At 42.4% G+C, this 72089-nt stretch overlaps 3 protein-coding genes across 4 annotated transcripts; 1 reads left to right on the plus strand and 2 right to left on the minus strand.

The window, feature by feature from the left end:
- Positions 1 to 4485: 4485 nt before the first annotated feature.
- On the plus strand, positions 4486 to 15119 carry siae (sialic acid acetylesterase; the record flags this gene model as incomplete). 2 transcript variants are annotated; one of them, XM_080543343.1, is made up of 10 exons in its annotated part: positions 4486 to 4597; positions 4938 to 5093; positions 5441 to 5616; positions 11229 to 11367; positions 11507 to 11690; positions 12002 to 12120; positions 12261 to 12394; positions 12615 to 12769; positions 12898 to 13084; positions 13270 to 15119. In XM_080543343.1, 10 exons carry the CDS (start codon positions 4486 to 4488, stop codon positions 13516 to 13518), a joined length of 1611 nt encoding a protein of 536 aa, XP_080399469.1. In that variant the 3' UTR covers positions 13519 to 15119. The 2 variants fall into 2 exon arrangements, with proteins under 2 accessions (XP_080399469.1, XP_080399470.1); XM_080543344.1 differs by having other exon boundaries at positions 5459 to 5616; positions 13270 to 15118.
- On the minus strand, positions 15113 to 40634 carry tbrg1 (transforming growth factor beta regulator 1). The gene is made up of 15 exons (XM_080543346.1): positions 40395 to 40634; positions 25950 to 26122; positions 25707 to 25764; positions 25516 to 25598; positions 25278 to 25314; positions 24403 to 24465; positions 21828 to 22064; positions 20101 to 20171; positions 19681 to 19913; positions 19437 to 19576; positions 17478 to 17624; positions 16149 to 16246; positions 15948 to 16058; positions 15513 to 15661; positions 15113 to 15250 (listed from the first exon to the last, which is right to left on the minus strand). The coding sequence occupies exons 1-15, from the start codon at positions 40491 to 40493 to the stop codon at positions 15144 to 15146; spliced, it is 1806 nt and encodes a 601-aa protein (XP_080399472.1). The 5' UTR covers positions 40494 to 40634; the 3' UTR covers positions 15113 to 15143.
- Positions 28519 to 32598, minus strand: LOC308168720 (uncharacterized protein). The gene is made up of 5 exons (XM_080543345.1): positions 31137 to 32598; positions 30613 to 30759; positions 30265 to 30495; positions 29795 to 29938; positions 28519 to 29402 (listed from the first exon to the last, which is right to left on the minus strand). Exons 1-5 carry the CDS (start codon positions 31308 to 31310, stop codon positions 29394 to 29396), a joined length of 705 nt encoding a protein of 234 aa, XP_080399471.1. The 5' UTR covers positions 31311 to 32598; the 3' UTR covers positions 28519 to 29393.
- Positions 40635 to 72089: the final 31455 nt, after the last annotated feature.

Raw genomic sequence — 72089 nt, forward strand, 5'->3', positions numbered from 1 at the left:
GCTTATGCTAATACCTTGTTCTTAAAACAAGACTACAGCAGCTGTTCTCTGCTATACCACAATAATAACCACACACACGATAAAAATCGTACAATTAAAACACTTTTCTCAATACAGGCTTTATAACCCGGCTCTCTCTGACTACTCTACCCAGTTATATATTAAAGAAGATCCGTTTAAAATATAGCTTACACAGTCTAATTTGCACAGCTTCGCCTTGTACTTACTGTTCCCCTGGAGAGCTGCAAAACGACCGATCCAGAGCTATTAAAAAGGGTCCCTTCGTGGTTGCCACTTATGTCGAATATTTTCTCTGTTTCAGTGATACAAGAAGAGGTGGAAACTTCTGGCCCAGGTTTAAAAGTATTTATTCAAAAAAGGTCGGGTCTTCAGATTACAGGCACACTAAACAGTCACAGTCGAGATAGTCAGCAGAGCAGCCCGCTCGCGCCTCTGCACAGAAGTCTTATAGCCTTCCTCCTAGGCCTCTGATTGGCCTAGACCCTCGGGGGCGTGCATATGCGTGTGTGTGTGACTGCGCATGCGCAACAATTCGTGTGTGTGTGTCAGCACATGTGCGACAACTCGTGTGTGTGTGTCAGCACATGTGCGACAATTGAGATCGTTTGTAAATGAAATAATAAAGTATTCAATAAAGTGTATTTGAGGTAATAAAAATATACGTGTAATATGTGTAAAATATACGTGAATATATGTGTAAAATATACGTGAATATAAGAAGGCCATTAATGTGTAAAAATATACTACAGTACTGTATAACATGATAGCCATCTATGCACTGTATATAAGATGATGACCACGGGTCTTTCTGCTGCTGACCAAGGGGTTGAGTTCACTTGTTGAGGCCCAATTTTGTTTTAGACTCTGTAGGCTACTGTATTTGTTTATTAAGACTTAAGATATATTATCTGAATTTCTCTTGTTTTATCAAATGTTCCAATTATTTTCATTTCTTGTGCTGGTTTAAAATTGCAGGAAACTAGCACAAATAATTGTGTGGGAGAGAGGGGCCGCCGCTACCAAAACGTGCACAGTTTTGGGTCGCTCCACCACCAAAAACTCTCACTCCAAACTTTTGGTGAAACATGGCAGCCCTAAAGTGTTTCTAATTTCGACACCAACACCACGATGTGTGTGTTCAGGGATGCATGAAGCTGGGGGCAGGAGGAGAACAATATGAAACGATGAAGGTTGGGGTAGTAGCCTATAGTTCCTGTAAGAAACTCAAACCACTTTCACCACTAGAAATCGACAGCGCATTGCAGATGTGTTGTCTCCAGACACACTCCCGCGTTTTCTGACAACAACAGACATATCTGAAACGTCATTTCGCCTAGTCTAAACTCTAATTTAAGATATCTGTAATAACATTTCGACTAGGTGTAACCGGCTCGGACTGTCTCGAGTCGATCACCTGCGTTGTGTTCTGTGCTGACCGATGACAGGACGCCGATGTGTAGCTACTTTAGGCACTTTTAATCTGTACAATGCACACAAAAATAATGAAAACATCAATACATGCAGGTATCTTCTCAGCACGAGTCAACCTCTCTCTCCGTCTCATAGAATGCAGACTGCTATCTAATAGTAATAATAATAATAAACAGAAAATAAAGTATTTAGATTTTGGCTTTTACATTTTACAACATGAAATAAACCACCTTCTTTTCACTAATCACTTTCCCCTCACGTACAGTGACATGTATGATAAAATGCTTTACATCTAGCAGTTCAGTGCCATTAAACATTGAACAAAAGAAAACATTTCAACACATTACATTTTGAACCTGGTATTGGGAGTAGCAACATACCTGTACAATGCACACGAAAATAATGAAAATATCAATACATGCAGGTATCTTCTTAGCACGAGTCAACCTAGCACAAAAAAAGGACAACTGAAACATTTCAGCTAACTGACACAGAGAACAGTGACGAGCGCTAGCATACAGAAAAATGAACCACAAAGTTAGCTAAATTAAACTCTTAAACTCTCTAAAACGCTCAAAACACCAATGTGTTCAATACAACATGACAGAATTTATGTGCACTCATCTTTAAATGCATGTACAACTTCTCATGTGCACTCAAATTAAAGTTATGACAAGTATATTACAAGTTTACATTGCATTGCTGTAGACACGTACCTCTCCGTCTCATAGAATGCAGACTGAGAGAGAAACGCGGAAAATGCAGCCTATAGCCACCACTGTCCTCTAGGGGCGCAATTACACACAAATCTCCCAATTCCTACACATTACAATGAACAATACCAGATTTTGGTGAAATAAAACTTACCTAACCACAAAATATAAAATGAAAGGTTACAAAAACATGACTCATTCCTTAACCTGTTACATAGGCAGAATGAAAGTTAAAGATATCACCAATTGTTGAGATATCAATCATTAAAATGAATTTCAAGATATCTATAACTTTATAATAGATATCTACAATTAAATTACGACTATGACTAATTCCAGTTTGAGATATCTACAACTTCATTCAAGATATCTTCAATTTAATTAAAGATATCTTAAAGGACAATGTAGATATCTTGAATTAATGGGAATTAAAGATATCTTGAACTGGAATTATGACTAGTCAGAATGAAACCGTAGATATCTGAAACTGGAATTACAACTAGTCATAATTCAGTTGCAGATATCGGCAATGTGAATAGCTGATATCTACAACTGAATTGTAGATATCTGTAATGACAAAACCCATACAGTTGAATGGCAAAATACATTTGAATCTTACTAGTCAAAATATAATTACAGATATCTAAAATGTGAGTTTCGATTAGTCAAAATATAATTAAAGATATCTTGAATTTTAGTTTTGACTAGGCAAAATGATGTTGCAGATATCAGTAATGAATATCCATTGTAGATAATAAATGTTAAAACGGCTTGCCATACAACTGTCAATATCCAAGTTTACGTATTTGTGATATCGATATAACTCTATAGGACAAACGGTTCAAAAGTTATGGCCTTCTTCTTCTTTCGTGTAACGTCAGAGGTCCAACTCGGTGTCGCGTAGCCATGCCCGCATCTCTGGTTCTAGGTCGAAGAGGCTGGCTTCTGAGGGTGGTCTATATAAGGGGCAGATGGTGATTATGTGGTTGGCGGTCTGCTCTGGGTCACCGCACTCGCATGCCGCACTGTCCGCCAGGCCCCACGCCTTCATTGATGTTTTAAAGCGACCGACACCAGTTCGTAGACGGTTCAGTGTGGTCCATTGCCGGCGTGGTAGGTCGTCTCCTCCAATGGCGCCATCTCCTGGGTCCCAGATGTAGCGGTGGATTCGGGAGGGCACGGCTGACTCCCACTCCTGCTTCCAAGCTGCTGCCAACCATGCATCTCTGGAGATGTCCTCAGAGGTGGAGTTGAGCATGTCTTGTGCTGCCTTGTTGTAAGGGTGGCGGGTCTTGAGTCTGCTTGGAGGTGCTGGTGTTATGGTAGGATGTGCCAGTCATACTTTTGTGCCTTCCTGGCCAGGGCGACGGTGGCAGCCTCCCGTCGGAGGCCGGCCGGTGCTATTCCCGCGAGGACTGGCAAGAGGGACACAGGGGTAGGCTTCAAGCATCCAGTTATTATTCTGAGGGAGGTATTGATAGCCACGTCGACCTTTCTCGCATGAGGGCTTCTGCTCCAGACTGGGGCGCAGTATTCCGCAGCAGAGAAGTTATGGCCTCTCAACGTTGAAGAATTCAATGTGTATGTTTCAGAAGAATTCAATGTTAACCAATTCGAATATGGGTTGTTAAGTTTGACGTCACGCGTGACGTTTAGCAATTTCCGGGTCCAAATAAAGAATTCCCCGCACCAGAGTACCAGTGTACCACAGCGGTAGAATGACAGTTCAATCGTTTTTTAGACTCGGATCTATTCATACAACAAGGGACACAGCACTTTCCCGTGTTTCCCATATTGTCAGCGTCTTTGAGCCTCGGCAAAGCGCTATACAAATATAATGAATTATTATTATTTATGCGGCATTTCGAAGAGAGCGCCTCAGCCAATGTTGGACGCGGAAACACGTTACGACTTAACAACCGATAACCGCCCCCTTCTGGAATTTTGGCGTAAAATAAATAAATAAATAAAAGAAAAATAGACCTATATTTGTGGGAGTCATGGCCATTTTTTCTGAAAACGGAACAGGGCCGAATAACTAACAGTTACAATACGGCTATCACTTTCCATTCATTTTGGAATAACTCGGGCTTTTATTTTGAAGCCGCGAAACCGGAAGTCCAGATGTTGCTATGGAGCTTATTCCTGCTGACTGAGAGAACACCGACCTGCCATACAACGACAAAGTTGACAAAGTGAATCTGTGGTTGTCAGACATGTGTTGATCAACATCCCAATGACCTTCCGGAGATGTTTAGAAACATGACGAAAATGTTCCGGTGACACGCGGTGTCTCAGTGCACACAGAAGTCATCATGTGATGTTTCTCTCGGACAGCGCTGCATGGATAGGACGTGGACATCGTCTTCACAATATGCGTCTTATAATATCTGTCTGTTTCTGGACTCTTCTAGGGTCTGTGTGCGGCTTATGTGAGTAACCTCAGGCTCCACATCAACATGTTATATATACTAAACATGTTCACCACATTTGCTTTTGGAGGTTAGAATGAATTGCTACCTGTCCGACTGCGCACCTGCGTAATCAGAGTACTTCAGTCAAACATAAATCCACTGTAACTATCCACTTGACTGTCACTGCACGCCTACTGTGCCATATGTCAAACTAACGTTTGCATTTTTTACATTTGGATTGCAGTGACACTTTGTCAAGTTATGTAGGCCTATGATTAATTAATTTGTTGAATGTCAGATACATTCTAAGAGTAGGCTACAGTGAGTACTGAGTTTTAAGTGTTCTGTCTGTTTCTAGATGGGAAGTTTCGCTTTGCTTCCTATTATGGGGACCACATGGTTTTGCAGAAGGCTCCAGAGAGGGCTGTGTTGTGGGGCTACGGACCAGATGACTCGCAGGTCACTGTCTCTTTGTCAACAAACAAAGCAGCAGCATCTGTCACTGTGAATAAAGGTGAATACATGTTCAAAAGAATGTCCTTACCTTCAAGTCATGTCCAGTCATGGGAAGTTAATGATCACATCAATAACAGTGATATCCAGAGTACAATTGCTACATATTAAGTTATATGAAGTTATTACAAATAATACTCTGTTATTTTTCGAACTTCTCTGGAATTCTCAATATTAATGTATTTTTTGTTAGCCGAATTTATCTGGCATTATCTATAATTTATAAAGATAGGTTTATGCCATGGCATACATGGTTTATGTCTAGGCATCTTGCATCTTGTTTTCCTCTATGAATAATTGACTGAGTTTAAAGACCTTAAGGCCAGGGTAACCTACACTGATCCACAGTTTGGGGTCTCTTGACAGGGATCTGGAAGGTGACCCTTGGCCCAATGGAAGCTGGAGGTCCCTACAATGTCACTGCAGTCCTACAGAGCAACCAAACCATCACCCTTACAGACGTGCTGTTTGGTGATGTCTGGCTCTGTGGTGGGCAGAGCAACATGGCATTCACAACATCTCAGGTAACTGCTGGGGATGTGTTGTGATTCAGGTGAACTGCATGGTTGACAGTAGAGATGTAGCATTCCAAACCGCCTTCCAAGAGCATTCCAAACCGTGGCTCCCAGGCTTTGGAATGCTCTGGCCTTGGATCTTAAGCCCAATGCACACGGCGTGCGATTTTGTCGCACTGCCGAATTCGATTCCACTGTTTTGAATGCATCTCAATGAGACAATGCACACGGCGTGCGATGCGATATTGACGCACGACAACATTCGATTCTCCATTCACATTCATTCATTCATTGGTGTGAATTGAGAATCGAATGTTGTCGTGCGACAAAATCGCACGCCGTGTGCATTGGCCTTTAGATCAGCTTGCTCGGTCGAGGTTTTTAAAAAACAGCTAAAGACTGTCTTGTATAGACAGGCTTTTGGATAGCCCTTAAGGGCCTGTCTTTCTGTGTCCTGTTGATGTTGTACACCTGTTGTCTGTTACTTGTTTTTATTTTCACTTGTTTGCCTGTTTTAACCTGCTGTGGCTTTCACTCTTGTATTATGTTTTATTGTGTTTCTTCCTTGTTATGTAAAGCAGCACCTTGTGACCCTTGGTCTGGGAAAGGTGCTGTATAAATACATTTTACTTACTTATGTACCGATCAGGGTTTCCGTTAGAAAAAATTGCCGCCAGACATCGTGTCCGGGAAGATTTCGATTTACCGGACAAACGTGATATATTCCGGTCATCATATTAAAATATATATATATTTTATTTTTTCAAAATCATATTTTTTTTCTTCCAAATCTAATATAGCTGTTTGTCGCGGTGATTACTCTTGTGTAGCGGCCTATATATGCCATTTAATGTCTATTTCTCATCCGATACGATTAGATGCGAGCTATAATAATATAACATGATTCGCATGCGCGCTATGCCATTATGTCCAGCGCTGAACGGGCGCCTCACTGAACTGAACAGACAGCATCGATCAATGAACGGACTCCACATTACGTTAACTGAAGTTTGTTAAATTGTTTGGGATTAATGTGAGTTTTCTATTTTCTCTTTCCAGTTTTACCCTTTTTTTTTATCAATAAAACAACGTCATTTCTATAACCAGGGGGGTGTTCCATCGACGTCGCTGGAGGAGGGTCTGGGCTTATTTCGTTAAGTCTCGCGAGACTCTTAAAAAGATCCAGGCATACCTTGATAGATATCGCGAGACTTGTCGGGGTGAGCCTGGATTTTCATTTGGCGACGTTGATGGAATACCCCCCAGGTCTCGCTGGTTGGGAAGGCATTTCGTTTAGCTGCCTGTCAAATCATACTTAGGGGATAGCCCTGTAAGCTCATACGGGTCTGTATGTCGTCCTGAAGACCGGCTGTTAGATCATATCGCTGAAGTTTGTCTCCATCTTAGTGTAAATGTTGTCCGTTTCGTTTGTTATCCTTGTTATTGTGCGATAAAGTTAAGGCGCTCCGCTTCGGGCCACCATTTTCGGCTGGGCGCCGGGCACGCACACACTTGTGCACGCGCGGCACTGCCCGGGAGGGAGGGACCCTGTGTTGTGTGTGTGTGGGTGTGTGTGTGTTTGGTGCTCAGCTGAAGATGGTGGCCCGAAGCCAATTTGAATACAAAATGTGAACGGACATTTTGTCCGACGAGTTTTCAATTTGTCGGACTTCAACAAATTTTACCGGACAAAGACCGGTAATTACCGGTTAACGGAAACCCAGGTACCGATACCACTTTTTTTCAGACCAAGTACAAGTACTTACATTTGGGTACTCGCCAATACCGAGTATCAATATGAGTACTAATAGTAATACCATTACAGTTCTAACATGTTTTATCAGCTGTTCCTCACTTTCTGACTGGAACAGATGAAGTATGTGACAGGGTCGGGTGTTTTGGTTCCCAAGTCAGCAAGTTATTTTTTATTTTATTTTTTATTTCAGATTGTAAGCTTTAAAATGATGTGTTACACATTGAAATCTGAAAATAGTTGAAGATATGCTTATTTGAATGTTGGTACACTTCCAAAAAGCCAAATACCAGAGAAAATCCCTCTTAATCAAAACAGACGCGTTTGCTACCGTTGCGTTGGTATTCAGATTCAGATTACGTTTATTGCCATTATGCTTGACACATATAGGAATTTGTTTTGGCATTACAGTAGGTGCATTTATGCTTTTTTCACATGTATACATGAACAAAAACAAATACAAATGCAAAACAGGACAGACAGTGCATTGAATAGTGCTATATATATATATATATATATAAAGTGCAGTGCAGAGTTTTTCAAAGGTTCAGTGCATATTCAGTCCTGGGCAGACTTGGAGGCGGGGGAAGCCAGAGTCATTTACGGGGACGCAGTGAGGCAGTGACGCATGACGCAGTGACGCGGTAACGCGAGTGGACAGAGGAGCAGAGGAGCGGGAGGTTTGAAGAGTTGTTTTGCTTGTTGTTTATTTTGTCCTAAACCATGGGTCCTAAGAAGGCACTGACAACCGAGGAGGGCGATGAAATCAAGAGGTCGCTGGACTTCTTGACAGAGGAGATTTCCACTGTCAAACTGCAGCAGAAAGCCCTCTTGGACCTGGTGGAAGAGGTGAAGGCTCTCCGCCTCCAGAACGCTGAGAAAGACCAGCGTCTGGTGCACCTGGAGAACAGAGTGGCGGATCTGGAGCAGTACACCAGGATGAACGATGTGATTGTGACTGGGATCTGCATCAAACCCCGGTCATACGCTTGGGCGGTGACCGCTGACAACGGGGGGGAGCCCAGTGAGCAGGATGTCAGCTCCGCGGAGCAACAGGGTAGCTGCCTTCCTTCAGTCCAAGGGGATTGTAGTGAACTGTGACAACATCGAGGCATGCCACCCTCTGCCCCGGAGGAACGACGGCGACAATCCGGCAATCATCATTATGAGATTCACCAACAGAAAATACAAAACTGCACTGTTAAAACAAGGAAGGAAGCTGAAAGGAACAAACGTCTTCATAAACGAACATCTGACAAAACGAAACGGCGACATCGCCAGAAAAGCACACTACCTGAGAAAACAGGGTAAAATTCAAAATACCTGGACCACAAACTGCAAAATCTTCATTAAACTAAACGGAACGCCGGAGCAAGCCAAAATATTGGTCATCAGAAACATCGAGGAACTGGACAATTACTAACGATCATCATAAACCGGACTGTAAGGTATGAATTCACAACACACAACCATGACACTGCCTGACTTAACTCATTCATCTACATCTGGAGACACTAATGACATAACTCAATGTATTACTAATCATGGGGAACTGGAACTGAGAACATTTCAATACACGGACCATAATTTACTTGACTTGGAAAATGACATGGATCCGGAGAATAATTTCTTCTACAACATCAACGACAACTGCAGCTACTACACAGATGAACAGTACAACCAGACCATTAAAACGGACAGCAAATTATCAATAATCCATTTCAATAGCAGAAGCCTGTATGCCAACTTTAATTACATCAAGGAATATTTAAATCAATTCACAAAACCATTCAAAATAATTGCCATCTCGGAAACATGGATCAATGCTGATAAAGGAATGGATTTCGAACTGGATGGGTATGAAGTTAACTGTATAAATAGAAAGAATAAGAGTGGAGGAGGAGTGGCTTTGTATGTGGACAATAACTTGAATTACAACTTAAGGTGGTAGAAAGTATGACAACTGTGATTGACAACTTATTAGAATGCATAACAATTGAAATATGTAAAGAAAAAAGAAAAATGTAATAATTAGCTGTATATATAGAGCACCAGGCTCTAGTGTTGAAGCATTTGGCAGACTGGATAGAAAAAATGTTTTCAAAAACTAATCAAAAAGTTATCTTCATCTGTGGTGATTTCAACATTGATCTGCTAAATCCAAACAAGCACAAAATGACGGATGAATGTATTAATACAATGCACAGTATGAGTTTATATCAAAAAATCACCAGACCCAGCAGAATCACACCCCATTGTGCCACTTTAATCGATAACATATTCACCAATGACATTGAAAACAATACAGTGAGCGGTCTATTAATCAACGATATTAGTGACCACCTACCAGTTTTTACAGTCTATGACTGCAATTACAAGAGAAATCAGCCAGATGAAAAACTAAAATACAGACGAGTGAGGACAGAGGAAACCATGAATGCATTAAAGAATGACTTACTAGCACAGCATTGGGAAATTGTATATAAAGAAAATGATACTGACAATGCATATGAATCATTTTTAAGAATATTCACTTCATTATATGAGAAAAACTGTCCATTAAAACAATATAGCAGAAAACAAAAATACACAGACCGACCATGGATCATAAAGGGACTACAAAATGCCTGTAAAAAGAAAAATACACTTTATAGAGAATTCATAAAACAAAGAACTAAAGAGACAGAAAATAAATATAAAAAATATAAAAATAAGTTAACAAATATTATAAGGGTATGTAGGAAGGAATATTATAGCAAAATATTGAATATGAACAAAAACAATATTAAGGGAATATGGGACATAAATAGTATTATTAAAAATGGTTCTAGACAACAGAGTTACCCTCAATATTTTATTGATAACAACATTATAAAGGATAATATGCATGATGTGGTTAATAGCTTTAATGATTTTTTATTAAAGGTTGGTGTCGTCTGCGAACTTCAGGAGCTTGACCGAGGGGTGGCGGGAGACACAGTTGTTGGTGTACAGGGAGAACAGTGCTGGAGACAGGACGCAGCCCTGCGGGGAGCCCGTGCTGGTGGACCTGGAGCTGGAAATGCTCTTCCCCAGCTTCAGTATCTAGCTAACAGTTAACAAAAAACATTGCCATGATCACAACATGCTGATAGAACATTCTAAAAACACATAACTACACATAACTAGATCAACTGGACACATCACACAGCCCTTGCTTTTCAACAGTCCTAAAACGTAAGTTTGTTTATAAGCCATGTATCACTACCACTCACCGGAGTACAAGGCAGGAAGGCAGACGATACAGTGAATCTAAAACAAGCTGAATTCGCTGACAAATTATAAGTATTTAGTGATCCTAAAACTGTTGTTCGATATATTGAGTGGGCTCTTCAACACTGACTTTAAACTTTCGTAATATTAAATAAAAACAAAAGTGGTCTTTTTCACAAATTGTTTGACTGTGCAGTCTGCTCTACTTTTGTCATCATCATCGCTTATCCTAAAGGCCAATGCACACGGCGTGCGATATTGTCGCATGACAACATTCGATTCTCAATTCACACCACCGAAGTGTGTAGGTGTGAATTTAGAATCGAATGTTGTCGTGCGACAATATCGCATCGCACGCCGTGTGCATTGTCTCATTCAAAGCAATGGAATCGAATTCGCGGTGCAACAAAATGCATTGGGCTTAAATATCTCAAAACTACTGACATTGCTCATCCTCTGCCTGCCAGCTAGGTTATGTTATGTTGCCGTTAAGTGGTGTCGGGAGCGGTTGTGACAGAGTAGTTTTACGAGTACATGTGCCCAGTATCGGGTAGGAGTATTGGAGCATCCCTAGTTGACAGCATGGCTTTGACTGTCTGTCTCTCCTGTCTCCAAGGTGTTCAATGCCTCTGAGGAGCTAGCACAGGCCTCTGACTTCCCTCATGTGCGGATCTTCATGGCTGCCCTGGAGCAAAGTGCCACAGAGCAGACTGACTTGGCTGCAGTCGGGGTCCCCTGGTCAGTCCCCACAGCAAGTATGGAGAGGGTTACAACAGACTCATATTTTCCCAATAAGATTTGAAATCGGAATCATGTCACTCTAAGTCACATGACTGCAATGAGGAGCAATTAGATTGGTTGTTGATACGTTTTAATTTTGTCCCCCTTGAGCAGAATTGCTGGGTGCTGGGGATTTCACACACTACTCTGCAGTGTGCTGGTTCTTTGGCCGCAACCTGTATAAGACACTGAAGTACCCCATAGGCTTGGTGGAGTCCTGCTGGGGAGGCACACCGGTAGAGGCCTGGTCCTCCACTCGAGCACTGAACCACTGTGGGCTGGACAGGGCTCAGGACAGGTAAGGCAACAGGGACATTACTGGAGCTTTAGAACCATATTATCAACTTCAAACTTCATCTGTCCCAGAGAGAAATTAATTGCACATCAATTGTCCTACACATAGGGTGCGTAAATACACTCTGGAAATCTGATCAACACTCATGGAATGCCTCTTGTCCAATCAAATTACTTGGTAGCTCTATGACCTTAAACCCAGTGTGCCCTCCGGCGCTCTGAGGGAATTTACATTTACATAAGTAAACACTACAGCATCAATGTATGTATGAGTGTATGTAAAGTGCTATCTCTGTCCCCCTGTTTTACCCCAAGGTCCCCCATGCCATATGACACCACTTTATTGACATCACAATGGAGTAACTCTGTGTTGTGGAATGCCATGATCCATCCACTTCTCAATATGACCCTCAAAGGAGCAATCTGGTATCAAGGTAAGAATATTGACAAAGTGGTATCTCTCATACAGTTGTCATTTATATTCTCAAAGCTTTAAATGTACAGTTACAGCAGCTCGACATTTCGGACACAATGACATCCTCCACAGTCTGACCTGAGCTCTGTCTTACTGTAGGTGAGGCCAACACTGCGTACAATCAGAGGGACTACTCCTGCTCCTTCCCCTCCATGATTGAAGACTGGAGAATGGCTTTTCACCAGAGCTCTGGAGGGCAGACGGCCTTGGACTTCCCCTTTGGATTTGTTCAGGTACTGTACCAACACAGTTGGCTTCAGAACATAACAAACTATGTCATGATACAACATGACCATGTCCATTGGTTGCATTAATGTCCATTCTCAACGGTCCAACAAATACAACACCTGTTCTTTAAATTGTCTTTACTATTAACACTACATTGCCCTGACAGAACAGTCATCACAGGTATTATAAATAACTTCATTCTTGACACATTGAACTTGTCTTCAGCTCTCTGCATATAGAAAGGGTTCAACAAGTGAGGCCTTTCCAAATGTGCGCTGGCACCAGACTGCAGACTATGGCTTTGTGCCTAATCTACAAATGAAGAGAACCTTCATGGCTGTGGCTATGGACCTGCCAGATGAAAAGTCACCCTATGGCAGGTAAGGATCATAGTCATCATATCAACAGTTTTACACTCACATTTTAGCAGACGCTCTTATCCAGCTCGACTTGCAATAAACACATTCATCTAACAGTACGTGAAACAACCAATGGCTTTCTGTTCCAGTATCCATCCCCGTGACAAGCAGGATGTAGCGTTCAGACTGGCGCTGGGAGCGAGAGCTATAGCTTATGGAGAACAAGGTGTTTCATTTCAGGGACCCTTCCCCAACCAAGTCCTGGTCACTGACCTGTACATCAATGTTACCTTTGATCAGAAAATCTCTGTCGCTAAATCACAAACAATCTTTGAGGTAAGTCTGTAGTTAAGTAAGTATAGGTGTGCTGTAGAGTTTCTACTAGCATTAACTGGATTGTTCCGAATTGAATGTTTTGTGTCCGCAGCTCTGGATGAGGGCCTGTGCATGTCATCTATTATGGAGACATACCCCAGCAACACCAGTAGGATTCTTTATTGGTGTTTCTGTTTTCCCCCCAGATATGCTGCTCGATGGTGAGCGCACCATGTGGGCCCAAGTCCATTTGGGTTCCAGCCCCCATCCTGCAGTGGGGCCTGACCCATGTCCAAGTGTCCACCATTTACTGTGCATTCATGAAACATGTGACTGGCCTTCGCTATGCATGGAGGGACTGGCCATGTAACTTTAAGGCCTGTCCCATTTACAGTGCTGATGGGGTTTTACCTGCTCCACCCTTCACTCTCAACTGCTTTCCAGGCAAAGAGTGAGATGTGAACCCCCCCCCCCACCACACACACACACACCAATTAAATACAATCCAAAATTGGAGATGCTATGTCAGGAATTAAATGTAACGCAATAAGTTTAAAGTTGAGGTTTGTAACTGGTGGAAACATTGTGTATACCGCAGGTGCATAGCCAATAACCTCTGAAGTTTACAATTGCACAGATTTTTTTTTAATGAATGATATAGAATGGACACATTGACAATTATGCCAAAAACCTTACATTTTCTTATTCAATTCAGTGGAAGGAAAATTAAATAAATATATTGTTTTATTGAAATACACAGCGAGAATCATCTGCAATTGTCCACCAGATAAACTAATACACTACACCAGGGGTGCTCACACTTTTTAGGCTTGTGAGCTACTTTTCAAATTACCAGCTCAACAAGATCTACCAACCAAATAAAACATATTGCCATTGCTGCGAACACAAAAATGTACTGTAATAATAACAAATTAAGGCCACGCTACACTGTTTCAAAATCAAAGAAGAGATTTATTAAACTATATAACAAATATTCACACTGGTAGTCCATTAACATTAACATTAACTCAGGAGCTCTGAGTGGTTTACACCAGATTGGCCAGTGCCAAGCCAGGTGCCATCGACGTCTCCGGGCGGCGGAGTGTGTGTGTGTGTGTCTGTCTGTCTGTGTGTGTCTGTCTGTCTGTCTGTCTGTCTGTCTGTCTGTCTGTGTGTGTGTGTCTGTCTGTCTGTGTGTGCATGTGTGTGTGCTTGTGTCTGTCTGTCTGTGTGTGTGTGTTTGTCTGTGTGTGTGTGTGTGTGTGTGTGTGTGTGTGTGTGTTGTGAGGCGGCGCGGGGCTGAGTGATGCCCTCTCCTGTGTGGCCCAGACGGGAGGCGTCCCCGGCTACTTTTCAAAAAAAAATATTTAATTTTTTTTTTTTTAATGCCGTGTGATCTACCCACACTACCACACGACCGGTCGATCGCGATCGACGTAATGAGCACCCCTGCACTACACAATGCTATTGTTCCTTTCACATGATAAAAAAACAAACATTTACATTAGGTTTGGGTGGTTTTATGGTTAAAAATAGCAACAGTTTTGTCAATACCATCATAAATTGCTATATATAATAAATGCATTAAGAGTGTTTGTCCAGCACCACTGTCTGTGGTTGAAGATGCTATGAAAGTGATGACAGAACTTTTTGTAAACAATGTAATTTGTCAATTAAATAACCTGTCAAACAAGTCTTCCCTCCACTTCCTCTTCCATTCATCCTCTTCCATGACATCCTCTCAGACCATAGTGCGTGTGCCTGTTTACAACTGTCAACAAACTTTTAGAACTTAACGTTCTAGCTATGTTCTGTATGCTGTAATTCTCGCTGGTCTGCGAGTGATGGTACTTATTTATACCCGCTGTATTTGCACTCAAGCTTTATATTTGTAGCTTTATAGATGTTGTTAACGTTTGCTATTCTGTTTCTGATGTTCAGAGAATAAAACTGGAACATGTTACATTTTTGCCGTTGTGTGAAAATAATAATGATAGTGTTGACACCGTAAACCGGTTTAATTTGGGGGCGGTTTAACGGTCTAACCCTAATTGACATGTCTGTATTGAGGTTGTTTGGACTAGAGAGCCTCTCGGGGGCTGAAGTAGGAGGCAGAAGTAGAAGGCTGCAGGGTGGGGGAGCTCATGAGGTGCTGCTGAGGAGAACCAGGGGATTGTGGAGTCAGACCTAAGAAGAAGAGGATGATGAACAGTGGATATTCTGCTTGGAATAAGACAATATTACCAAGGCTATGTGGTATTTTCATATCCTTAGAAATCTCATTCAAAACCGCATGCAGACTTTGACCCCTGTGGTAACCAAGTCTGGGTACCTGTCTCGGCATTAAATGTTATTAATTACGCTGGTTTGTCTAGGTGACAAGAATGAGTGATAGACATTATAGCCCAAGTAAACTCAAGATGCTTTGATACTGTACTTTCTGCCTCACCTGCCACATTGTGCTCCACCTTCACACTGTCACCAAACCCCTGGTGTCGCTGGTATGCCTCAAAGTTGACAGAAACGTCATCCTCCGACAGGCTGTGCGGAATTTGTCCATCACCTGGGCGACACACTTCAAAACGTATCCACTGGTAACTTTAGAGGGACATGTCATATTAGTTCCCATTTTTTAATAAACACAGTCAAGGAGAACAATGAACATTACAGGGGTGAAAACTGGTGATGGGCCAAAAAGGTTACACATTTGCACCCCTGAAATTAGGAAACATGAAAACAATACTCAAACAAGCAAGGGCTATTAGTCAGTACCAATTCTGGAAATGCAGAAATACAGAATTGTGGGCCATGACAGATTTTCAATGAATGTTCTGAGTTTGTAATGGAATGAACCACCTCTCTGTAGCCAGGAGAGGATACATACTTGCTGCACTTGCGTGCCCCTGGACAGCTCTGGATCAGGTTTTGGATGGTGGGGTGGGAAAAGCCAAAAAAGTCTGCTCCTGATGGCACAATGGGGGCCAGGGGCTTTGACCTAGAGGTGGAGAGGGCCATGATAAGGAGCTATGACAGACAACTAACACGATGAAATCTAACGACTGTGATTCTATCAGCCAGACTGTACCTCATAGCTCCAATTGCCTTCAGTAGGTTGGAATGGCAAGTCAAGGCAGAGGAGGCAACGATGGCATTCTGCGGGTCTTCCTCAGGCACAATCTCGAACTGAGAAAAGATTTGATGATGACACACTACTAGTTTGATCAGTGAAACACTTGTCGTGTCATTGTATAAGACATGTGTGTGTGTCATTGTATAAGACGTGTGTGTGTGTGTGTCATTGTATAAGACGTGTGTGTGCGTGTGTGTGTCATTGTATAAGACGTGTGTGTCATTGTATAAGACGTGTGTGTGTGTGCAGGGGTGCAGAGTGGTGATGGCCCAAAAAGGGAATTTCTTTTTTTTTGCCTGAAAACGAAGAAAATGATCAATGCGCGGCTAACCTTAACGGTGCTAAAGGGATATCACTAGCACTAACGGTGGTCTAACAATGATGCACGTTTAAGTAATAATAATAATACATTTATTTTATAAGGCGCCTTTCATGGCACTCAAGGTCGCCGTACAACAACACATTTAAAAACAGTTACACAACTCAAAATACAGAATACATAGAAATATACAGTATAAAACATAGCTAGTAGCAGAGCAGCACGGGAACAGTAAATCAACAGGGATACGCCTGCGTAAACAGGTGGGTTTTGAGGTGGGTTTTGAATGAGGAGATTGAATCAATGTTCCTGATGTCGGGGGGGGGGGGAGGGAGTTCCAGAGGCGAGGGGCGGAGCGGCTGAAGGCTCTAAACCCCATGGTGGACAGACAGGCTGGGGGGACGGTCAGGTTGATGGAGGAGGCAGACCTGAGGGACCGGGTGGGAATGTTGATGTGGAGGAGGTCGGACAGGTATGGAGGGGCGAGGTTATGGATGGCCTTGAAAGTATGGAGAAGGATTTTGTAATCGATGCGGTGTTTGATGGGGAGGCAGTGGAGTTGGTGTAGAATGGGGGTGATGTGACTGATGACAGGGGTTCTGGTGACAATACGGGCAGCAGCGTTCTGGACCAGTTGCAGCCCTGACCTTAACACCTGCAGAATTACTTCTAAAACAGTTTACTGTGACTGTGTTCTCCACACTGTCTGGAACTGTACCTAGCTGCCTGAAGCTAAAAGTTATTTCAACAGCAGCGGAGTTTAGTAGACAGGAAGATTAGTTAGCTCGCGCATCATGTGAGTTTGATAAGACTTAGACCGTCTCCCCCCCCACACCCAAAATATATTTTTGGCAGATCTACACAATTCACATGGATGACCTATTTTGAGATAAAAACGGCTAATTTAGCAGAAAGGTCACAAGTTTGCACCCCTGGTGTGTGTGTGTGTGTGTGTGTGTGTGTACCTGTGGGCCTGCCACGCCGTCCTTGATCTGGCAGGTGTAGAGGCACTGCTGATCGGGGTTCTTCATGCTGGCGAACACCCGGGTGCTGCAGAAGCCCACTGGGTAGATGGCACACTGGTCATGGAACAGCATCCTGTCAGTAATGATCTGGACAGGGACATCAATCACACTGGTCATGGAACAGCATCCTGTCAGTAATGATCTGGACAGGGACATCAATCACACTGTTAGTCTTCTCTACCCACTCACATGGGCTGTGTCTCATCAGTACCAGAGAATGTCCTATACATATACCTGTATCAATCCAGTCTATTTGAACTTACTTTCTTTCTTTCTTTCTAATCATACAGGAACAGAATAAAAGTAACATTGCAGATGTTAAAATGTGTTACATTTAGACTGGCCTGACTCAGTTAAAACTGGTTTGCAGCAGGTTCCTGTTGTACAACACAAAGACAGGATCACTAAATAATACAAAAGGTACAATCACCTAGGGAAGACAACAGGTTACACAAGGAGAGGACTCCACGGAGCGATTGGTTTGCAGTGAGACCGCACGTTACCCACAAACCCAATACAACTCCATTGCTCTACCCTGCACTGTCAAAACTTCAACACACAATCAACATTTGATTGTCAAACACACAATATAATAGGTGTGAATCCACCCGATGGTATAATATAATATATCACATAACATATTATCTGAGTTGGATCAGTGGTTGCAGGTGTATCCTTCCATCATATGGTGTTTATAAGCCTGTTTGAAATGGGAGATAGAGGTTGTTTCTCTAATGTAATATGGGATGTCATTACAGATTTTTGTGTATGTGTAAAAGTTATTGTTTTGGATCTGAAAGAAATATTTAATGGCTAGATTCTAGTGTAATGGTGTAATTCTGAAAAGTCAGAGCACTGGAGTGTGAAAGTGCAGTAGTGAGGCTCTATTATATAGTCTTATTGGTTCAGTGATTTCCTTTGAGGTGAGGGACCACATTGGGAGACAGTATGATATTGTTGAAAGTATGACTGCATGTAAATGTGTCTGAGACGGTATGGGTGAGACATGGTCTGACAATTACAAACATACAATTTCTGATTTATCTTCTTTGTTAGATTGTTAATGTTGTTTTGATAAGTTTTGACATCTGGATCAAGGAGCACTCCATGATATTTGTAGGTTTCTGCAATGTTTAGTGGTTGATTTGCAAACTGAATGTGATCAGACATACAGTGCCTATAGAAAGTCATCATACCCCTTCGCTTTTTCCACATTTTGTTGTGTTATAGACTCAATTTATACATTTTATCAGCTTCAGTGATCAGAGTGCCTTGTAGAGAAATGTTAATGTTGTCATTCTTTTTCTGCTGTTTCACCAGTGATGACTTTAAGTGTCTGCCATAGAGTTTTAGGTTCAGAAGTAGTTTGAATAATTTGGTTTTGGAAATAAACAGCCTTAGACATGCATAGCTCAATATTACATTTGTTTTTAATCTCCAACGTTTTTGAGGATGTATAGATTTTGTGAAGAGCGTTCTGTTTGAGCAGTTGAAAAATGTATCCATGGTAATTTAGTCTGGTATAGATTATTAGTATAGTACATTTAGTGTATATTTTGTATGTGTTGATTCCACTTTGTCATAGAACGGAGTCAGGATTTGTTCTGGGTTTTCAAGTCACTGTTCATTGTTCCAGTGTCTCTAATTTGAGCATTAAACTGAGATAGTTTTGAATTTGGTATTTTTGAGACAACATGGCGAGTGTGTTCTCAGAGTTTTGACAGTTTTTCTAGCAGCATAAATAAGTGAGAGATCTGATTTTGCGGTATGAATTAGTCCAGACAATGCAAACTGTAAGGGGTCATGCGATTCTGGAGGCAAGGAAAGCTCACCATTTAAGGGGATTTGGACAAAGCCTTTATACACAAATCGGAGAGAGTACTATACTGAGACACTTACCTCCCCTAGACTGTACACAGTCAGACCACCCAACACTATGGGAAACACAGGGCGTCCGGAGGAGTCCAGAGGAATGGGCTGGACCAGTTTACGAGACCCACCATCTGCAAGCTTCCTTTTCTTGGATATCTTTTTTGGAACTGAGGGAAATATATGGTATGATATGTATAGCATATATTAACATATAACTAAATTGAATTGAATTGATTTAAAACAGCAAAAGGGAGAATGTGTCTCTACCCACCATCGTCTTTACCATTCTCCCTGCCTCGTTCCTTTCGTTCTTTCTTGGGCTTTTTAGGGAGACCATCCTCAGCTCCAGAGGACCCGGGGGCCAGGTTATGACCCCCAGACAGGACTATGGCCCCCGCTGGGCCAGAACTGAAGGTCACAGGGGTATGAGTGTTGGTACTGGTGGCAGTGAGCAACTCACCCTCTGTCAGGGACTGGTACTGCAACAATGACTTCAGCAAGAACCTGGAAAACAAGGCATACAAGTCTGAATATCCACACTGTGTGTAACAAAGTAGAGCCATATTCCAAATGATAAATAACTCTAATATGACACCTCAGTCAAAAATAATTAATTAATTATTATTATTAATTATTAATTATTAATTAATAATTAATAATTAATTGCCATACAGTTTGTTGTCAAACTCACCTACGCTCCTCTTTTGCTCTGACAAATTTTTCCTCTAGGTGGGCAACTTCGTCACAGAGGGCCGCATTCTCCTGTGGGTGAAATACCATGAGGGTATAATAAGGTTATGATAGGATACACTTTAATGTGTTTAAAAAATGTCTTAGACATCCAGTACTGCTGTATACAAAATAACATTGTTCATTATATACTCAACATATAACAATACATATATTGCATGTTACCCATGTCTTACTAGGGGTGTAAATCACCAGCTTCATCACGATACGATATTATATCGATTTGTTTGTATGACGATACAATGTTTGACGATATCACAATGTCAGTCACGATACGATTTCGATTCGATTCGATTCAAGATCGATATGACGATATGATCGATATGACGCGATATCATATGCCAATCTAACACAATTATCAACTCACAAAAACAACTAGAATATTATTTGACCATTTTATTTGTGAGCTCTTCCAGGTATCCAGCATTTAAATCATATTGTATTGTACAGTATTCTTCTGTTACAAAAAGAAAAATAGACCCGTTCACTAGTCTCACAAACAAGAGATATTCAGCTTTAAAACATTAATGTCCTTTGAAACAAAACTGGAAGAACTTGTCCCAGGCAGGATTTTTGTAAACGTTCACTTTTTTACTGTCTCATAAACACAGTATTTTTAACAGTTAGAACTGAACCAAGGTCACCATTTAACCTACAGTATATTTGTGCAATAATAATAAATAATAATAAAATAATAATAAATAATAAGTGCAAATGCAGTACAGTGCAGTACATCTTATATACATTCTTCTTAACCAAAATAAGTTAAGTATATCCTCCAGTGTTATATAATAAGTATATCCTCCAGTGTTCTTCTTTGGGAGGTTTTTCTTCAAAAAAACTAACTGATCAACATGTTCAGGAGACAAAACACTACGCTCTGAACGCAGGTCAGGATAATTTTTAATATAGGGCCATCCATCACACTTCCTCTAGGAAGCACTGATCTGATATGATGTGTTGATTGGTGAAAGGTAAGGCTATGCTTGGACAGTCATGTTAGATCGCTGATTACGGGAGTAATGATTTACCTGTAGATTTTATCAATAGGAATTTTGTTCAGGTTTATCCAATGAAATTGGACAAGCAAACCGGAGTAAAGTAAGTAAGGTCCAACCTGCAGCCTTTGCCCATTCATAAGACAGATGCTTTGTTACAGACCAGAGCATTGACCAATCACAGTCGGCTAGACTAGAGCATTGACCAATCACAGTCGGCCGTGGGCGGGCTTGGCAGTCGCAGCTAAAACCGCTTCGCTGTTCTCCGCCGCAGTCACAAAATGCAGAACACACAGTGTGCAGCGCTCTTTGACTTTTCAATTTGCCGCTGCTAGTCGCGCGCTGCACGGAAATGGTGACAGTCACGCAGAATGTGCCATTTCAAAATAAAGGTGTATCTTTAAGATGACGATATAGATCGATATTTTTACATTGCATCGATGTAATCAGATCGTTAGTCAATGAATCGATACATCGATGTGAATCGATGTATCGTTACACCCCTATGTCTTACATCTCATCTTGTACAGTCACACACATAATTCATATTTCACACCGTGCTTACCCAGATCAGTTCAAGACTCTCTTCATTTGACTATCAAATTATGAAACAAACAACTTTTAACATTACTGACCCACAGCAGTTGTCTTTGGTGCCAACTCTACTCACAAATATCATGGCTCTTGCAGCTTTGCACAGTCTAAGGTACTTGAGTCGGTACTTTTCATTCTGGTTCTTGCGTGGGCCTTTCTTGACCTTGGGCCTAGGTTCAGAGTTGCTGGAGGGCGATGGGAAGGGGGTGAGCGAGGCGGCAGAGCCCGAACTGGAGAAGGTTGTCTGGGGGGGAGACCCAAGGAAAGACTGGGGAGTGAAGGCCTGCAAAGCCCGCTGACGCTCCTCATCTGTCTGAGGGGAAAGACCCGTCAATGAAACATCTGTCTATGAGGAGAGACCAGTTAATGAAACATCTGTCTATGAGGAGAGACCAGTCACTGAAACATCTGTCTATGAGGGAGAGACCAGTCAATGAAACATCTGTCTATGAGGGAAAGAGCAGTCAATGAAACATCTGTCTATGAAGAGAGACCAGTCAATGAAACATCTGTCTATGAGGAGAGACCAGTCACTGAAACATCTGTCTATGAGGGAAAGAGCAGTCAATGAAACATCTGTCTATGAGGGAAAGAGCAGTCAATGACACATCTGTCTATGAGGAGAGACCAGTCAATGAAACATCTGTCTATGAGGAGAGACCAGTCACTGAAACATCTGTCTATGAGGGAAAGACCAGTCACTGAAACATCTGTCTATGAGGGAGAGACCAGTCAATGAAACATCTGTCTATGAGGAGAGACCAGTCAATGAAACATCTGTCTATGAGGAGAGACCAGTCAATGAAACATCTGTCTATGAGGAGAGAACAGTCACTGAAACATCTGTCTATGAGGGAAAGACCAGTCACTGAAACATCTGTCTATGAGGGAGAGACCAGTCAATGAAACATCTGTCTGAGGGAGAGACCAGTCAATGAAACATCTGTCTATGAGGAGAGACCAGTCAATGAAACATCTGTCTATGAGGAGAGAACAGTCAATGAAACACCTGTCTATAAAGGGAGAGACCAGTCAATGAAACATCTGTCTATGAGGAGAGACCAGTCAATGAAACATCTGTCTATGAGGAGAGACCAGTCAATGAAACATCTGTCTATGAGGAGAGAACAGTCAATGAAACACCTGTCTATGAGGGAGAGACCAGTCAATGAAACATCTGTCTATGAGGGAGAGACCAGTCAATGAAACATATGTCTATGAGGAGAGAACAGTCAATGAAACATCTGTCTATGAGGAGAGACCAGTCAATGAAACACCTGTCTATAAAGGGAGAGACCAGTCAATGAAACATCTGTCTATGAGGGAGAGACCAGTCACTGAAACATCTGTCTATGAGGGAGAGACCAGTCACTGAAACATCTGTCTGAGGGAGAGACCAGTCACTGAAACATCTGTCTATGAGGAGAGACCAGTCACTGAAACATCTGTCTATGGGGGAGAGACCAGTCACTGAAACATCTGTCTATGGGGGAGAGACCAGTCACTGAAACATCTGTCTATGAGGAGAGACCAGTCAATGAAACATCTGTCTATGAGGAGAGAACAGTCAATGAAACATCTGTCTATGAGGGAAAGAGCAGTCAATGAAACATCTGTCTATGAGGGAGAGACCAGTCACTGAAACATCTGTCTATGAGGAGAGACCAGTCAATGAAACATCTGTCTATGAGGAGTGACCAGTCAATGAAAATCCTGTCTATGAGGAGAGACCAGTCAATGAAACATCTGTCTATGAGGAGAGACCAGTCAATGAAACATCTGTCTATGGGGGAGAGACCAGTCAATGAAACATCTGTCTATGAGGGAGAGACCAGTCACTGAAACATCTGTCTATGAGGGAAAGAGCAGTCAATGAAACATCTGTCTATGAGGGAGAGAGCAGTCACTGAAACATCTGTCTGAGGGAGAGACCAGTCAATGAAACATCTGTCTATGAGGAGAGAGCAGTCACTGAAACACCTGTCTATGAGGGAAAGAGCAGTCAATGAAACATCTGTCTATGAGGGAGAGACCAGTCAATGAAACATATGTCTATGGGGGAAAGAGCAGTCAATGAAACATCTGTCTATGAGGGAGAGACCAGTCAATGAAACATCTGTCTATGAGGGAGAGACCAGTCAATGAAACATCTGTCTATGAGGGAGAGACCAGTCACTGAAACATCTGTCTATGAGGAGAGACCAGTCAATGAAACATCTGTCTATGAGGAGAGAGCAGTCAATGAAACACCTGTCTATGGGGGAGAGACCAGTCAATGAAACATCTGTCTATGAGGGAGACCAGTCAATGAAACATCTGTCTATGAGGGAGACCAGTCAATGAAACATCTGTCTATGAGGGAGAGACCAGTCAATGAAACAGGCCAGCACCACATCCCAAAGATGGAAATTAAAGCCATTCCACCCATGACCACATGAGTATGCATTCACTGAGGATGTTATATGGATGAGATCTCTCTGACAAAGTAACTGAACATGTTAATAAAAATAAAAACTTAAATACAGCAAAGTATACAGCAAAATTAACATAAATACACAGAAAAAGGCAAATAATTCTCCTGAATGTCTATCTCTGACAGATCAGCAACTAAAGGGATTTCCTCTGACATCTTACACCTGATGAGAACTTACCAACAATGCAAAGACTCCATTTCTGTTCTCAATCCTCTTGAATCTCCTGCTCCCTTTCTGTGTCTGTAACATAGCGGAATACTGAGGCAAAGGCTTGCTGTTGGGGTACCCTGACAACTACCCCAGGGTGGGACTAAATCTCAAAGCTTAGATCAATAGCTAGTGTTCACTTCTACTTGACAGGAATATTTGTAATATCCAGGCAAACTAAAGTAGCGTGACAATGTTGTTCTGTTCTACTGGGGGGAGGAAAGAAAGTAATAAAAAAAACAACACGAGTGAAATGACGATATGTAGAAAGCAAAACAATTACTTCTGATAGTGTATTATTCACTTTGATCATGTACACCACATATGTTGAAAATAACTTAAAGGCTGTAGTAGTATAATGTGACCATGTTCTACACTGAACAAAAACATAAATGCAACACTTTTGTTTTTGCTCCAATTTTTCACGAGTTGAAATCTAATACTTTTTCTATGTACACCAAAGGCCTATTTCTCTAAAATGTTGTTCACATATTTGTTTAAATCTGTGTTAATGAGCACTTCTCCTTTCCCGAGATAATCCATCCACCTGACGGTGTGGCATATCAACATACATTATTGCACAGGTGCACCTTAGGCTGGTCACAAAATCTCAGATTTAAACACATTTGGGAACAACATTTTAGAGAAACAGGCCTTGTTTGTACATAGAAAAAGTCTTACATTTTTGACTCGTGAAAAATTCGGAGCAAAAACAAAAGTGTTGTGTTCATATTTTTGTTCACTGTATGTTCATTCAGGTACAACTAATACATGTAGATGAAATTAACTTAGTGTCTTTTGCAGACGCCATGGATGATAGTGTTGCACCCATTGACTGGTCTTACCTCACGATACATAACAGCTTCGAGGCTGGACTTAGCACTGTTCAGGAAAAAGGAGGGAATAATAATGGGAATCATTATGCTATTGATTCATTAAGAACACTTATAATCAAATATCATCATGCATAACTTAATTAGGCATTTCAATTAACTATTGTTTTGATCTATTGCTGGGAATTTTCAAACCACTGTTTACATGAAAGAGGGTTCAGTGTAAATTGATAAGAATGCTCTACAGTACTTGGACTGAACCAATCCCCTATCGATGATCCTCTGTTTGATCTCTTTGATGTGCATCGGACGCCCAGCTCCCTCAAGGACAATCTGAAAAGGAGTTGACAAATAATGTCACCATTAAAAAACTCAACAAGGCACATACAGCCTGTTAATGCAACCATAACTGAATTATAAAGAGAGATATTGTTACTGTACCTGAGCAGCATCGAGCCATGTAAGATTTGGCTTGTCTGCAACATCATTGGGTGGTTCCCTGCAGATACACAGACATTTGGCCTATTTTCAACAGTCATCTTGGATTATTCATGAAACCCAGTAATTACATAAGAGACCTTACCAACGTCGTCTATTCTCCAGTATCATGCATCATGTACAAGACAAGTCTATGTGTTTGGTGACATTTCAGATCCTCACTAAAAAGCATTTGGAAATGCTTACGTCTCTAAAGTTTCTGAGGTCCCTGACAGACTGGCCATGTTGTCCAAGGCAGGGAACAGAGAGTAGTTCCCCTGTCCGTCCGGCTCCATCTCAGATTCAAAGTTGGAAAGTGTGTTCAGTGGGTCCATAGGAGAGAGGGGGGTGCCTGTCGTCTGATTACCACTGGTTGAGGGCTGTAATATAGGAATATAAACATCAGGCATGTCCTTTCATCTTAAATGAAACTTCACAACGTATCCATTAAGCTAAACATTAGGCTATATTATGTCAAAATATAATAGCTTTAAGGATGTTTGGAACCCCCATGAGTTCCCGTCGTGTTCATTGCGTTCATATGACCAATTTGAAAAATACGTCGGGAACTAATGTCTGTTTTGTCAAATGTTAATCTTACCGTTCCCCCACTCCTGTAATCTTACCGTTACCCCACTCCTGTCATCTTACCGTTCCCCCACTCCTGTAATCTTACCGTTACCCCACTCCTGTCATTTTACCGTCACCCCACTCCTGTAATCTTACCATTACCCCACTCCTGTCATCTTACCGTTACCCCACTCCTGTAATCTTACCGTTACCCCACTCCTGTAATCTTACCGTTACCCCACTCCTTTAATCTTACCGTTACCCCACTCCTTTAATCTTACCGTTACCCCACTCCTGTCATTTTACCATTACCCCACTCCTGTCATCTTACCATTACCCCACTCCTTTAATCTTACCGTTACCCCACTCCTGTCATTTTACCGTTACCCCACTCCTGTCATCTTACCATTACCCCACTCCTGTCATCTTACCATTACCCCACTCCTTTAATCTTACCGTTCCCCCACTCCTGTAATCTTACCATTACCCCACTCCTGTCATCTTACCGTTACCCCACTCCTGTAATCTTACCGTTACCCCACTCCTGTAATCTTACCGTTACCCCACTCCTGTAATCTTACCGTTACCCCACTCCAGTCATCTTACCGTTACCCCACTCCTGTCATTTTACCATTACCCCACTCCTGTAATCTTACCGTTACCCCACTCCTGTCATCTTACCATTACCCCACTCATGTCATCTTACCGTTACCCCACTCCTGTAATCTTACCATTACCCCACTCATGTAATCTTACCGTTACCCCACTCCTTTAATCTTACCGTTACCCCACTCCTTTAATCTTACCATTACCCCACTCCTGTCATCTTACCATTACTAGGGGTGTAAATCACCAGCTTCATCACGATACGATATTATATCGATTTGTTTGTATGACGATACAATGTTTGACGATATCACAATGTCAGTCACGATACGATTTCGATTCGATTCGATTCAAGATCGATATGACGATATGATCGATATAACGCGATATCATATGCCAATCTAACACAATTATCAATTGTAATAAGTGGTAATTAACATACAGCTCATTAACACACACACACACACACACACACACACACACACACACACACACACACACACACACACACACAGGTTCAGAGAGACATCCAGTCACACACGCACACACACACACACACAAACACACACGTCCACACACGTGTCACACACGTCCAGCAGGTCTGATATTGGTCTGACTGGATTCGCCTCGAAGAGTAGATGTTAAAAAATATCTTTGGTGTCCAAAACGGTCAATGTATTCGCCCATTAGACTCCCGTTAGACGCACTCTCATTAGACTCCACTCACACAAGCCGAACATTTCCGAAGATCACCGGAGATTGCCGAACGCGAGAGGAGGAGGAGCCGAGAAGTGGAGCCGAGCCAGTCGACAGTCACACACGGTGAATGCGAGTCACACATTGCGAACGCGAGTATGTTAACGTCTCTGGTTCAGAGAGATGTTCCAAAATATATATTAAAAGGGATAGACTTACTGTCTCTCATCAAAAATGAAAAACATTCGTATCTTTTTCAAGTCTCTCTCTCTCTCTGCGCGCATAAGATGACGATATAGATCGATATTTTTACATTGCATCGATGTAATCAGATCGTTAGTCAATGAATCGATGCATCGATGTGAATCGATGTATCGTTACACCCCTAACCATTACCCCACTCCTGTAATCTTACCGTTACCCCACTCCTGTAATCTTACCATTACCCCACTCCTGTAATCTTACCGTTACCCCACTCCTGTCATCTTACCATTACCCCACTCCTGTAATCTTACCATTACCCCACTCCTGTAATCTTACCGTTACCCCACTCCTGTCATCTTACCATTACCCCACTCCTGTCATCTTACCGTTACCCCACTCCTGTAATCTTACCATTACCCCACTCCTGTAATCTTACCATTACCCCACTCCTGTCATCTTACCATTACCCCACTCCTGTCATCTTACCATTACCCCACTCCTGTAATCTTACCGTTACCCTACTCCTGTAATCTTACCGTTACCCCACTCCTGTAATCTTACCATTACCCCACTCCTGTCATCTTACCATTACCCCACTCCTGTCATCTTACCATTACCCCACTCCTGTAATCTTACCCAGGGTTTCTGCAGGTTTCAGCAAGTTCAATTTAAGACTTTTTAAGACCTTTTTAATGCCACTTTAAATGGAATTTAAGACCGAAAAAATATATATATGCGATGGTTAGGGGATTCCACTGTACTACAATACAAGCATAGCATGTCAATCAATGAGACTCATTCAAGTTTACTTGTTTTGTTTATTGAACATAAAAGCTCTGGTTCAATAACTTAATTAAATTAAAAGTGCAATTAGTTGGTCGGAAACATCTAACAAAAAAACCCCATCTACTTAACACACTCACGGCATGAGCCTCAATTCTGTGGCCTTACTCTCCAGTTCTGCCTCTATTTTTTTCAAATCACACATTTTTTCTTTGTATCTCTTCCTGAGGACGTTAGACTTTGTGATGAGCTGAGCCATCAAGGTGCCGGACTTCCCCTCAGCTTGCTCAGCAAACTTGTCTGCATCCTTCTCCAGAGAATCAGATACCACTAGAAGAGTTTGCTTCTTCCTTTTCAGCTCGATGATGTGCTCTTCTGCTGCTTTTCTTTTCTGCCCTTGTGCAGCGCTTTGCCTCTTCCTCTTCTCCAGGTCTAGGTGTTCTCTGTACTTTGACCTTGCTGATCCCACCGAAGTTAGCAGCTCCTTGGTGAGAGGGACATTGGCAACCCCCCCACAAACTGCAACATAGTCACAGACCAGTCTCTGGGCAATGACAGTGTCCTCCTGAATGTTAACGGTCTCCACCTCCTTGTTAATGGAGAAGCCTCTCTCGACTGTCGCCTGCCCATGGGATAGGAGAAGAAGCTTCTGACAGAAACCCCAGAGCTCAGGGTAGGGTTGGCTGAGGTAGCCATGCAGGAACACGTCAAGCCTGGTTTCCATGGGCCGGAAGGACAGGAAGTGCTCGTTTTTAGCCTCAACAGACAGGAAGTTCCCAAACTGTTGGATAATCACATCACCTATAACAAAACAGATGAAAGGAAATATGTGAAATATTATTTACATGATTAATCCTGATTAGCAGACAGGCTTATGTCCAATTGTCCATTGGCTAATAATCAGGGACAACATTTCCAGCTTTTCTATTAACTATTCATACCAGCAGAGACACCTCCAGACAACTGCTTGTCTTGCAGTAACTTCTGCACTAGACTTTTCATATTTGACATACCCGTCATGCAGTCCTTCCTAAACTCTAGGGCAGTGAGCTCCCCTACGGTCCCCTTTCTCTGGAGGTCCTGACAGATGGGTAATGTGTTTTAAATACAACTGAATGGCCTAACACAGTATTCTCTCCTGCCTGTATATGGACCATCATTTGATATAAAGTTAAGTAATACATCTAAATTACCTTGAGGGCTGCCTCAGCACCCAGGCCTATGTCGGCTTCCTTCGGGTTGACCCAGCTCTTCTGATCAGCGACATCCAGCCTGACCAGCTGCAGTGGAGTGATGTCATTGAGATGCTCCCTCTTGACGAAACGCCTCAGCACACTCTGAAAGGGTAACAAGAAAATGCATGATGATTGTAAAGCAAGTACCTTTGATAACCACATTAACCATGAAATGCATTTCTATATAGTTATTTAAAATAATATCATATCACATATGCAATATATCAATAACAGTATGATAAGTAACCTTTACTTAGCCAAAACATAATCTTTCAGTAATTTTATGTATTGACTAAGGACGAGTTTAATTAATCAAGCCACCCAGTAGCATCTGCCATTTCTCCCTGCTCACACACACATTCAGCATGCCCACACACACTCAACTTGTTTTGCTTTTGTTGTTGATTGTTCATTATTAATTTGATTACCTTGGACAAGTCAGCCAAATCTTTGCCAAGGAATGGCATGACTGGTGTGTCAGTCTGGTACTTTGTGAGAAAGGGAGTGAAGGTCCTTGAGATGGCCATGAAGAACTGTAGCTTGGGCAAGATGAGCGGATCTCCCTGGGCTGCTTCGATGGTGTCAAATGACGCTGTCCCAGGGTTTGGCAACTTTTTTGTCTTCACTGCATCCACATACTTCACCAGTGATGGCCATACCTTTAATTCCACCATGTGTATGTATTATTTTATCATGCATGTCTATTTTATCATACATTGTGCAGCACCTTGTAACTTTGTTTAGAAAGGTGCTATATAAATCAAGATTTTAATTACCTCTATAGCCCTCTCCACAACTGGCAGGTTCTCAATCCACCGATGGCCACAGAATGGTAATGGGAAGACTGAGGATTTGGTGAGGGCAATGAAGTCATCCCTCCTCGCTGGTGTATTGTGGAAAACAAAGTGCATTGCTCTCAACACCTTGGTGGGAGAGAGGAGAATGCTGAATTAGCCATCATCTCTCATGGGGAATGACACAAAGTGTGTAAGGGAGCAATACTGCAGGTCCTTCCTCACTGCCCTATCAGACTGCTCAACCAGCAGCGCTCCCCAGTAGACCACACACACACAGACACATACCAGAACTAAACTGACAGAATGACTGAACTGTACACATAATGTGTGCAGACACTTTTGATTGCATAAACCCTTAGAAAAATAACTTAGGAGTTAATAGTATGAAACATCTGTAAATTCATGCTCTCTTTAAATCCTGTCAAGTGTCCACTTGCTGTAATATTCCAATTTGCCTTGTGGGACAAATGAAAGATTACTTCTCATAGTTATAATCATCTTACCTTCTCCAGTTGCCACATGGAGAATCCACACTTGAATGCGTTGTGTAGGGTATGGAGCCCACAGCTACCCACAACAACCAGCTGGGCACCACCATACTGCTCAGCATGCTCTTGCTGTAGAAGCTCCAGAAACTTCCAGTTAACATTGGGTCCATCCATGGAGATGGACACCATGTTCCTCAGGTTCAGTCTCTCCACACACTCCTGAGAATGACATGAATATGATGAGAATAATAACAATAATAATAAATGATGATGATAATGATGATTATAATAACAATAATAATAGCATGATTGCCAATGGTTCAATGTACTTTAACATTCTGTCTGCACACATCCTCAGTTAACAAACTATAACTCATCCATCTACTCCCTCTCCCTACGCCCTTAGATACTCTCTCTCCCCACCATCCCCCCGCCCGCTCCCGCGTCCCCTCTCCCTCTCTGTGGCTCTCTATAACGTGGAAATGACTAGACTACACCGCATCATTCCCTATGGTACGCCTACTATTATACTGAATCTACATGACATTGCCAGTATCTGCCAAAATTAATGTAAAGCTAATACTTTGTCATTGACAAAATGCACTTACCTTGAAGTGTTGCAGTAAATCTTGAGCTTTAGCGTGTCCCATGAACTGCGAGCCCAGGTAACGCGACTCCACTTGATCGCCGACCCAATACCGCACGTGCACGTCGAGTTGCTTGTTTTTTGTGGCATGATTCAAACTCTCGTCAAACATTAGAACAAAAACTGACTCGTTCACATTCGCGATCAGCTCGTTTCTGACGTAAGGAGCTAATCCGAAACGTATTATGTATGACGCCTTGTCCTTTCCACAAGCAAATGTAGTGGCGATTTGGGAGTCGGGAAACATAATCCGAAAGATATCTCCAATCCCCTCGTTGGAGGAGTAGGACTGGTGCTTTACCACTGTATTGAGAACCCACACAATCTCCGATTTCAGTGTAGGTGTTCCACCAAACGTTGCTCTGAGATCGCTAGCAGTGCTGCTAGCAGCGGCAGCCGTTGTCTGGGGCGCTGAGCCCGGGGCAGACACGCAGAACTGGGAGATTCCTGGCGTCTGCTGTTGGCCTTTAGCAGCCGTTTTATGCCTCTCGCTTTTTAGGTGGCTCTCAACCGCCTTAATGCCCATGGTGCCGAGTTTGAATGTTTTCCTACACACAGTGCATCTTGCTTCTTCTGGGTAGCCGGTGGACTTAAGCCAATCGCAAAATCTTCTGTCGTCAAGCCACCTCTCGTTGAACTTGCACTTCCCCATCTCGCAGACTGGCTAATGCTAGGTAGCAAGCACTGCAGCTGACTATAACCAAAGGAACGCAAGGGGGAGGAGTCTGCGCGCTACTCAATGAAATTAAACGTTTGCTCAATAGAAAAATGCCGCGAGAAAAAGTAAAATTAAATAGTCCTGCCCCGACAATTTTAAGACGTTTGGGTAAAGTATTTAAGACCAGTTTAAGACATTTGTAATGAATTTAAGACATTTTAAGGCATTAATTTTATATACATGAATTTAAGACTTTTTAAGACTTTTTAAGGATCCGCGGAAACCCTGCTACCGTTACCCCACTCCTGTAATCTTACCGTTACCCCACTCCTTTAATCTTGCCGTTACCCCACTCCTGTAATCTTACCATTACCCCACTCCTGTAATCTTACCATTACCCCACTCCTGTCATCTTACCGTTACCCCACTCCTGTCATCTTACCGTTACCCCACTCCTTTAATCTTACCGTTACCCCACTCCTGTAATCTTACCGTTCCCCCACTCCTGTCATCTTACCGTTACCCCACTCCTTTAATCTTACCGTTACCCCACTCCTGTAATCTTACCATTACCCCACTCCTGTAATCTTACCATTACCCCACTCCTGTCATCTTACCGTTACCCCACTCCTGTCATCTTACCATTACCCCACTCCTGTCATCTTACCATTACCCCACTCCTGTAATCTTACCATTACCCCACTCCTTTAATCTTACCATTACCCCACTCCTGTAATCTTACCATTACCCCACTCCTGTCATCTTACCGTTACCCCACTCCTTTAATCTTACCGTTACCCCACTCCTGTAATCTTACCATTACCCCACTCCTGTCATTTTACCATTACCCCACTCCTGTAATCTTACCGTTACCCCACTCCTGTCATCTTACCATTACCCCACTCCTGTCATCTTACCATTACCCCACTCCTGTAATCTTACCATTACCCCACTCCTTTAATCTTACCATTACCCCACTCCTGTCATCTTACCATTACCCCACTCATGTCATCTTACCATTACCCCACTCCTGTCATTTTACCATTACCCCACTCCTGTAATCTTACCATTACCCCACTCCTGTCATCTTACCGTTACCCCACTCCTTTAATCTTACCGTTACCCCACTCCTTTAATCTTACCGTTACCCCACTCCTGTCATCTTACCATTACCCCACTCCTGTCATCTTACCATTACCCCACTCCTGTCATCTTACCATTACCCCACTCCTGTCATCTTACCATTACCCCACTCCTGTAATCTTACCGTTCCCCCACTCCTGTAATCTTACCGTTACCCCACTCCTGTCATCTTACCGTTACCCCACTCCTGTCATCTTACCATTACCCCACTCCTGTAATCTTACCATTACCCCACTCCTGTCATCTTACCGTTACCCCACTCCTGTCATCTTACCGTTACCCCACTCCTTTAATCTTACTGTTACCCCACTCCTGTAATCTTACCGTTACCCCACTCCTGTAATCTTACCGTTACCCCACTCCTGTAATCTTACCATTACCCCACTCCTGTAATCTTACCGTTACCCCACTCCTGTAATCTTACCGTTACCCCACTCCTGTAATCTTACCGTTACCCCACTCCTGTAATCTTACCGTTACCCCACTCCTGTCATCTTACCGTTACCCCACTCCTGTAATCTTACCATTACCCCACTCCTGTAATCTTACTGTTCCCCCACTCCTGTCATCTTACCATTACCCCACTCCTGTCATCTTACCATTACCCCACTCCTGTAATCTTACCGTTACCCCACTCCTGTCATCTTACCATTACCCCACTCCTGTAATCTTACCATTACCCCACTCCTGTAATCTTACCATTACCCCACTCCTGTAATCTTACCATTACCCCACTCCTGTCATCTTACCATTACCCCACTCCTGTAATCTTACCATTACCCCACTCCTTTAATCTTACCATTACCCCACTCCTGTCATCTTACCATTACCCCACTCATGTCATCTTACCATTACCCCACTCCTGTCATTTTACCATTACCCCACTCCTGTAATCTTACCATTACCCCACTCCTGTCATCTTACCGTTACCCCACTCCTTTAATCTTACCGTTACCCCACTCCTTTAATCTTACCGTTACCCCACTCCTGTCATCTTACCATTACCCCACTCCTGTCATCTTACCATTACCCCACTCCTGTCATCTTACCATTACCCCACTCCTGTAATCTTACCGTTCCCCCACTCCTGTAATCTTACCGTTCCCCCACTCCTGTAATCTTACCGTTACCCCACTCCTGTCATCTTACCGTTACCCCACTCCTGTCATCTTACCATTACCCCACTCCTTTAATCTTACCATTACCCCACTCCTGTCATCTTACCATTACCCCACTCCTTTAATCTTACCATTACCCCACTCCTGTAATCTTACCGTTCCCCCACTCCTGTCATCTTACCGTTACCCCACTCCTGTCATCTTACCGTTCCCCCACTCCTGTCATCTTACCGTTACCCTACTCCTGTCATCTTACCATTACCCCACTCCTGTCATCTTACCATTACCCCACTCCTGTCATCTTACCGTTACCCCACTCCTGTCATCTTACCATTACCCCACTCCTGTAATCTTACCGTTCCCCCACTCCTTTAATCTTACCGTTACCCCACTCCTTTAATCTTACCGTTACCCCACTCCTGTAATCTTACCGTTCCCCCACTCCTTTAATCTTACCGTTACCCCACGCCTGTAATCTTACCGTTACCCCACTCCTGTAATCTTACCATTACCCCACTCCTGTCATTTTACCGTTACCCCACTCCTGTAATCTTACCGTTCCCCCACTCCTTTAATCTTACCGTTCCCCCACTCCTGTAATCTTACCGTTCCCCCACTCCTGTAATCTTACCGTTACCCCACTCCTGTCATCTTACCGTTACCCCACTCCTGTAATCTTACCGTTACCCCACTCCTGTAATCTTACCGTTACCCCACTCCTGTAATCTTACCATTACCCCACTCATGTCATCTTACCATTACCCCACTCCTGTAATCTTACCATTACCCCACTCCTGTCATCTTACCATTACCCCACTCCTGTCATTTTACTGTTACCCCACTCCTGTAATCTTACCGTTACCCCACTCCTTTAATCTTACCGTTACCCCACTCCTGTCATTTTACCGTTACCCCACTCCTGTAATCTTACCGTTACCCCACTCCTGTCATCTTACCATTACCCCACTCCTGTCATCTTACCGTTACCCCACTCCTTTAATCTTACCATTACCCCACTCCTGTCATCTTACCATTACCCCACTCCTGTCATCTTACCGTTACCCCACTCCTGTCATCTTACCGTTACCCCACTCCTGTAATCTTACCATTACCCCACTCCTGTCATCTTACCATTACCCCACTCCTGTCATTTTACCATTACCCCACTCCTGTCATTTTACTGTTACCCCACTCCTGTAATCTTACCGTTCCCCCACTCCTGTAATCTTACCATTACCCCACTCCTGTAATCTTACCATTACCCCACTCCTGTCATTTTACCATTACCCCACTCCTGTAATCTTACCATTACCCCACTCCTGTCATTTTACTGTTACCCCACTCCTGTAATCTTACCGTTCCCCCACTCCTTTAATCTTACCATTACCCCACTCCTGTCATCTTACCATTACCCCACTCCTGTCATCTTACCATTACCCCACTCCTGTAATCTTACCATTACCCCACTCCTTTAATCTTACCATTACCCCACTCCTGTCATCTTACCATTACCCCACTCATGTCATCTTACCGTTACCCCACTCCTGTAATCTTACCGTTCCCCCACTCCTGTAATCTTACCATTACCCCACTCCTGTCATCTTACCGTTACACTCCTGTCATCTTACCGTTACCCCACTCCTGTCATCTTACCATTACCCCACTCCTGTAATCTTACCGTTCCCCCACTCCTGTCATCTTACCGTTCCACTCCTGTAATCTTACTGTTACCCCACTCCTGTCATCTTACCATTACCCCACTCCTGTAATCTTACCGTTCCCCCACTCCTGTCATCTTACCGTTCCACTCCTGTAATCTTACTGTTACCCCACTCCTGTAATCTTACCGTTACCCCACTCCTGTAATCTTACCGTTACCCCACTCCTGTAATCTTACCGTTACCCCACTCCTGTCATCTTACCATTACCCCACTCCTGTAATCTTACCATTACCCCACTCCTGTCATCTTACCATTACCCCACTCCTGTCATCTTACCATTACCCCACTCCTGTAATCTTACCGTTCCCCCACTCCTGTCATCTTACCATTACCCCACTCCTGTAATCTTACCGTTCCCCCACTCCTGTCATCTTACCGTTACCCCACTCCTGTAATCTTACCATTACCCCACTCCTGTCATCTTACCATTACCCCACTCCTGTAATCTTACCGTTCCACTCCTGTCATCTTACCGTTACCCCACTCCTGTCATCTTACCATTACCCCACTCCTGTAATCTTACCGTTCCCCCACTCCTGTAATCTTACCATTACCCCACTCCTGTAATCTTACCATTACCCCACTCCTGTCATCTTACCATTACCCCACTCCTGTAATCTTACCATTACCCCACTCCTGTCATTTTACTGTTACCCCACTCCTGTAATCTTACCGTTCCCCCACTCCTGTAATCTTACCATTACCCCACTCCTGTCATCTTACCGTTACCCCACTCCTGTCATCTTACCATTACCCCACTCCTGTAATCTTACCGTTCCCCCACTCCTGTCATCTTACCGTTCCACTCCTGTAATCTTACTGTTACCCCACTCCTGTCATCTTACCATTACCCCACTCCTGTAATCTTACCGTTCCCCCACTCCTGTCATCTTACCGTTCCACTCCTGTAATCTTACTGTTACCCCACTCCTGTAATCTTACCGTTACCCCACTCCTGTAATCTTACCGTTACCCCACTCCTGTAATCTTACCGTTACCCCACTCCTGTCATCTTACCATTACCCCACTCCTGTAATCTTACCATTACCCCACTCCTGTCATCTTACCATTACCCCACTCCTGTCATCTTACCATTACCCCACTCCTGTAATCTTACCGTTCCCCCACTCCTGTCATCTTACCATTACCCCACTCCTGTCATCTTACCGTTACCCCACTCCTGTAATCTTACCATTACCCCACTCCTGTCATCTTACCATTACCCCACTCCTGTAATCTTACCGTTCCACTCCTGTCATCTTACCGTTACCCCACTCCTGTCATCTTACCATTACCCCACTCCTGTAATCTTACCGTTCCCCCACTCCTGTCATCTTACCATTACCCCACTCCTGTAATCTTACCGTTCCCCCACTCCTGTCATCTTACCATTACCCCACTCCTGTCATCTTACCATTACCCCACTCCTGTAATCTTACCATTACCCCACTCCTGTCATCTTACCGTTCCACTCCTGTCATCTTACCGTTACCCCACTCCTGTCATCTTACCATTACCCCACTCCTGTAATCTTACCGTTCCACTCCTGTAATCTTACCATTACCCCACTCCTGTAATCTTACCATTACCCCACTCCTGTCATCTTACCGTTCCACTCCTGTCATCTTACCGTTACCCCACTCCTGTCATCTTACCATTACCCCACTCCTGTAATCTTACCATTACCCCACTCCTGTCATCTTACCATTACCCCACTCCTGTAATCTTACTGTTACCCCACTCCTGTCATCTTACCATTACCCCACTCCTGTAATCTTACCGTTACCCCACTCCTGTAATCTTACCGTTACCCCACTCCTTTAATCTTACCGTTACCCCACTCCTTTAATCTTACCATTACCCCACTCCTTTAATCTTACCGTTACCCCACTCCTGTCATCTTACCATTACCCCACTCCTGTCATTTTACTGTTACCCCACTCCTGTAATCTTACCGTTACCCCACTCCTGTCATTTTACTGTTACCCCACTCCTGTAATCTTACCGTTACCCCACTCCTGTAATCTTACCGTTACCCCACTCCTTTAATCTTACCGTTCCACTCCTGTCATCTTACCGTTACCCCACTCCTGTCATCTTACCATTACCCCACTCCTGTAATCTTACCGTTACCCCACTCCTGTAATCTTACCGTTACCCCACTCCTTTAATCTTACCGTTCCACTCCTGTCATCTTACCGTTACCCCACTCCTGTCATCTTACCATTACCCCACTCCTTTAATCTTACCATTACCCCACTCCTGTCATCTTACCGTTCCACTCCTGTAATCTTACCGTTCCACTCCTGTAATCTTACCATTACCCCACTCCTGTCATCTTACCGTTCCACTCCTGTCATCTTACCGTTACCCCACTCCTGTCATCTTACCATTACCCCACTCCTGTCATCTTACCATTACCCCACTCCTGTCATCTTACCGTTCCACTCCTGTAATCTTACCATTACCCCACTCCTGTAATCTTACCATTACCCCACTCCTGTAATCTTACCGTTCCACTCCTGTCATCTTACCGTTACCCCACTCCTGTAATCTTACCGTTACCCCACTCCTGTCATCTTACCATTACCCCACTCCTGTAATCTTACCATTACCCCACTCCTGTAATCTTACCATTACCCCACTCCTGTCATCTTACCGTTCCACTCCTGTAATCTTACCATTACCCCACTCCTGTAATCTTACCATTACCCCACTCCTGTAATCTTACCATTACCCCACTCCTTTAATCTTACCATTACCCCACTCATATGATCATATATCTGATCCTAGATCAGCGCTATAATGGATGTTGACTATAAGTGCACCTAAATCCACGCCCATCTCTCTCTAACCACTGATCCAAAATCAGATTAATGACATTAAACATTCAGTTGACGACGTGACACAATGGCTACTCCTGATTGGTCTAAATGTGAACCGGCATGAGAACCATGCAGACTCAACCATCCCTGCTGAAAAACTGTCGCAAATTGAAGAACTCGCGCAAGTTGGAAACACTGGGAAACTTTCGCCAAGTTGGACATACTTTTCCTGTTGTGTTTGAGACGGAGCCAAGACTGCTCGTTTGGAAGGACATTGGATCCGTGAGTAACGTAAACCTTCAGAGCTGATGGATGGAAACCGGTATCACAAGTTTATATTCTGTATATATATATATTTTTTTTTTTGCCATCCTACCTCTAGCTTTGGTTGAAATTAGGTCGTTGTTTTGAGCGCGCGTGCACGCGGCGGATAGGGCTCTCCGCCACCAATGTAAAAATTCCTGGAGGAAACACTGTTACCGTTCCACTCCTGTAATCTTACCGTTACCCCACTCCTGTAATCTTACCGTTACCCCACTCCTGTCATCTTACCATTACCCCACTCCTGTAATCTTACCATTACCCCACTCCTTTAATCTTACCATTACCCCACTCCTGTAATCTTACCATTACCCCACTCCTGTAATCTTACCATTACCCCACTCCTGTCATCTTACCATTACCCCACTCCTGTAATCTTACCATTACCCCACTCCTGTCATCTTACCATTACCCCACTCCTGTCATCTTACCATTACCCCACTCCTGTCATCTTACCATTACCCCACTCCTGTCATCTTACCATTACCCCACTCCTGTCATCTTACCATTACCCCACTCCTGTCATCTTACCGTTCCACTCCTGTAATCTTACCATTACCCCACTCCTGTAATCTTACCATTACCCCACTCCTGTAATCTTACAGTTACCCCACTCCTGTAATCTTACCATTACCCCACTCCTGTAATCTTACCGTTACCTCATTCCTGTCATTTTACCGTTCCACTCCTGTAATCTTACCGTTACCCCACTCCTGTCATCTTACCGTTCCACTCCTGTAATCTTACCGTTCCACTCCTGTAATCTTACCGTTACCCCACTCCTGTCATTTTACCGTTCCACTCCTGTAATCTTACCGTTACCCCACTCCTGTAATCTTACCGTTCCGCTCCTGTCTCCAGTCCTGTCTGCTCGGGGTCGAGATGGTTCTCCGCCGTGGATCATCGGGGAGCCCTGCAGCGCTTCTCCGCTCGTGTCCATCTCATTGTTGACATACGCGACGAGGAACAGGCGAGCAAAACATGGATGTGTTACCAGTGTCAATTCACTGTCTACCCGACTGTTAGGATTAGAATTGTGCCAAATACATCAACTTGTATTGATAGCGTTTGGAAGGCGTCATATTTCTTACTAGAACTATTGTACGGAGATATTTGGAGGGAGCACTTCATGTGCCGGATATCCTCCCGGCTGCGCTGCAAAGCCTAGTGGCCACTAGTGGTACAGTTCTCATTTTCACTTGTAGTTCTGCCCAGAAATACAGTTAAGGAGCTATTATAGTGACGGTAGAAATACAATTCAATTTCTGCTGGCACTATAATAGCTCCATACGTGTTTCGGCTGTACAACATGTGATACTACTGCGCATGTGTAACCTGCAATGTATAGCCTACTGAGAGTGATCAGTAACGTGATGTGAGTATGCGAGTGCGTTCACACAGTACAGTATGCGACATTTGAGTATGCGAGAAATCTAGTATTTGCAGAATCTTTGAGTATGCCATGACTGAACACTACTGAGGTACTAAATCACCAAAATGCGTTGCGCATCTCTTCAAACTCATCATACAGCTGTTGTTTACATTGTCCAATAGCATGGAGACCAAAAGCGATTTGAGTGTGCAGATGCTGCTTTTTTGCACTCTATTTGATACTATTCAGCTGCAGCACCCTGAGCGGTGGTATTTTCGCTATATTGGGAATTTACATGGTGAAATGCATTCTTAGACATGACTACATACACAGCCTACTGACTTCAGCTATCCCGTGAGGTAGGCTACTGTAGGCCAGAGATATAGTATAGTTGACTAGTATAGTATATTTTCTAACATAGTTGTATTTGTAAATATGTTAGAAGCCTGGGCCTACAACCTTTACAGCATTTGGACAAGGGACATGCAAACATATCACAGAGATATCTATCACTAGGAGATGATAGCCTATTCCCACTGAGTCGATTTTAGTGTTGGATATTTCTGTGATCAGTAACGTGATGTGAGTATGCGAGTGCGTTCACACAGTACAGTATGCGACATTTGAGTATGCGAGAAATCTAGTATTTGCAGAATCTTTGAGTATGCCATGACTGAACACTACTGAGGTACTAAATCACCAAAATGCGTTGCGCATCTCTTCAAACTCATCATACAGCTGTTGTTTACATTGTCCAATAGCATGGAGACCAAAAGCGATTTGAGTGTGCAGATGCTGCTTTTTTGCACTCTATTTGATACTATTCAGCTGCAGCACCCTGAGCGGTGGTATTTTCACTATATTGGGAATTTACATGGTGAAATGCATTCTTAGACATGACTACATACACAGCCTACTGACTTCAGCTATCCCGTGAGGTAGGCTACTGTAGGCCAGAGATATAGTATAGTTGACATATAGTATAGTATATTTTCTAACATAGTTGTATTTGTAAATATGTTAGAAGCCTGGGCCTACAACCTTTACAGCATTTGGACAAGGGACATGCAAACATATCACAGAGATATCTATCACTAGGAGATGATAGCCTATTCCCACTGAGTCGATTTTAGTGTTGGATATTTCTATATGCAGATATGTTCTCCTCCTCTAAATCAGATCTTAAATGCACATCTTTAGACAGTAGGCCCTGTCCTCTTGTTGTTTTTAGTTTTTAGTTTGTGTTTCTGTTTGTGTGTTTCAACTGCACAGGCTTTGATGGCTACAAATGTAATTCCAAATAAAATATTTCTTTATTGTTATTACACAATTGTTACTTGAGATCCAAATGTGTAAATTGAATTAGGGCTATCTTCTGCTTATTAGGCTATACCTGTACCAGGCCTATTCCAGTTTATAGAATATGCAGTTATATGGCCACTGACATTTGACCTGTTGACCAACATTGTTGACTGTATTTCAAGGCGTGTCAACAAACAGCCATCCAATCACACTGGAAGCTTCTTCTTAGTCTAAGATAAGCCTCTGACAGCACCAAGTCACTTGAAACCATTGCATCAAATGCTGACAGGAGTATAGTCATTACAAACCCATACACACTATAGTCATTACAAACACACTATAGTACACACTAGTACACACTATAGTCATTATGATAGGAGTACACAATATAGTCATTATGATAGGAGTACACACTATAGTCATTATGATAGGAGTACACACTATAGTCATTATGATAGGAGTACACACTATAGTCATTACAGATACACACTATAGTCATTACACACTATAGTCATTACAAACACACTATAGTCATTACACACTATAGTCATTACAAACACACTATAGTCATTACAGATACACACTATAGTCATTACAAACCCATTTTGATATGGATGTGTTGAGATTTCCATCATTTATGTTTGTTCTATCTACTGTAGGTGCATAAAAACAATGGAGGTGGAAATATATGAGTTTTGAGGAGTTTGAGAAAAAAATAGAGTATGAGAAGCAAAAGAGAAGGGACCAAAAAGCTAGGCAGAGGGAGGAGGATATCCTGTCCAGAAAGGCAGAAAGACTGCAGGAGTACAGGAATGACTTCAAAAGGGAGAGGGTGGAGATGGACAGTAGGATTAAGATCCTCATGATGGAGATTGAGAAAGAGAGGGAGGCCTCAAAGGAGATACTTAGAAAGACTGAGAAGGCAGAGGCAGAGTTCAATATGATAAGGAAGGGTGAAAATCCAAAGAGGAGGTTGAGCAAGAAATGCTCAGAATGTGGAAGGAGAAGGAGACATTTCTCAAGGCCAAGGAACAGACGGAGAAAGAGATGGAGGCAGTCAAGAGGAGAGAGACCCTGGTGATGCTTTTTTTCCCACATCTGAGGCTGAAGAAATAGTTAAGCTGAGCTAGGAAAAGGGGAAGAAGGAGTGGATGAAAATCAAGAGACGGACAGAATGTGGAGTAGGAAATGCTCAAAATATGGAAGGAGAAGGAGACATTTGAAAAGAATAAGAAACAGATGGAGAAAGAGATGGAGGCAGTCAAGAGGAGAGAGGCCCTGGTGATGGAGGCTGAAGAAAGAGTGGAACAGAGCCAGGAAAAGAGAAGCTAGAACAGGAGAGGGAGATATTGAAGAAGGTCAGGCTTGGTGAGGATTAGAGAGATGGCAGAGCCTCTAGACTAAATAGATGAAATTGATTGTTGCTGGTTTTACTATAGCATCATTGAATTTGCCCAATTCTTGTCTCACCTTGCATACACTTTCCTCTGATGTTACTTTTTAATTTCAGATCAACGATGGCTTCAGATATGGCTCAGCGGGGGTACACAATCAGGCAAACCAAGGGAGCCTGGCTGTCAAAAGCCTGGTTGGTGTGGCCCGGGCTGAGAGCGCGTGGCCGTGCAGAGACAAGGCAGGGAACTGCACATGCCGGTGTCGTTGGCCTGCAAACCTCAACACAATAGGCTGCTATTTAGGGCACCAGTATTTCTGCATTGTTTATTTAATCAATATTGCCATGATTCCTTCTTTTTTTTTGGGGGGGGGGGGGGGATAGTTCACATCAACATTAAGTATAATTCATGCAGTCTTGGGTGTCCATTTCAACCATTAAAATCAATCAATCAATCAATCAATCAATAAATAAATAATGATATATATATTATATTGGATATGAGGATAGTTCATATCAACATTAAGTATAATTCATGCAGTCTTGGTGTCCATTTCAACCATTAAAACATATAAATATAAAAATAAATAATGATATATATCATATATGTGGTTCATCAAAGTTAAATAGTTCCCAGCTGAGAAATGACTAGACTTCCTTTATTTACCACTGTGACTGCTTGTGGCATTTATTATTATAGAAAGTCTTACTTGTGATGACTGTGATGAGACGAATGTAGCTACTTATTTCATGTCGCTCTGGATAAGAGCATCTGCTATATTACCTGGGCCTAAAGTACATCCGTAAAATAATATGTCAATTTCCTGTTAACCATCTCTAAACCCTAGATGGCAGTATTTACTCTTATAGCAGAAACATGAACAGTTGCACATGTGGATGCAGAAAAATAGCCCTCCCAGTCTGTTTCTGCAAGAACTTCTAGTTTATCGATTCTCTATTCTCTATTTTGAGAGTCCTGTATAAATATATTAGAGTTAGGGTTTGTCCTCCACCTCCAAATATAAATGAGGACCATCACTTTGTTTTTCATATAGTTACCACTATTGTACTGTATTGTAATAGTAATGTATTACTATTATCTATGTTTCTATTACATTACCATACTATGAAACTATGAAACAGTGATGTTTATAAAGTCTCTTGGGTAATTGCGGTTGCAATTAACATTACCATTAATGACAATAAGAACTGATGACTAAACTCTGATAATGTGCTTATGAAGTGTCTGCATGGAGTTCCGTAACAAAACTGGTTTCAATGGCATACTGATGACAGTTAAATAACAGATTGGATATCGTCATGCATCGTCCTGCATTTTAGGAACAATTGGCAAAAGGCAAGATCAAATAATTAATTAGATAAGTAACTGGTGTATGACATCTTAAATGGTAAATTGAATTATGTCTATGGTGCAGAGATCTGACTAGACTTCAGTGAAGTCTACTACAGCTGCTCCAAATAACATGGAGGATAATTAAATACATTTCAAGAAAGATTTTAAACATAACCATTCTGTTTATACAAGCTAAATCAATGTACCTTTATTGATAAAAACAAGCGCCTAATATCATTCTTTAACAATAGAATGATTCATCTGTCATTATTTGTACGCAAACAACTGAATAGGTCATACAGGGGGCCTTTTATTTGCAGCATGGTCTCTTATAAGGAATGCGGTCTTGATTGTACCAGATCATCTTTGAATCAGGTGCATAACTTAAAACTGGTACCAAGGGACACTCGCCAGGTCTGTTTTTACATTTTCACAGTCATTTTTTGTAATGACTCACTAACTCAAACTGCTAATATATTTTGTGTGAATAGTGTGGCAACACTCCCACCACAACCCACAAGCCAAACGAGTGCTCATATTAGAATGTTAAAATTGGTTTGAAAATAGCAATTCCTCCTGTAGGAATTGTGTGGAATAGGCCCAAGCGTTCCATCACATTTTACAGCTAATTTCAGTTGGACGAGATGCAAATGTGTTTGTGGCTTCATGCGCGAACCAAGATTTATGGCCGACTTCTAGGATCTGATGCCAGTTTAATACCACAGCAGCACTAATCCATCATGTGATAAATTCCACAAATTAGTTCCTCCCTTTTAGTCACTCAGCAACCATTAGGAGCATGAGTGGAGCCATTGCACCACATCCATACAGTTCAGCATGTCTGCAGCAGGTGCATACAGCAGGGGCTTATGAGCAGACAGCCTGACGGTGGACTGGGCATGATAGCGTCAGTCAGACACACTGTTGGGTTGATAAATGGCCTCAACATGGACATGCACACACCTATGAGTAAATATTGCCCCAATATCAACAGGGAGTCGTGGTTCATACTGTTACAGAGTCATGATATTTGTAAAGGTTGGAGTTTTAAGTATACAGCTAACTGTGTCTGTGTTTGTATGTGTGTGTGCGCACGTGCATGCATGCTGGTGTGTGTATCATAGGAGACCGAAAACATTCTTTACTAGGCTAGAGGGGGTAGTCCTGCCAAATGCGACATGATTTATTGCTTCAAACCTCAAAGTGTTTGCCACATCCTCTTTACAATGATATACAGTATTTCATTAGTTTTCACAGGGGAATATGAATATATGGGTAGACATGTCCTTTATAATGCGGGTAGCTAGAGGGACAGTAAGAAAATGACTACAAAGCAAAATGCAAATGGCCTGGCATACCATTATTAATGACCTTTTATATTTCAATGGCAAGCATTAGATCATAACAGAAGACCACACTGAATATAGTGGATGGGAACCTCGAGGGAGCAATTCTGACTGAGGGAATATCAAGTTAATAGCCGTGTCTGACTGTCTGCCTCATCAACTGTAATGAATCCTGCATTTTTAACAAATTACATAAGACAATGTTGATCTATACATATTTACATATTTTTATTTATGACATATTTTAATTGTTGCCAACATAAAACAATGGGTTTTGAGATTGTTTTACTGAGTGGGTGAAAGTAAGTGTTGAAAGTAAGGTTATATTAATGCCTTACACTGGGTCCTATGTCACTCTCTGTCAACGCTCATGTTACACTGATACGGTATATGCCAGAGCTATACAACCAATGTAACAGGAATAAACACACTATTATGTGTGTGTATATATATTACGTAAAGTCAATTTCCTTGAATATATATAAGTCATCATGCTTCACTATACCTTATATATAAGTCATCATGCTTCACTATACCTTATATATAAGTCCTTCACATGGACATGATGATGGCCTCGGTCGCCAACCAACTCTGACACAACGCAGCAGGCGGGCTGGAGCAGCAGGAATCAAACTCACATCCTTCCACTTGCCAACAGGCCTTATATGCTAGCTACTGCCCTAAGAGAGTTAACTAACAGGCCTAATATGCTAGCTACTGCCCTAAGAGAGTTAACTAACAGGCCTTATATGCTAGCTACTGCCCTAAGAGAGTTAACTAACAGGCCTAATATGCTAGCTACTGCCCTAAGAGAGTTAACTAACAGGCCTTATATGCTAGCTACTGCCCTAAGAGAGTTAACTAACAGGCCTAATATGCTAGCTACTGCCCTAAGAGAGTTAACTAACAGGCCTAATATGCTAGCTACTGCCCTAAGAGAGTTAACTAACAGGCCTAATATGCTAGCTACTGCCCTAAGAGAGTTAACTAGCAGGCCTAATATGCTAGCTACTGCCCTAAGAGAGTTAACCAGGGCTGCCAAGTTTCACCAAAACTTTGGAGTGAGATTTTTTGCCGGTGGAGCGACGCAAAACTGAGCACGTTTGGCAGCAGCTGCCCCTCTCTCCCACCCAATTATTATTATTATTATTATTATTATTATTATTATTATTATTATTATTATTATTATTTTTGCTAGTTTCCTAAAATGTTACATCATAATTAACCAGCACAAGAAATGAAAACAATTGGGAAAATTGTATAAAACAAGACAAATTCAGACAGTAATAAAAATATATTATATTTATTATCATCTATCTATAAATAAATAAATCATGTAACATCAGAATAACTATTTTAACTGTCAATCAACCATGTAACATATTAATCACTCTTTTAATTGTCAATCAACCATGTAACATGGTTACAGTTACAAAACATTACAGTTTTTCCCAATTGCTAAAACACAAAAGCCAATTCTCTAAACCAAATGACCAGTTCCCTAAACACATTTAATAAAACTTGCCCCCATTTGCCAAAACCATAAACACATTTCACATGAAGACAAAATTCACAAAACACAATCCTCATTTTCTCATACATCTAAACACATTTTGTCTTGCTAAAACACAAGTTGCAAAAAACTCTGCTCAAATTCTCAAATTAAAGCTCATGTGATGCAAAATGCTTGCCACAGTCAGCAAAATGTGAACACAATGAACATACCTGGCTTCATTCATTAAACATAACGACTCAACATTTAAGACACTTGTTGCAAATGATTGTGGTGTGTGTGTGTGTGTGGTATAGTTCCATAAATAAATAAAAAAACATCACACCCTGAACATTGTTTTCAGTGAGTATTGTTGTGTGTAATGGATCCTCTGTAGTGTTTGCATTGAGTTGTGATACAGTACAGTAGTGTACATGTTACGGTACATGTGGGAATACGGTACATGTGGGAAAACTAGGGTTAGGGTTGGGTGCTAGGGTGCTAGGGTTAAGATTAGGGTTAAGGTTAGGATTAGGGTTAGACATGCCAGCATGTACCAAGTCACCCTAGCACCTAACCCTGTTATGTTATGTTATGTTAATTTCATTTATAATGCGCCCCCCATCCAACTTTTACATCGGCCCGGGGCGCAGCCCGGGTAAAGGAACAGATAAAGACAAAGACAAGGAACACAGAAAGCAATCAGACACAGACGACTTAAACGTAAAACTCAGGCATACAGTTCACAACAAATAGAGAGTAGATTTAGGGAATGTCATTTTGGAAGAGGTGGGTTTTTAACTTGGCTCTAAAGGAGTCCAGAGTGGGGGCAAACTTGATGGCAGAAGGGAGCGCGTTCCACAGGGTCGGTGCTATCACCGCAAAGGCACGGTCACCCTTCCTCTTGAGGTTGGTACGTGGGACCCTCAGGCTGAGTTGGGCGTCGGACCTGAGCCTGGGTCTGGGCCTTGAGGAGGTAGACTGGTCCAGGAGGTCCTTGATGTAAGGAGGGGCGAGACTGTTGAGAGCTTTAAAAACAAAGGTGCAGATTTTGAACTTCACTCTCTTCTTCACTGGGAGCCAGTGAAGGGAGATGAGGACAGGGGAGATGTGGTCCCTCATTTTGGTGCCTGACACCAGCCTGGCAGCGGCATTTTGGACTAGCTGCAGGCGGTAGATGGTCTTATCAGGAAGTCCCGCATATAGTGAGTTGCAGTAGTCGAGCCTAGATGATATTAGCATGAGGACGACCCTCCTCAGGTCGCTGGGGGTGAGGAAGGACTTGATCTTGGCTATGATGCGTAGTTGGTATAGGCATGCCTTCACGACGGAGCTCACTTGTCGGTCAAGGTTAAGCTCGGAGTCAAAGATGACACCGAGGTTCTTGACATGTGGTCTGACAAGGGTGGACAGGCTTCCCATGTTGGTGCTGAGCTGAGTGATGGCGGTGGTGTTGCCGATGAGGAGGATTTCCCCCTTGCTCTCATTCAGCTGTAGGAAGCTCTGGGCCATCCACTCCTTCACATCGCGGAGGCAGTCCATCAGGCGCTTCAGATCGGCGGGGTCGTCAGTGTTGATTGACAGGTAGAGCTGGGTGTCGTCCGCATAGCAGTGGAATGAGATATTGTAGCGTTGAGGGATTAGACATAGGGGGAGCATGTAGAGGGAGAACAAGATGGGACCGAGGATGGAGCCCTGAGGGACCCCACAGGTGAGGTTGGCTTGTCTGGAGGAGCAGTCTGCTATGTGGACGGCGTAACTTCTATTGTTGAGGTAGGACTTGAACCACGACAAAGCGGTGTCGGTGATGCCAACCTCCTGCTGGAGGCGATCGAGGAGGATGGCGTGGTCTATGGTGTCAAAAGCTGCGCTGAGGTCCAGGAGGACCAGGGCAGCACATTTCCTGGAGTCTGCGATGAGGAGGAGGTCGTTCCAAACCTTTAAAAGTGCCGACTCAGTGCTATGGCCAGGTCTGAAGCCAGACTGAAACTTCTCCAGGATGTTGTTCTGTTGGAGGTAGGGCCACAGCTGGCTGAGGACAGCCTTTTCCAGGAGCTTGGACACGACTGGGAGCTTGGAAATAGGTCTGTAATTACTGGGGTTGGAGGGGTCCAGGTTAGGTTTCTTGAGGAGAGGCTGGACCACAGCTTGTTTGAGGCTGGGCGGAACAATGCCAGTGGCCAGCGAGCTGTTGATTATAGAGAGGATGTGTGGCCCTATCGTGTCGAACACCTCTTTGAGAAGGGGGGTAGGGATGGGGTCCAGAGACGATGAGGTCGGCTTCAGTGCAGCGGCCATCTTGGAGAGGGCTGGTAGAGTGAAAGGACAGAAGCTGGAGAAAGTGGATGCACATCCCAGTGTGACGGCTAAGTCCTTGGTGGAGTGCGGGATGTTTTTTCTGATGTTGGTGACTTTGTCAGAAAAAAAGGATAAAAATTCCTCGCACTTAGCCGGGGATGGATCCTGGATGACGGTAGGGGGGGGGGTGAACAACGGTGTTGATTGTCCTGAATAACACTCTGGGGTTGTGTGAGTTGTTGGAGATGAGAGTGGCAAAGTACTTGGCCCTTTCAGTCTTTACCACCTTCTGATAGGTCCTCTGCTTTTCCCTCAAAATCTCGAGTGAGATGGTCAGCCTGTCCTTTTTCCACCTGCGTTCCGCCTGTCTCCACGCTCTTCTCTGAGCTCTGATGGTGTCGTTGAGCCAAGCTGAGACCCTAACCCTAGTTTTCCCACATGTACCGTATTCCCACATGTACCGTAACATACATACTGTATTTTCTGTAGATTTACATACTGTTCATATGAAACACACAGATCTATGAATGCCCAATACTCTACAGTGATATATTCTGAGAACAGATACTGTAAGGTTTCTAAAAATGTGCTTTGGCAGTTGTGAAAAAAAAAGAACATTCTCACACACTGAACATTGTGTTTTCAGTTGTTTTGTTGTAGTCTGTAATGATGCGTATAGTGTTTAGATTTTTGCAGGCTTTGAGCAGCTGTTTTGGTGAGAAAGTTTGAGTTTTGAAGAGAGAAGGTGTGGTTTTGTTTATGTAGCTTTAGAAAAGTGTGTTGTGTTTAGAGTTTTGGGAAAATGGAGGAAAGTTTTGTGAAATGTGTTTTAGCAATTGAGAAAAACTGTCAATCAACCATGTGACCTTTAAAGTTACAACATCTTATGCAGTACAACAACCCCAACCCTTACAAGCGGTGTTCCAACTCTGTGTTGTAGGTGTTTGTGGCAGATTTTGATGCCTTAATAACAGAGGTAGGGGGCTCCCACTTGAAACATTCTGGCTCGAGGCCAGCCATCTTCACCGTCATGATGGATGAAAGGGTTCCATCAAGAGCCAGACTGTTACGGGTTTTAGTTTTGTTCAGCCCCACCACGGAGAACACTCGTTCGGCATCAGCATTTGAATGCGGAAGTACCAAAACCAATTTGGCAATATGAGAGAGCCTCCCAAATCTGCTCATCCCGTTCACCTTAGAAAAACGTACATAGGAAGCCTAATTACTCAAGGATTTTCTTATGCAGCAAGTTGATTAAGTCAATGTGTAGTATGTCAAAGGGTGCAGAATAATTATTACCTTATTCTTCTCTGATGCCATGTTCCCCCAAAAGCTCTCAACGTCGAATGTGGCTGGGTCTGGTGGCATGGGAATGTCCATGAACTGGTAATCCAGAAACTCCTCACTGAGTTGGTCATGCTCTTGAGGTCCGTGGTACGGGAGAAGTTCAGCAAATCTCAAAAGAACACAATGTGCACTGATCAGATATAGTTACAGCAGCTGGAACAGCAGGGTTTGTTTTTCAGATGTGATTATCAAACTTAACAATCTATTCAAAATGATCAGAACTTGTCAACCCTAACCTGTCAACAAAGTACAAGGCATCTTCCACACCACACTCTGTCCTCTGCTGGACGTCAACAAACATGGCATGTTTGAGCAGGGGCTCTCGCAGGGGTAGCTTCTCCATGGCATACTCCACAGCCCTCAAAAGAAATGCCAGTGCTGCTTGTTGGAACCTCTCCACTTGCTGCGGTGTAATGTCTCCTGCATCAAGGAGCCTGTTGAGCGTAGCTCGAGTAGTAAAGCCGATATTCAGCTTTTCTCCTGCCAGAGACACAATAACAATACAACTATCAATTACTTTAGAACAGGTAAGTTTAAAATAAAAAATATTTTTGTTTGTTTACAAGAGTTCGTTTACAGAGTTCATTTACAATCATCAACAACCACAATAGCTAACTTCAATACCCTTCTTTAAGTATCTCCCATCACATCAGTGATGACATGATCAAACTCATAACTTGTCTGAACAAGCAGCCGTCACACAAACAGTCTACGTGAGGTCAGTGAGTGGATAGTGTATGTGTATCTGCTTATCTAAAACTTGGAGTCACCTGGCAGTTGGTTTGACGGGTCCTTGTAGAGGATTTCATGTGTTCTCCGGCCCTGCAGTGCTACAGGCTTCAGAAACTTCGAGCACAACTTGCGGATGAAATTTGTCATCTACAAAATTGTATTTCAGAAAAGATTTTCAAAATGACTTTAGACCTAAGACATAGCACTTAATGAAAAAAGGAACAAATGTATATCACATTATTGGCAGAAGCATATCCTGACCCTCCCATTTTACCTCATTGTGTAGAAGGAAGATGGAGGACTTCTCTTTCTGGAGGAGGAGGTTGAAAGTGGAGAAGACAGTCAATGTAGCTTGATAGAAGAGCAGGTGCACCTCCGTCATTGAGTTAGAGAACGCTTCCAACAGCCTCCTGAACCTTGGTTGTTTCTCATCTGTGAATAAAAAAGCACAGGTTGTGTAGACTAAGTTTACATTTCAGTCTCTTGTAAAAATCTTGCATTCGTATCATTGAAAAATTAGAACTACTTGATGACTTGAAGTAGCTGGTCAGTGGCCCATACTGCCGCAGAACACGAGTCAAACACTTCTCCAGGCTCAACCATCGGATGGAAATGTGCTGGAGTATTTCCATGTACTCACTTCCATGGAACTCACAAAATTCTATGACAAGAATGTTACCTCTTAATTTCCATCTAATCAAAATGTTCTGCATTTAATTTGTACTATATTGGGACTGGTTAAAGTGCATACCTGTCAGGTAACCTTTCCGATTGGTGCTACCTCTAAACCAGTATCCCACATCCACTGTCAGATCCTCTGGATCAAATCCAGACACCTGCAATACATGATGATTCACAATCACATTACATTTTGGTCATAGATTCATTACAGCACAACAAACCATTTTACTTGGCATTAGGTTAACAACTTTTCTAGTGTCATCGTCGTATACCCGCACAGTGAGTGGGTTCATCTTCTCTCGTCCTGCAATGATAAGGTACATGTCGATCAGATTAAAGCTACACGTCAAACTAAAGTTTGGTGAATTACAATATCTATAAAATGGGTGCTGGAAAGTGTGGAAAAATATAAATATAGGCTGTCAAAAGTAATACCTGTGTCGTTTAACCCATCCGTGATCAATGTGAAAGGATTTTCCCTCATCTTCATGACCAACTCCTTTATAATGGTGCCACTGCCTCATTTATAATGCACGATGTTTTTGTGCGGGCACACTTATACTTGTGGGGGAATTGTGGGGGAATCTTTAAAACAATCTTTCAGCAATGGGCCAAAATGGTCTGCCACTGCAAATGGCACATTGTGTTGAACCATCGCCACTGCCACCTTTACTTCAGCATTCCTTGTCTGCAACAGAAAAGGGTTAATTTAAGAGCTAAATCATGTTAAACAACCCGCCAGTAAAGCCCAGCCCATACACTTATTTTTTTTGGTTACTTCTTGTAGCCTACCTTGGCTTCTTGTGTTGTCATGCCACCAACAGAGGCTGGGGCATAAAACTGTGCAATAGTACTTGCTGCCTGTAGTGCCTTTTCTTTGGCCTGATGCCCCTTGCCTTGTATATGTCTGTTGACATCTGTGACCCCTTGATGGGCACAGGAGTGCTCCTGCCTACACACAGAGCACCAATAGTGGGAGCTGGTAGTGCCTGCGGTGATGAATGGCCATTTCGTTGACCACTCGCTTTTGAAACCAGACCTATAGGTGGCTGCTCCAGTATGAGTTCTCAGATTTTTTCTAGTTTGCTTCTCCTCCGCCTTCTTCTCCACTGCCTCCTCCACTGCCTCCTCCACTTCCTCCTCCATTGCCTCCTCCACTATCTCCTGACTTTCCTCTGTCTCCTCTGACCTGGCAACCTTTTTGGAAGGGGGCTGACCCTTCGCTGCCCACATTGAAAGCAGGTCTGCCTGCTTACTGCTCCCTGCTTTCTGCTTCGATGACATCTTTAAACAGACAAAATGCAATGATGATTCAAAATCAGAAGTGCTGATTTGAGGTAGTGTTTACAACTAAACATGACATAAAAAGCACAAGAAAATCTGTCTGGTCTGAAACATCGCCCCCCCCACCACCACCAGGGCCAACTACGTACTTAGCAAAATATCCTTTTACGAGCTCACAGTTTTACAATTACGAGCTCACAGTATCAATTAATGTAATGATTATTCAAAATCAGAAGTGCTGATTTGAGGTAGTTTTTACAACTAAACATGACATAAAAAGCACAAGAAAATCTGTCTGGTCTGAAACATCGCCCCCCGCCCACCACCAGGGCCAACTACGTACTTCGCTAAATATCCTTTTACGAGCTCACTGCTCACAGTTTTACAATTACGAGCTCACAGTATCAATTACCTCACAGGCAGTTAAGTGGTTCAATTTAGTTTATATTTTAATCAAGAACCTGGATTCTAATTCGAATGAGGTGAGATTTACCTACCGTTTTGGCCGTCCGCTTCATGCTGCAGCTTGCGTGAACACAGATGCAATGCTCGTCTCCTGCTCCGACTGCGCACGCAAGCATAATAACGCGCGTGCAGAAAGAGGACGTCACGAAACTCATGTCCAGTAGCTTTCTTTCAAGGAATTTCAAAAATAAAAGTCCCACAAAACAAATAGTTATTTCTCGCCGTGAGAAATAGAGTTGCGGCGTGAGAGCGTGAGAACTGGTTGAAATGCGTGAGTCTCACGGTGATTGCGTGAGACTTGGCAGCCCTGGAGTTAACTAACAGGCCTTATATGCTAGCTACTGCCCTAAGAGAGTTAACTAACAGGCTGCGGTGCGCGTTCGACCTGCAGGGGGAGCCACAGGACGGTTGGTGAAGGGTATGGGGGCGTAATTGGCACCGGCTGATGCCAATTGAGTCCTCATCAAGCGCCCTCTTAATGTTTGTGTTTGTTTCCCTCGGGAGTTCAGTAGGTGGAGAGAGAGAGAGAGAGAGAGAGAGAGAGAGAGAGAGAGAGAGAGAGAGAGAGAGAGAGAGAGAGAGAGAGAGAGAGAGAGAGAGAGAGAGAGAGAGAGAGAGAGAGAGAGAGAGAGAGAGAGAGAGAGAGAGAGAGAGAGAGAGAGAGAGAGAGAGAGAGAGAGAGAGAGAGAGAGAGAGAGAGAGAGAGACGGAGGCGAGAGCAACGAGGAAAAGCGAGAGCGAGAACGCGGAAGAGGGTGTGGCGCAAAACTCCAGTGAGCCGCGACCGAAAGGGTCGGGCAGGGAGCAGCGCACCGCCGCGAACTACTGATCAAGGCTCAGCGGAAAATACTCTTGCTTAAATAAACTGGGCTCCGCCCGCGTGTATACATCAGTACTGTGTCCGACTCCCTCTGTGCACTGAACCCGTTACTGAACCCCATTGGTAACTACACATCTGACCAAACCAATATGACATGTGGGGTCCATGCACTTCATCAATAAGACGAGGCGGTAGATCTAAACTTAAGACGTGGAGGCGTGGTCAAGGCCACTTTGCTATTATGCGTGCTGTAGTGGGCGCCTAAAACCCGGCGCTAAGCAAAGAAATTAGTCATGGGTGTGTTTTGGGCGTCTTCTCAATCAACCCAATCAGCGTGCCAGGTGCCATTCCCTTTAAGAACCGGCTGCGTTGAGTCATTAGCGCTATGCTATTATGGAAGTCCTGAGAAGGAGGTCAGCGCGCTTCTCTGCCTCTCCCTTCTGAAATAAAGCATTTATACTGTGACCGTAATTGACGTCTTGCCGTGGAGCCACGTGCGTGTTCATGTGTGCCCACATGCATGCGCAAACCGCGGAGGCGCGCTCGTGTTTCAAAACGTGCATGAAGTCTAAACTTAAGAACTTTTCAAACCACTTCTTAGCGATAGGAGCAAAGTCAGATCGCATAATAGCAGGGGCGCCTAGTGCACTTCATTAACATATGAACACTCCCACAATGAGCAATATATGCACAGGAGTTTTACGTCTTATGTGTGGGCGCCTATCGACACCATAATAGCATAGCATAGCATAATAGCAGTAGCGCGTATGAAGCGCATAATAAGGGCGGCGGTAGGTCTTAACCTGGCGGTGCGTCTTAATTAACACTTAAGACGGAAAGTTAAGAAGTGCATAATAGGGCCCTATATGTCCAAACAAGATCTTGAAAAACTCATTCATGCTTCCATCTCTAGCAGGTTAGACTACTGCAACAGTCTTTTCAAAGGCCTTCCCAAAAAAGCTATCAAACAACTACAGCTCATTCAGAATGCGGCTGCTAGAGCTTTAACAAGAACCAAGAAAGTCGAACACATTACACCAGTTCTCAAATCTCTACATTGGCTACCAGTATGTAATAGAATATACTTAAAAATTCTGCTAATAGTTTATAAATCACTCAACGGGTCAGGCCCACATTACATCTCTGAATTGCTTCTTCACTATGAACCCTCCAGATCTCTTAGGTCATCAGGGACTGGTCTGCTAATTGTTCCTAGGACCAAAACAAAACATGGTGAAGTCGCGTTCTCCCACTATGCCTCCCATAGCTGGAATAAACTCCCGGAAGACATTAGATCTGCCCCTACTTTGCCCATTTTCAAATCCAAGTTAAATACCTTTATGTTTACTTTTGCTTTTAACTGCTACTAAACTGCTGAAGTTTTAATTCTACTCAATTTTATTATTAATGCTCTGTGTTATGGAAGGTCTTTGTAAGTAGAAACAGTTAGATGAAGGTACGTGGATGTGATTACTAAGTGATGGAGAGAACGGTTTTTTAATCGAAGGATTTGAGTAAGTGAACCACTGTGATTATGAATGTTTGGAAATGAGTTGATTGAAGGCATGAGTGGAAGTGTTTTAATGGAGTCTTATAAATGTTCTATTTTAATTGTTAATGTGTGTTTGTTGTTTTATGCACTGCTTTGCTGCTTGTCTTTCAATGTTTGTTTTTTTTGTGTGTAAAGCACCTTGAATTGCCTTTGTGTATGAAAAGTGCTATATAAATAAATGTCACTTCACTTCACTTCACAGGCCTTATACAAGGTCATTACAGTATGTTTAATCACAGGTATTGAGCCAACCTTTTGTTACTGTAGGTTCCCCAGGGTATAGAACTCTGTTTTCTAGACTGCTATTCCTCTCATTTATTTGAATACCGCAATGGCCAGTGTGATAAATGATTTAGTGCTTTAAAACAAAACAACAGTAAGGGCATTAGTAAAATAAATCGTTGTACAAACAGCTAACACAGCCTCTTTTCTTTCTGTTGCGCCTCGTTAAACATGCAGGGTGCTAGGAGCACTTCAGACCAGCAGGTGATGCTGTCACAGCAGTGAAATGGTTCCACTGCCCCTGTAATGACAGGATGTGCGGATGAATTCTAATTGTCGGTAAGGAAGTACCCCACTAAGCATGTTGCTTTTTTGCATTACATTTTTACATAAACCTCTCAACACAATAAGAGATTGAGAGTGTAACATTGGGAAACAGAGAAGACACGACCAAGACATGTCTCTAATAATTGATACAAATGGCAACAATTCAACATCTTTCCCCAAATCCCCACTAGTGAACAAATGATGAGTCATCAAAGGTATCCTGGCTGAATCCAAGACCATCAAATCACCCAGCCAGCCAGCCAACCAACAAAGGTGGGACAACATTTAACAGACAAGATGGATGTGTTTATTTGGAGTCATGTGAGAGTTGCTGTGTTGGGGAGTCAGATAGTGGCGCTGGGAATGATGTTTGTGTACAGCGTTCTGTTGTGCACCTGCAGAGACCTGAGAGCTGCAGGAATAATTGCCTCACACTCTAACCCTTGATGAAGTAAAGGCAATAAAATGAGATAAAGGTTGTTTACCATGCAGAATTAGTTAGGTATTCCAATTGTGCCTTGGATCCCGACTCCTGCGTCAGCCAGGGTCATATTCACTCTTGCTTTCCTGGCTGCTCTCTCTCTTGCAATAGAATGCTCAAGGGGTTCCAGGAGCAATTTCCTTCAAATACAATCACACCTGTGTGATGTGTTATACACTGCAGTTCCTCCAATTTACTTCCTGGGACACCTCTCAACATTAATAAAGTCCCCTAAGATGTAACCTATGGGTCCATTTAATGCATCTGCAAAACAGTGGTAAACAAAAATGTTTTGTTTTGTTAAGTCTTTACAGATTTTACCAAAATTATACACTGGAATGGTTACTGGTTGGGGGAGTAGCCGCTAGGTTTAATTTACATACAGTAGAGTACAGTAGAACTTACTAAGTTATAACCAGTTTTTTTATTATCTGTAAAATACTGTGAAGTGAGTTAAGAAGAGAATGATATTGCAGTTGTATTACAATGAATGTCTTCACTACTAGCAAATCCTAATGGATGACTAATCCTTGTTTATTAGCTCATGTGGTAATTAGGAGATGAGTTAGAGGCTGAACACCCTGGGTGGGGTTAGGACCTCCAACAGAGAGACTAGTTAGAGGCTGAACACCCTGGGTGGGGTTAGGAGATGAGTTAGAGGCTGAACACCCTGGGTGGACGGGCCTCCAACAGAGAGTGCCCAGGGGCCTCATTTATAAAGCTTGTGTACGCACATTTCCCCCGCAATTTTGGGATTTATAAGAGGGAAGGCAAGGCAAGTTTATTTGTATAGTAAGTAAGTAAAACTTGATTTATATAGCGCCTTTCGTACAGGAATGCAACTCAAAGCGCTTTGTATAGCACATTTCATACAACAGGGGCAATTCAAAGTTCTTTACATATATTATTTAAAAATACAGCAAGAAGAGCATAGTAAGATTTTTTTTTTTACAATGAATAAAAGCAAATATAAGAAGTAAATAGATAAAACAATAAGACAATAGTTAATGGATAAAATACATTGATAGAAGTGTTTGTGTTTAATCATAACTGCTGCAAAACATGAAGGTTTTTAGCTTAGATTTAAATATTTTAAGGGTTTGGGCCTGTTTGTTTTCTTCAGGGAGTTTGTTCCAGGAGCATGCAGCAGCGTGACTGAAAGCTGCTGCACCGTATTTAGTTTTTACTCTTGGAATGATTAGCTGATTAGTCTCAGCTGACCTTAGGGAACTTTCGGCAATATACGATATACGGTGGGAGGAGATCTGTATTTTGTGATTTGTATGTAATTAGGAGGATTTTGAATTCAATTCTCTGAGAGACTGGTAGCCAGTGCATGGATCTCAGGATTGGTGATCTCAGGATAGGCATTTTGGATTAGCTGCAATTTATGAATAGAAATGTTACCTCTCACGTATTATATATGAAGGAGTGCACACAAATAATATACTCCTTGTCTAAAGCTTTTGACACCGTCGATCATGCCATCTTATGCCAGCGCCTCTCTGATATTGGGTTGTCCCCTCATGCTGTTGGCTGGTTCACCAACTACCTGTCACAACGTAAACAGTCTGTGCAGTTTGGTGATCTCTCATCCAACTTGCTCACTGTTTCCAATGGGGTGCCACAGGGTTCGGTCTTGGGGCCAACTCTCTTCACCATTTATATCAATGAAATAGGATTAATCTCTAATGCTGCTGTTCAGGGTTCGAGTTATAAGCTGAACTCTGTGGGGGTCTCCAAAATAACAGTGCGAAATGTTCTCATGCACGCGCGAATCATGCCCACACAGCGATGGGACTTACAAGTTTTAATTAGCTATAGGCAGTAGCGGATTAAGGTGGTCAGTGGCCCTAGGCTACTCCTTTGTGTGAGGCCCCCCCGCCCACATACACAAGCCTCCCCCCTCCCCAAAATATACAACTCACGAGCACCCTGCACACACACACCACTCATAATGCTTTACCATAAAACACTTAAACACTTTAATAACACAATAACACAACAGTGTTAATAATGCAAAGAATAAAAAAAAGTTCAGTGCATTCAGTTCTGTCTCTATTGCTCTCCTCTCCCGTTGTCTCTCTGTTACTGTCCTGTTGTCTGTCTCTCTGTTGCTGTCCTGTTGTCCGTCTCTCTGTTGCTCCCCTCAGCTCTAAATGACAGAAATGAAATTAGCTAATTAGTTGGCATGTAAACATATAGTTAGGGTTGGGTACAGTTTGGGTTTTATTCGATACCGGTGACAAATCGATACTTTAAAAATGGTACCGGTACCGAAACATCATCCTCATCCTCAAATCCCAACATATCCTGACGCTACAGCTGCAGGCTACTCATTTCACCACATCAACAGCCCCACATGAAACAACAGCTATAAAAGCGATAGTCACACATGTATCTCGGCCAATAATTGTGTTATTTTTGCTATACAGAAGGAGCGAAAAATGCATTAGGTTAGTACACTAGGTTAGTAAAAAGTAAAAGCCACCTTACCTTTACGGAGACAAGATAGACCAAAGTGGTCTGTTTTCAGAAGGCTGCGGTCGCGGTCCTGGAACCCATGATGCTGACGTCCGATGTCCTTTCTTTATCCAAGATTGGATGAACGGGAGAGGGTCAAATTTGTCTTTGATAAAAACCCGAAATGTTCTAGGCTTGATGACCCGGTCGGCAGCAGTGGCCTTTTTTTGGGCGGCATGGTAGCTACTACTGTATGTATATACTCCTGTATAGCTTATGAATGAATGTTTGCTTCTCAATAATAGGCTAGGTGCACGATCTCACTACTTCCTGAAAGGCAACTGGTGTCTCACTCTATTGGTTTAATTGATTAATCAGCTGTGCACTGTGTGTTCCAACGGTTTACCGCACAGCTGATTAATCAACCTTTTGCTGTTGCACAATATTCTACTGCGCCCCATGGTGTCTTGGTGGTGAAGTGCAGGCAGTCAAAGGCATACTGTCATTCACAGGAGATTAATGGTGCGCGTAGTTCTTTTGGAAAACGTGTTTATTTTACAATATTTATAATATAAATTAAATAATATTCATTACATTGACATTTTGATCAAATAATAGTTGTGGTAATGTATTATTAGCGACCCCCACAGATTTTTGATTTTACTGCCTTCATGGGAGCTCAGAGAGCCTCAGACCATCTCTATGGGAGCTCAGCTCCCATTGGCTCCCACATAACTCGAACCCTGCTGCTGTTCATTTGTATGCGGATGACACAATCTTGTATTGCTTTGCATCCTCTATCAACCGTGCATTCGAGGCTTTGCAGACTGCTTTTGATGCCCTTCAGTCCCAGCTGTTTCAGCTCAGACTGGTGTTGAATGCAGGGAAGTCATGCATTTTTCCAATAACAAGCGGGTGTCAAGTGCTCTTCCTGACATTGTATCATGTCAGGGTTCACCTATTGAGCTTGTGCCAAACTACAAATACCTTGGCATTCAACTGGACGACAGCCTCTCTTTTCAACTGCACATAGACAACCTTCTAAAGAAACTGAAATTGAAGCTAAGCTTTTTCTTTAGAAACAGTTGTTTCTCAGCTGTTGCAAGAAAACGTCTGGTTGCTGCCACCTTTCTGCCTCTCTTGGACTACGGTGATGTCTTGTACATGAATGCCTCTGCTACCTCTCTTCAACATCTGGATGCAGTTTACCATGGCACGTTAAGGTTTATAACAGGCTGTAAACCCCTTATGCATCACTGTGTGCTATACTCTCTGGTTAACTGGTCATCTCTCTCCATCCGCCGAACCCTTCTCTGGTATACTTTCATTTACAAATCCATCCTTGGTCTGCTACCCTCCTACCTTTCTAACCACCTGTCACGCAAGCAATCCGTCTACGGCCTTCACACACAGGACATCATCACATACTCCATCCCCTTGGTCCGGACCATGAAAGGCCAGAGGGTGTTCTCATTTGCAGCCCCTTCCTCTTGGAATTCTTTACAGCGGAGTCTGAAACTGTCTCATCTGATCCCTCTTAGCACTGAAACGGCCCTTATTAAGGTCCTTAATGACATTCGCGTAAACACAGACTCCGGAAAAATCTCAGTTTTGGTACTACTAGATCTTAGTGCTGCCTTTGACACTGTAGACCATGACATTCTAATAGATAGACTAAAAACCTGGGTAGGAGACAGCAGGTATGTCCTACGTGTATGCAGATGTAAACCCAGGGTATCTCAACTACCGGTAGTCATCTGTCCCTGTGTGCACAAATAAACATAAATGATTAACAAACAAAATACATTAAACAAGGTAATATAATAAATGGAAACTTACATAAATCATCTAAATGAACAAAACAAATAACACAAACAAAACCAAACAAGGCTCAACCCACCAGGGCCCCGTTCCACTAAGCGAGATTATCTTCTATGCCTCGATAAAGTTCTAAGCCTCGATAATGTTAGCTTGCGTTCGGTTCCATCAATGTGGCTCAAATAATTCGCTGCTTGGTTGAGCTCCTTCTGAGTCAGATATAATTAGCCTGGTCGCGAGCAGGCTAAAAGACTGGCTTAAGTAATACGTGCGTCAAAAAAGGCTCACAGGCGGAAACTACATCCCGAACGACAGTTCCTCTTTTAGGAAATATTAGTTCCCACTTCACACGAGATAGATATAGATAGATTGGTTGACTGTGTGATAGATAGATAATTTGATATTTTGAAAGTGTGATCGATCGATAGATAGTTTGATTGTGTGATAGATATTTTGAAAGTGTGATAGATCAATAAATAAAAGAGTGTAAAAAAATTATAATAAGGTAATTGTCTCAACTTGCATTGCTGTCATCACAGCGGTCTGGCTGGCGCAGTGGTTAAGGCAGCCAGCTAGAGTTCCAAAGGTTGCGCGTTCGAGACTTGACTAAGTTTTTTTTTATTTATTTGTTTACATTTAACCGAAGATTTCATGCAAAGGCTTCAAACACCATTGTAATTATGTCAGTTCTTGTAAATTAGCCTGCACCATAATTGTATAGCCTACATACTTTTTAGATGAGATTTTAGATTAGATTCAGACAACGAAATGCAGTAAAAAGTGTGTCCGAAGAGGGATTCAAACCACCGTCTAAAAATGACGAATAAATCCTATGGCAGCGGTCGGTACCACTAGGCCATTGTGGCATTATGACGGTTTGTAGCCTGCTGCTGATATCACCACAGTAGTCATATTCATTTATTAAAATATGAACATAACAATAACTGGGGCTAGTATGACCTACGCATTTAATCGGTCAGCAATTTCTTGCCAAACCATTTCCCTCGCCTTGTTAATTGCGGCAGTATTGCACTATTTTACATCTTATTTTTCCGTCTTCATAAAGATCAATAATTCGGAATTCTGCGCAAATGTAGAACCCCTGCAGAGTGGAGTATCTTCATTTCGACAGATCGACTCTTCGGGGCTCTTTATGTCTGCGTGCACGCGCCCATATCGAAGATTTGTAAGCCTGTCTTCTGTGAACACTGATGACACAAGCCTGATCCTCGTTCGAGGAATCACCTGAGGCTTGAATTCCAATCCCGAGTTGCCTGATAGCCTGATTTATCTCAATCGCCGATATACTAAGCCACCTTTAGTGGAACGGCCTCCAGAGCCTACAGCTCAAAACAGGAGAGAGAGAGAGAAACTGAGGACACAGAACATTTATAGTGGAAAGACCAGGTTGATTGATGATCAGGAACAGGTGTGTGGAATGATGGGAACCAAGCAATCATCTGTGAACCTAGGAAAAATTACAACAACAGGGGGAGACAAAAACACAACACACAACACAATACAAACAGCAGGCCTGCTATAACACAAACACACACAGAACACGAACACCGTACGTAACAATTGGCAACTTTGTATCTGACCAAATTAAAATGACATGTGGGGTTCAAGCCTTGGCCCCCTTCTATTCAATCTCTACATGCTTCCATTGGGACACATCATAAAAAAGAACAAAATTGCCTACCACAACTATGCGGATGACACTCAAATCTACATAGCCCTCTCACCGAACGACTATAGTCCCATTGACAATCTCTGTAATTGCATTGAGCAAATAAACGCCTGGATGACACAAAACTTCCTCCAACTAAACAAGGACAAAACAGAGATAATTGTTTTCGGTGCACCTGACAAAAGATCAAAAGTCAGTGCAAAACTTGATTCTCTCTCTCTTCACACTAAAAAACAGGTCAGAAATCTTGGTGTAATTCTAGACTCCGATCTAAACTTCAACAGCCACATAAACTCGATAACTAAATCAGCCTACTATCACCTGAAAAACATAACAAGAATGAGAGGTTTCATGTCCAAGCAAGACCTTGAAAAACTCATCCATGCATTTTGTTTCGAGTAGACTTGATTATTGTAATGGTCTACTAACAGACCTATCTAAAGGAGCTTTTTAAATTGCAGCTCATCCAAAACGCCGCTGCTAGGGTCCTAACAAAAACAAAGAAATTTGAACACATTACACCAATCCTGAGATCCCTGCACTGGCTACCAGTCTCTCTGAGAATTGAATTCAAAATCCTCCTAATTACATACAAATCACAAAATGGTCTTGGACCAAAATACATATCAGATCTCCTCCCACCCTATATTCCCGCAAGGTCCCTAAGGTCAGCTGAGACAAATCAGCTAATAATTCCAAGAGTAAAAACAAAACACGGTGCAGCAGCTTTCAGTCACTCTGCTGCATGCTCCTGGAACAAACTGCCTGAAGAAATCAAACAGGCCCAAACCCTTAAAATATTTAAATCTAAGCTAAAAAACCTTCATGTTTTGCACCAGTTATGATTAAACACTTCTATCAATGTCTTTTTCCCATTAACTATTGTCTTTTTATATGTTTTATCTATTTACTTGCTGTATTTTTAAATAATGCATGTAAAGCACTTTGAATTGCCCCTGTTGTATGAAATGTGCTATACAAATAAACTTGCCTTGCCTTGCATAGAAGCCATCTGAGTGGTGCTGACTGGGCAGACAACTGGGGGATATACTTAGCCAAATACGTATGTGACCATTCCCAGAAATTTCTTCACCTCTTCTTTGCTCTGTGGACGTTCCATGTTCACTATGGCTGATGTCTTCCTTGGATCCGGCTTGACACCTTGCTCTGAAATCACATCTCCCACAAAGGTAAGGCTTTTCACTGCAAACTCACACTTGTCTTGGTTTAATTTCAGATTGGACTTGCGTGTCAGATCCAGTACTTCCCTCAGCCGTACATCATGTTCTTCTCTTGTGGATCCCCACACGATGATGTCATCCATCATGGACTCCACTCCCTCTATGTAGATGCATTGCAATTAAATATGATTCCCGATTAAACTGTACAACATATTTGAGGGGTTGTTTTGCAAAAACAGATATCTCCCTTTGTATTTATTATGTTAAATCATGTTTTTTCTTTTAGATTAGATTCAATCTTATTGTCATTGACAAGTACCAAGGTTGTCACAAGGAAATGCAGTTCGTCATAATTATAATTTTGCCATTTAGCAGACGCTTTTATCCAAAGCGACTTACAGGGACATTCCCCCTGGAGTAACTGAGGGCTAAGTGCCTTACCCAAGGGCACACTAGTAGTGGTGTGGCTTCAGGCGGGATTTGAACTCACAACCTTCCGATCACAAGTCCAACTCACTATCCACTAGACCACCACTACCCCTCTAGACCACCACTACCCCTAACCTGCATTGTAGAAAAGCCAAGCATTTTTCAAGTTTATTGTTACGTTACATTAAGAGAGTAAAATTCGTAGGCTTCGGTTCCTGACATTGCAGCACAAGACATAAGGCAATAGGCATAATACAAGATAAAGGTGACAATATTACAGCTAAGACACCTAAGACAGGATACACTAGTGATGCAACTAGTAATAATAGATAGTTCAGTAATAAAGTGTCTGTGCGCTTAAAGTTTTCGTAGTCCGTATACATGGGGATGGGGTGTACTTGGGGATGATAATCAATTGTCTACAGTGGGCCTGTTCATGTTCTTCACTGTATGGATATTGCAATCATTGGACTTATCGGGAACGTTACCCTTATGAAGAGGTACATTACAGTGAAGTCAATGCAGACGGTGGTCAACCTCGCGCTACGTGCAATGAATATGAATGTAAAAAGTAAATATATTTGCATGTAAAAAGTAAATATATTTGCATGAAAATCAATATGATATGTACAGTAAAGATATACGTATATATAGTGGGATGCGTACAGGACAAGGACGAATAAGATATATGCAGTGTGCACGTATCCTTTGTGTGCACTCCTTCATAATACGTGAGAGGCAATATTTCTTATGTCGGTGGAAATGGTATCCATTTCAAAGTGTTTCTCCTCTTTCATCCTTCTGCCAGCGGAGTCGCAGTTGCTCATTTCTCCAGTTTCTATGCATACGCATGGGTGCCAGTGTGCTTAGAGGTGCGCACAGTTTCACAGACATTTACGTACGCAAGTCACAGAATCAATCAATCAGATTCTAACCTCTCCATCATGGGCAAGACCAAAAAGTTGTATAAGGACGTCAGGGACAAGATTGTATACCTGCACAAGGCTGGAATGGGCTACAAGACCATCAGCAAGCAGCTTGGTGAGAACTGTTGTGCGATTATTTGAAAATGACAGAAAGACAAAATAACCATCAATCGCCCTCGGTCTGGGGCGATGATCATGAAATGCTTCCTTGTCTTAGTACTTCTCAATGACAATAAGGTTGAATCTAATCTAATCTAAAAGAAACATTATTTAGTATAATAACTACAAAGCAAGGTATCTGTTTTTGTAAAACAACTTCTCAAATGTTGTAGTTTAATCGGGAATCATATTTAATTGGATCTGTAATTATTATAAGTATTAACCAACTTGGATGTTATGACATTATCATAAATAATAAGGTAAACAGTAGGACGAATCACGTTTAAACTGATTCCGTTGTCGATGCAGTCTGGAACATATTATATATATTATGGTCTGGCGAGAACGTTCGTTGGGCGGAAATTGACTGATTGGGTGAAATGTAATTTTTTCTGCGTTCTGTCGGGCGTTTGACTGACCATTTATATGCAACGTTTGCAGGAAAAGTGCTATACAAATAAAAAGTTATTATTATTATTATTATAGGCAACTATGGCCGTCAAAAAGGTTGGGACAAGACGCTCGTTCACGTGTGCAACATTAGAGTTGATTGTGATTCATAAAGGGAAGCAGGCGTGGAACTTGCAAATTCCACTGGCGTGCTCACCATTTTATAAATCTGAATATTGGTGACGTAAATGTTCTTGCTTTGCGTAGGTACGCAAGCCGTTTACGCCAGTTATACACACAGTTTTATAAATGAGGCCCCAGAAGAGCCGATTGTCGAAAAGATACTAGACTGGAACTAAAGAAGATACTAGACTGGAAAGTGACAGCACAGCGGTCCTACTTATTGTTCTTTATGAAGACGAAAAATAAGATGTAAAATAGTGCAATACTGCCGCAATTAACAAGGCGAGGGAAATGGTTTGGCAAGAAATTGCTGACCGATTAAATGCGTTGGTCATACTAGCCCCTACTTATTGTTTTATGTTCATATTTTAATGAATGAATATTTACTACTGTGGTGATATCAGCAGCAGGCTACATGCAGTCATATTGGCAAGATGGCATAGTGGTATTGACCGCTGCCATAGTATTCATTCTTCATTTTAAGACGGTGGTTCAAATCCCTCATCAAAAAAAGTAGGCTTATTTTCTTCCCTAGATATTAATGTTGACTAATATTCTGTGTTATATAATTTAAAAAGCATGTCACTGAATGCCAAATAATAGATTGGATTTAACTGGGCAGTTGGAATATCATTATCATTAGTTTACCAGAGAGCAGAAAAGCCATGTGAATGTGAATAAAAATGCTGTTTCTGAGTGTTAAACAAACTCAGACAACATCAGAGAATACAAACAGACTGCTACGGAACAGCAGCAATTTCACACATGTCCGATGCAGAACAAACAGTAGGCTGCAGAACTGTACATTACAACTAACATTGTTAGTTTTTTTTAAGTGTGCTGGTGTTGCATTTCTCCAAATTGCTGTTTTATGATGCTAATATTTATTCATTTTTGATTGGACTTTGGGGGGGGGGGTGGTGTCACAATATGGCGGCAAACGCTAGGGGGCTATTATTTTAATATTTTATTTAGTATTCTATGGTATTATTTTCATAAACTGACCACTTCGAATTTCTCATATCAAAACATAACAAAGTTCCAAAGTTCATAGCTCTGCGCTCTGGAGCGCTCAGAGATGGGCGCTCTGACTGAAAACACGGTTTTGTCCGAGCGAACTGACCGTTCGTGCATTTATGAACGTACCCGTAATAACACTGATGACAGCTGATCAATACAAAAGACGCTGCAGCTGATGTGTTCGTTTCCAGGACATCACAAGAGGAGCAACATATCACAAAAAAGCGATCGTATTTTAGTTTGCAAACACATCGCAATGCTAACCTCAGAATGGCACTAGGGATAACATCCACAACAACACTTAACAGTAATACATGTATGTAATATACTGTGATGAACCTGCGAGGGGAGGGGACAATCGTAGCTAATTTCTCGAGGTTCGATTATTGGTAAGCGACAGAGAACTTTCAGGACTGGTTTATTACGATCGCTTTTTTGAGATAGGTTGTTCCTGCTGTGATGTTCTGGTATGGTGGTATGGTATTACCACTCATTTTAACTAAATTAAATAAGCTGTATTGAAAGGAAGCGAACGAAGCGAACGCAACCATTACAATGAGCCCACAAACTGAAACATTATGTCACTCAAGCATAGCCTACAAGGAAAACACTCATAGAAGTTGGGCATTGGTCAACATGACATTACAGATGGGATGAACCGGGGTTCTTTCTATTGTAGCTTAGTATTGCAATTTCTGCACTGTACATGAACTGTCAAGATTCTTCTACAATGCAGCTTACCCAGACACATTGGAAACTATCAAAAGCTCTGCCTTTGCTAGCTGAGTTTTTAGCTTCTCCATTTTCTTGATGACACTCTCACTTTTATTTTTTGTGTCTGCGTCAGAGCCCGGCCAAGTTCAGAGCGCTCAGAGATGGGCACGTGTAGGGCTCTACGGCGCACTGCAACCAAACTAGCAGCTTTTTAGAAAAGGCTTCCCCCTCAGCCAATCACATTTCTACATGTCGTTCTATCAACCAATAGCAGCGGCCGTGGCTCGCATTAGGGCGGGACAGGCAGCCAGCAGGGTCGAACAGTCGACCGAAACACGGTTTGTCCGAGCGAACTGACCGTTCATCGTGCATCGACATTCAGCGTTCGTGCATTTACGAATGTGCCCGTAATAACACAGCTGTTTTTCATGAGAAAAATACTTAATGCGCGAACGCCCCCCAAGAACACCTCAACGCCCCCCTTTTAAAAATATCTGTTCCAGCAGATATATATATATATATATATTGTAAATCGATTTGCATGAAGGCTTCGGTTAAATGTAAAAAAAATAAACATTACATTAAATAAAGTATCGAACCGGCAACCTTCGGACCTCTAGCTGGCTGCCTTAAGCCCTGCGCCAAACACACCACTGTGAGGATGGCAATGCAAGTTGATAGACATACCTATTTTTTTTTTACACTTTTTTATTTATCTATCTATCTGTATCACACTTTCTAAATATCAAATGATCTATCTATCACACAGTCAAACTATCTATCTATCTATCTATCTATCTCGTAAAAGTGGGAACTAATATTTCCTAAGACACTTGACGGAACTGTCATTCGGGATGTAGTTTCCGCCTGTGAGACATTTTTGACGCACGTATTACCTAAACCAGCCTGTAAACCTGCTCGCTACCAGGTTTGTTCAGAAGGATTGGTTGCATAGCAACCAAGCAGCAAATTATTTGAGCCACATTGATGGAACCAAACGCAAGTTGAATTTAGCGCCCGGATCAGATTTAATCACGGTACGTGGAATAGCCCCCAGGTCATTGAGTCCTGTCCATCATCGTTGTCCTGTCAGCCCTCACCTGTGTTCAATCAGCTATGATCCCCGGTCATCCAATCCCAGAAGAGCTATCTTCTATATAATGTGTGATGTTGTCATGTGTAGCGAGAGGAACAGCACACTGTATAAGATAGGGAAACACTCAAATGGCATGTGTGACTATTGTAATAGCCAAGAATCGGTGCGGCATGTGTTGCTGGAGTGTGAGGAGTATGAGGAGCAGAGAGGGCTGCTGAGGGCTGTTGGGAATTTGTATTAAAATAACTAGAAGTGATAAATCATGTACTATGTGCTCATTTAAATAATATGTGACTGAGGTCAGTTGAGAACAATAGGAAGGCCTCGCAATTATCTAAAAGAGAGGTTCTGTTTTTGAGCGACAAGAAGAAGACAAGCTCCTGACTAAAAGAAAGTTGTATGATTCAAACCGCCTGTAAATTACTTATTTTTACCTATGTGCTAACAACCATTTTACACCTGCTGTTATGATATTCTATTTTTCTGTACTGATTTTATACTTTCATAACCAATGATTAATGATAAGTCTATTCTTCTATACTATATTTTAACTTGTTAATCGAATCCTAAGTCATAGGACTGTGTAACTTCAACAGTTATGTTTTCACAAGCTATTCTGATAAAGGACACACTGACCTGCTCAGTGCTCACACAAGTGGATCACCATGACAACGGGAGGCCAGATAACACACAGAAAATAGTTGAAGGCCACATGACTAATTAAAACACTTGCTTACGAATCAAATGGTCACAGCTGCAACAGATTTTATGCTGACAATTAAAAAACTACCAGATAGGGGGGGGGGGGGGGGGGGACAGCCCAGCCCCAAATGTTAAATCAAATGTATAAAGTATTATGTACCAAGGCTAAACAGGGTTCTTTTTGTCTGGTGAAGCTTCTGCAGTTAACCTATTGACGGCTAGCTGATACTGGCCTGCGGAGGTGAAACTAGATGGGATCACTTTTCCATGGAAATGAACTATTATTGCTTGCTGATGTGCTTGAATAAATATTCTCTAAAATGAACAGTTCAGTAGTGGTGCCTAATATTTGATTGGATCATTTTATCTTAAGAAGTTATATCAAGGACGTCTCGTTGAGATTAAACGAACTCGCTTGTAAGTGACGACTCAATTAAATCAATTCTGGAGAAGTTGATCGCCTTACAGGGCTAAGTTTAGGTTTACTGTGGAGAGTTTGCTAGGAAATGCAATTAAAATGGACTAACAGTTAATAAAGTATTTGAAAGACACTGGGTTGATAGACAGGATTTAACACCCCCCAATTTTGTTTATTTAATGTATCTCTGTCGTAACATTCAAACACAGTCCGGTAGGTGGCGGTAATGCGGCTCAAGTTGGTCGCAAACCGCCAATCAAATTGAAAAGAAGATGGAAGTGTAGCGAGAGAGGGAAGGGGTGATGTTTTGTTTGATTCATGTTTGTTTAGAGTCTGTTACCAGAAGTCGTTTGTTCCTAGTTGTTGGTTTACTTTAGTGTGTATTGCATTGCATTGCATCACGTAGATAACCACTGTCTAATTAACCACGGTACACCTGACGCTGCATATTGAATATCTTAATAGATAAGACGCTATCTGACGCTGCAGACCGTTGTTTGGTCAATGGAAATCGTCACAACATCGTCATGCCATGTTCATAGAGTTCACCGCTAACCGCCATTTTTAAAAACCACAACAGCCTTGAACAACAGTAGCCTATAGCAAATTACTTATGTGGCCTGGCAACGGATGGAGCCCCAGCCATGGTTGGCGCGCAAAAGGGATTGACTGCATTGGTCAAAAAAGAAATGAGTCGTCTCAGTCTCGATCCAAGTGAGTTAGTTGTAGGCCACTGTATCATACACCAAGAGAATCTGTGTGCACAGTCCCTGAAGCTCAACAATGTGATGACAACTGTCGTTTCCACCATAAATGTCATCAAAAGCAGAGGGCTGAACAGCCGCCAGTTCAAAGAGCTTCTGAGTGAACTAGAATCAG

Source organism: Nansenia antarctica, assembly GCF_963989245.1.
Source record: "Nansenia antarctica genome assembly, chromosome: 12".
In the NCBI taxonomy this organism is placed as follows: Eukaryota; Metazoa; Chordata; class Actinopteri; order Argentiniformes; family Microstomatidae; genus Nansenia; species Nansenia antarctica.

Excerpts from the sequence above, each read along its gene's own strand:
- LOC308168720 (XM_080543345.1), bottom strand. The coding sequence starts at position 31,310 with ATGGTGTCCATCTCCATGGATGGACCCAATGTTAACTGGAAGTTTCTG. Across the intron at positions 30,760-31,136 it reads CCATGTGGCAACTGGAGAAG|GTGTTGAGAGCAATGCACTT; the intron begins GTAAGATGATTA and ends TCTCCCACCAAG. Across the intron at positions 29,939-30,264 it reads ATTTGGCTGACTTGTCCAAG|AGTGTGCTGAGGCGTTTCGT; the intron begins GTAATCAAATTA and ends TTACCCTTTCAG.
- tbrg1 (XM_080543346.1), bottom strand. The coding sequence starts at position 40,493 with ATGGACACGAGCGGAGAAGCGCTGCAGGGCTCCCCGATGATCCACGGC. Across the intron at positions 25,765-25,949 it reads ACCTCAGAAACTTTAGAGAC|GGAACCACCCAATGATGTTG; the intron begins GTAAGCATTTCC and ends GTGTATCTGCAG. Across the intron at positions 16,247-17,477 it reads ACGGCGTGGCAGGCCCACAG|TTCGAGATTGTGCCTGAGGA; the intron begins GTACACACACAC and ends ATCTTTTCTCAG.